General features: G+C 32.5%; 2 protein-coding genes across 2 annotated transcripts; one reads left to right on the forward strand and one right to left on the reverse strand.

Annotated features, from left to right (window-relative positions):
• Window positions 1–11,448: 11,448 nt before the first annotated feature.
• On the reverse strand, window positions 11,449–34,969 carry LOC127716620 (exosome complex component RRP43-like). The gene is made up of 11 exons (XM_052222869.1): window positions 34,940–34,969; window positions 29,860–29,896; window positions 26,452–26,515; window positions 25,849–25,922; window positions 25,181–25,226; window positions 23,913–24,018; window positions 22,964–23,009; window positions 20,161–20,257; window positions 18,639–18,759; window positions 18,327–18,430; window positions 11,449–11,582 (listed from the first exon to the last, which is right to left on the reverse strand). The coding sequence occupies exons 1-11, from the start codon at window positions 34,954–34,956 to the stop codon at window positions 11,470–11,472; spliced, it is 825 nt and encodes a 274-aa protein (XP_052078829.1). The 5' UTR covers window positions 34,957–34,969; the 3' UTR covers window positions 11,449–11,469.
• A 94-nt stretch (window positions 34,970–35,063) lies between these two features.
• On the forward strand, window positions 35,064–42,274 carry LOC127714810 (protein zwilch homolog). The gene is made up of 2 exons (XM_052220840.1): window positions 35,064–36,051; window positions 38,283–42,274. The coding sequence occupies exons 1-2, from the start codon at window positions 35,106–35,108 to the stop codon at window positions 39,254–39,256; spliced, it is 1,920 nt and encodes a 639-aa protein (XP_052076800.1). The 5' UTR covers window positions 35,064–35,105; the 3' UTR covers window positions 39,257–42,274.
• The last annotated feature ends 13,177 nt before the right edge of the window (window positions 42,275–55,451 follow it).

Raw genomic sequence — 55,451 nt, forward strand, 5'->3', positions numbered from 1 at the left:
TTCTATGCGGCTGTCATACAAGTGAGAGGTTTAGCTAGCAATAAAACCAGGTTTAATGCACCATTTTCTACATAAGGAAATGCCTGTACAAAGTCAGGAATATGACAGTTGTTTTCCATTCGTTTGATGTGTTTGAGCTTTTGATTTTTCCATTTTATAAGGGACTTTCCGTTTTGAATTTTCCTTGGAGTTCGGTATTTTTATTATTTTACTTTTTAATCTTAACTATAAATAACTATATTGTATGTCTGGTTCACAGGCACTTGTATCTGATTTTTTTCCCTATATACCTTAATATTACACAAGGTACTTAACTCGTATTTTTGAAAAAATGACAATCGGTCTCGAACTTTCGTTATATTTCGATTCCTCAGTTGTCTACCCCATTTAAACTTGTTATGCCGTAAAACTACATTGATTTATCTACACAATGGTGTATGACACGCCTACCTTTGTTGTCGGAATCATTCGTAGCAGGCCTTCCAAGTATGTCAACCGTAATTATTTCGTCTTCTCACAGCGCTTTGTAAATATAAGGTTCGCATTAAATGATAAATTATAATTGTCCCTTTGGTATCTTTCCCCTCTCTTATACATATATCGGTTTCCGATTGGTCAAATTTTATTGCTAAAAATATATGTTTTTCTGAGTTATCTCAATTCTATATGTAAAGCCCAGAGAGAGTCTGAATGAAATTGATGGAATGGGAAAATTTGAGTCTAAAAATAGAAACTCGTAACTCATTAGACATACCTCAAATAACACTTATTAGATTTTTTCACGGAGTCTTTTACAAATTTACTAACTGGATGATAACTTCTATTCAGAGAAAAACTAACAGGTTTTTGGGAAATACTTTTTATAAGAGAGAAGACAAAATAATTACGATTGGCATACTTTGAAGACCTATTGCGAATGATTCTGATAATAGAAATAGGCGTGTTATGCACCATCGTTGTAGATAATTGAATGTAGATTTACGGGATAACAAGTTTCAGTGGGATAGACAACGCAAAATCAAAATATGACGGAAGTTCGCGACCGGGTGACATTTCTCAAATATACGAGTTAGGTACCTTCTGTTATATTAAGGTATCACTACAAACCAGTAAAAGTCTGAAATGGCCTATATCTGTACTCGACTGTACTGATTTTTACTCGACCAGTCTGAATTGGTCTGAAATTTACTTGATAATACTCGACTGTAGTCTGAACCATACTTAACAGTCTGAACTTGTACTCCACCAGTACTTAACCATTTTATACACGTCTGAACCATGCTCGACCTAGTCTGAACCATGCTCGACCTAGTCTGAACCATACTCGACCTAGTCTGAATCATGCTCGACCTAGTCTGAACCATACTCGACCAAGTCTTAACCAACCTAGACCTATTTTGTGTATCTATCTATTGTATTTCGTCAATTTAGGAACTGTTTTTAACAACAGCTATTTCCCCTGGCTAGAAATTTGAACAACAATTTGAAATTAAAAATGTATTCAATACAGCATTGAAACCAAAATTTCACAATAAACATAATATAACTTCAACACCATATTCATCAACACTTATATACATACATATATATCACCTTTAAAATAAAAATAAAACAAGCTGATCAAATAATCTCAAAACTGAATTGTGACTAATATTTTCAATGTAATTCAAAATTTTTTGAATGTTTCAGATATATTTTATGGTTACTGGACAATTTTCACCACTAACTTAAGCCTAGTATAGATTTATGGTGTCAGTTGAGTTTAGTTAATAATGCAGTGAACATTTTTTTATTAAAATATATATAAAATAGCATATAAAGCAACTTGATAAATTTAAAAAATGACACCTTTGTTTTGTTAAACCAAGAATTTAATATAATCATGATAATAGAACTTCCATAGTAATCCTGTGATAAACTTTTAAAAAAGGAAATGTGTTCCAAAGTTACAGTAAAAATTTATTTCAATTTAATTTAAATAATTTTTGTCAAAATTAAAGACATGGCATACAAGAAGCACTTTAATAAGGTTTAATTACCTCAGTACATGTATGTTTTACAGGTAAAAAGAAAGCCCTATTTTTCTTAAACTCGTGTATTACTTATCTAGTGAATTCAAAAGGCCTTGTGATTTAAGTTTCACAGGATGTTGCGATTTTGAATGAATGTTATTTAGAATTTAATACTCTCTGACCAGGTGTGATCTTTTTCATGAGTTTGCCCCAAGCAGGGAAGTATGTCCAGTGCACGATGTTTTGTCGATATTGTCAACATCGCAATGTCAACTTTATCGTGTCATTATTGTGTTAGCAGGAGGTATTACTTTATACTTCACCACTAATCAGAAGAACAATTTTATTAATTTCTTTAGTTTTTATCCCTTTTTGATATATATTGTATATAATATATCCCAAATTATAATAATACTAAATAGATATATTTCTAAAATAAGGTAAAACAGTTTCAGTGATTTTGTAGCCTGTTGTTACCTCATTAAAAAGATAATTATATAACTATTGTACATTTTTTGTATGTAACCATGAAACCTTTGTGTTTTTATTTAGGAATTTAGGAAAATTAATTATTAAAAAAAAAAAACATGCCAAACAAGAAGCACCTTAATAAGGTTTAATTACCCTCAGTATAGGTGTGGTATTTAGGTAAAAGAAAATCTTTTTTAACAAAACTCTAAAACTTTAAAATTAATATAATTAAATTATTACATAAGATAATTTGATTTAACTATCTCTATTTGATAAATCTGGGAATCATGTAAGAATGTAAAAATCTGTTTTTATAATATATCTTTATTTTATTGTGGCTGTTGTCATGTCAGTTAAAAAGAAATTTATTTTAACAGTTAAAATTTAGAAAAAGTAGAGGTTATTTGGTCAAGAATGGTTAAGACTGGTCGAGTATTGTTCAGACCTTTGGTCGAGTATGGTTTAGACTGAAAAAAATAGGTCGAGTACAGGTCGAGAATGGGTTAAGACTGTTTCAGACTGGTCGAGTAATAGTTCAGACTATTTTCAATGGCAAAGATAAGGGTCAAGTACAAATCAGTACAGTCGAGTATGGTTAAGACTGGGGTCGAGTAATGTTGAGTAAAATTCAGACCAATTCAGACTGGTCGAGTAAAAATCAGTACAGTCGAGTACAGATATAGGCCATTTCAGACTTTTACTGGTTTGTAGTGTATATAGGGGGGATTCAGAGACAAGTGCCTGTGGTCTGGTTTCAGAACATTAAGGAAATATGTTTTGTCGAAAATTCGAAGGGAATCCTGAGGATTAAACCAGGTTCTACCTCATAAAACTCATATTTAGGACCGAGAAGTGACGATAACAACCATTTTTTATTTTGACCACATAAATGGCAAAATAGTTGAATTCTTCAGTCTTTTCAATATAATGTTCATTTTATTGTTAAAAGATAAGGCTGGTATATTCTGGACACTTTATTGCAAATATGTCAGTTACTATCAATATGACGTCACAAACCAGTTCTAGAAAAGAATTTTTGTCTTTGGATATTTGGACTGCCACTCAAATTTGTCTGTACAAAATTCATTTCCATCAGTCCAATCATAATTCTATTAAAAAAATCCTTTCCTTGTGTCAGACAATTTGGACTGACATTGTAACAACATATGTCAGACATTTCAAATTTTTATCAGTCCAATGATGTGGACTGAGATTGCCCCGGGTCGTACTGTATCGTGAGAGCCCAAAAGACACAGAAACTGATTATTGTAAGAGGGTATTTATTCAGGGACTGAGTTTAGACTCAATCCCTAAAGAGAATGGCAGGTTCCTTAGGATGGCTGAAATTCCGCTTCTATAAATAAAATACATATGCACTGAACTAGAAAATAGAAAAAAGTCCAGATTACAAGATTTTGAGGGCGTCAGTTTTCTCCTTGTGAACAGGATATAAAGGTATTACTTATAATGTACTTTTTCAAAATTGAATTTAGGTTTAACCCACCATTTTCTTAAGAAAATACCTGTAACAAGTCAGGAATAAGACAGTTGTTTATCACTCTTTCAGTTGGTTGATAATGTTTGGTTTTGTCAGTTTTTATTTTTATTTTTTAGCCATGGTGTTGTCAGTTTATTTTCGACTTATGAGTTTGAATGTCCCTTTGGTATCCTTCGCCTCTCTTCCCCTTTTTAAATTTACCTTGGATTTCGGCATTTTTGTTATACTTTTTAGTAATGTTTTCAATGAACGATTAAAGCAGCAAGAGCAGCCACCTGATTTACGTCTCAGTGTGGTCAGTCATTTTATCACCCTATTTTCTTATTTCTGCATAGCTTTGGTAAGCGTCTGCAAACTGGCTTCAAATGTATGATAATGATGGTCTACTTTTACATCGTTTGAACGGTCTATTTCAGCGGTAAATGTTTGACTTTTATAATAAGGATCGAGTAGTGGTCGGACCAAATTGCAGGGCCGTAACTAGCCTCTGTTAAAATTGAGGCTAAATTATTCGCCTCGCTCCGCTTGGCGAAAAAATTTCCGGCGAGGGGTCTGGGGGCCACTCAAGGCCCTCAGAAGCACTAAAAAATGACGCAAAATCGTACATTCTGAGCGTTTCCCGGACCCTTTCTTAATCTGAAACGCAAGTTTTGTTTTAATTATTTTTTTGACAATATTCTGGTCTCAAAGCAAAATATATAGATTCAGTGTAAGACTTTTAGTTTTTAGGGACATCATCAAAAGACCGATATGAAGGATAAAGCAAAAATCGTAATTCACATAGTTAAGTGTGTGGCTGCTGTTTTTTTTTTTTTTTTTTTTTTTTTTATTGAGTTTCTGCTTGTAGGAAAAACGTATTATGCCTGTCAATTATGTTCTTTTCAAATTAAGCTAAGAAGGGGCTGATTATCATTAATATAACTATGTGAATTCAGTTTTTATAACACATTTCAATTACAACTTAATGTAGTTCCTAACTGGGGTAGAAAGGGTACACTCAGGGTAGACTTAGGAAAACTGTTCTTAAAAGACCTCATTGCTACATTTTTGTGCTGTTTTAATATGTATATCGGGCGATTAATGTCGGATCTGCCTGTTCTGGTCTTGTATTGCGTTTAGACTTTGGTGTAATTTGTTTATGATTTTGTAATTTATTCACAGTTACTTTAAGTACCGCTTAATTCGACGCTAGTGGCCGTCTTGACATTGTTGTAAGGTATGAATGATTCGTTCATTGTTGAAGACCCTCCAGCGACTGTCAAGATGAAGAACAGGAATAAAAGCCCTGTTCATTGATAATTCGTATTTTTTCCATGCACATTTACTCCATATCCCTTTAATTTCTATTAAAGGACCTGAACACGGCTTAATGCAAGTTTACGCCCTTCAATGTAAAAGGTCATATGGCAATACATTATTTTTGTTTTTAAACGATTCCAGGAGATTGGTTGTCTCACTTTAATTTAACCCATGTCATCTTTTTAGTTTAATAGAAAAGAGAGCCAGTTTTGTATTCGTTAATATAAAGTATAATTTTCCATGAAAAAACGACCAATTTTTCTATGTCCGGTAGCTTCGTATCTTCTCAAAACATTTTCTCAAACAATATCTGGACATCGGTGGAGATCTAACATTGCCAAACCACACAACCGTTCACCCGTCATTACCGACCACTTCGACTATGCTATTTCGATATTTTTTATTTTTCATTATCAACTTTTCATAGACTAACCGATACATATATTTAAAATTTAAAGTAGTTTTTAAAATTAGAAGAAAGGTCCTTAAATATAATAAAACTCAAGTTTTTAAAACAAAATTACTAATTTACAAATGAAATTCAACGCTCAGACAATAGTCATGAAGAAGGGCAATCAATGAACAAAAGACAAACCCGTGAACAGATAAGACACATAACAACAAATTATAGACAATCAACACTGAAAACTAAAATAAATGAGAAACATGGATCCGAAAAAACAGGAACGACGTCAGAGGGTGAACAAAGCTTGCTTCTTGCAAGTCACTCGCCGTGAAAACAATTTAATATGAAGACAAGCTTTTTGTTTCAACTTATTGATTTTTTTTAAATTTCCAACATGAGGCATTTGCCTCATTTGCCTCAATGTAGTTACGGCCCTGAATTGTCACTGTACTTTAAAATTTAATCAACGCATGTGTTCTACAAAATCTGCTTTAAAAAACAGTCGTTTACAGTAAATACAAAATTTCGAATAACGTAAGATAAAAATCTTAGATGGAATATAAAAATTAACGCAAGTAAAAAGGGAAATATTAAAACATTGAGACGTGAGATTTAGAAAACTAACGTTAGTGGTTGTTTTTTAAGCCTAACTGTACATTTGTTTCTCTGTCTTTGTTTCATAAAATGATGCAGATACTATTTCACAAACTTGCAACGGATCATGTGTACAAATCGGTGTCGAGATGAGGCATGGAATTAATAAAGTTGTAAAGCACAGACAGGGGATACGGTAACACTCTTGGAAACGGTTCAATGATTTTAGAAACATCCAGCAGTATAGGATTACCGAAGACATAAAAGTCTTCTTCTCCCCAAAACAACAACATTAAAATATGTACCACACAAAAAGACAATATATCAGCTATTTATCATGCAAAAAGCGTTATCAATTTAAATCTAGCCTAACAGAACAATAACATGCGAGATCAACTTTAATATCGAAACCAATGTATATGTTCATCAGTATAAACGATTTTGGATGATGAAAATCCTTAAAAACAAATCCCATAAAAAGGAAGCCACTACATCCTCATGTTTATTTTTTTATAAAACAATCTGGTGCTAAGCAAACATCAATCAATCAATATTTTTATTCGGAACTAACGAAGCAATAAAGAAATAATTACCTTCAGTTCCCATTCACTCCAAGTCGATCAAAATGGTAAGAGATGTAGATTTAGGATGAAATATGATACCCTCCGACAGTTCCATAGGGACAAGTGAAGTATCATTACAACCGTGTAACCATTCAGTCATCTTGAAATCGTGAATCTCTGCATCGGGTTTTACTAATAAACATTTCCACTAGATTATGCCTTGTAGTTACAGAAATTAGAATTGAATATTTGGCTCTGGTGACCATGCATGTTTGTTGCACAACTTGAATGTAACCAGGAATTTTTAAAGACAATCTGATTAAAATTATAATCTATCTTTACTTGCTTACTCGTCAAAGCATAGCAAAATCACAGACATATGGCTTGTGTTATAAATACCTCACACATATTGTTTCTGTCACAGACATATGGCTATGTTTTATAAAAAAAACTCACACATATTGTTTCTGTCATGTTTGGTGAGTTTCACGTATAAGCTCGTTTGAGGTGAAATTCATGGAGTGAAATTTCCCTGTGTAGGTCTTTGTGCGTCTTCTACAATGGACACTCTCAAACATCGTAGACTAGAATGTAATTTCATGACTAAAATCACTTTTTCGTTGATCTTGTATTGCTGTTTTTTTTTCAGTTTCTCTCTATCTTCTGTATTGTTTGCCCAAAACACAAAAAAGGTAAAATTCGTCATTTAAGGACAATAACTCCTTTAAGGAGTCAATTTACGATGTTCGAAATATTAGACTTATTTGTAGCTCTGTCTTACTGTTTATATTTGTTTTTTAAAGTTTCCATCTATCTTATATAGTTTTTACGATAATAGGTACAAAAAAATGGTAAAAATCGTCATTAAAGGGCAATAACTTCAATAAGGAGTCAACTGACGATTTCCACCATGTTTGACTTATTTGTATATCTTGTTTTGCTTATCATTTTTGCTATATAACGTTTCTGTCCGTCTATTATAGTTTTCAAAATAAAAGGCAAAACTTGCATTTTACCACATTTTCTATTTTTAGCCATGTTGGCCGTGTAAGTTGGTAGGCGCCTAGGGGTCATCAAACAATTTTTTTAAATTGGATAGCTTAATGATAATTGTGGCTAAGTTTGATTAAATTTAGCCCAGTAGTTTCGGAGAAGATTTTTGTTTAAGTTAAGGGATGATGACGGACGCCAAGTAATGAGGATAGCTAACTTGGAGCTTTGGGGAAGGTGAGCTTTAAAGGAGGTCCATGCCCCAAGCACTTATGTCCTCAGACAGAGATGATCTTACATAAATTTATCTGTTCTGTTTTGGCTAACTTGGTTTTGACTGCTCAAAATGTTGTGGCTTCCAGAACTATTGGTCTAGATCATGCCCGATATGGCTTCCAGAAGTTTTGGTCTAGAGCATGCCTGATAAAGCTTCCAGAACTTTTGGTCTAGAGCATGCCTGATAAAGCTTCCAGAACTTTTGGTCTAGAGCATGCCTGATAAAGCTTCAAGAACTTTTAGTCTAGGTCATGCCTGATAAAGCTTCCAGAACATCTGGGCTAAAGCATGCCTGACAAAAGATTCCAGAACTTCTGGTCTAGAGCATGCCTGATAAAGCTTCCAGAACTTCTGGTCTAGAGCATGCCTGATAAAGCCTCCAGAACTTCTGGTCTAGAGCATGCCTGAAAAAAGCTTTTTCAGGAACATGTGTTATATCAGTATTATAAGTTTTTATTTTGCTATACACAGAAACATATTAATGGGAGTCCATCGCTACTGATAGGGTTGGCCAAACACTTATTTAACAATACAAACTGAAAAAGACATTTTATGTACTGCTCTTGTAGTGATGTTCGGCTTATCAATTATTATCGAAAACCGATCAATTGTTGAAAATTTTCGATTAATCTATTACTATTTTCAATAATTGATAATTAAAAAAATATCTTAATTTTTAACAAAAACATTTTGAAACCTCCCTGTAAATGAAAGAAATGCCTTAAAACACCTGTAATCTTTCCATTTGTACATATACACGGGTTTCTGGTGTAGAGTAATCCGTATTTATGAATCTGTATGTTTTGGTAATTAATTCTTCTTCAATACTATTATTTCATGTCCAAGTATAAAATGAGGAAAAGTGTGTTAATAAACTCTTACATTACTTACATACAAATTAAAAAAGAAAAAAAACGATTATTATCAAAAATTGAATAGAATACTATCCAAATACTTTGCTTAATCGATTATAATTTTCAAGTCCATTCCAAACACTATGATCTTGTTTTGTTCAAGACAGTTCTTTTAAAATGAATGGTCTGAACATATTGATCAGAATTCATAGAATGTATATCAAAAATAAAAGAACAGCGTTCCAATGTCCCCAGCGTTGCACATATTTTATCTATCCAGGGGCAATAACTAAAAAAAAACGCTTTTTTTTGTTGTTCTTTAAAACAATTTATAAATAAAAAGCGTGCGTGGGGGACAAAGAAGTTTTTTTTATTGTATACTAAATATTTCAAACAGACCTTCAAGGGCATTACTTATTATATTCTTTAAGTTTTATAAAAAATTGTACCTGTGAGAGCGCTAACGAGGCCATTTTCCATAAATTTAATATTTCCAAGGGTCATAACTCTTTTAAAAAAAGTTGAGTGTCCACCATTATAAAATTTGTCCAAGATATTGCTGATATTTACCTATAGTATAAGTTTTATAAAAATCTGGCAAGAATTGTACCCGTGAGAGCGCTAACGAGGCCATTTTCCATAAATTTAATATTTCCAAGGGGTATAACTCTTTTAAAAAAAGTCGATCGGCCACCATTATAGAACTTGTCCGAGATATTGCTGATATTAACCCATAGTATAAGTTTTATAAAAATCGGGCAAGAATTGTACCTGTGAGAGCGCTAACAAGACCGGACAGACAGGACGAGTGGACAAACGGAGGGACGCCCGGTATTTCCATGTCCCCCGCAAAGCGTTACGCGGGGGGTAAAAAAAGAAATCAATACTGATGCAAACAAAGCAATACATGTTCTTTAGTATTCCATGGTACAAACAAAACAGGAAATTTAATTACCAGTGAAACGCTAATTTTCTTTTGAATTATAATGTATGGTTATCAATTAAGAAATAATTCATGGGGGCTTGAATATATCGTGATTTTACCACGGGTTGGCCCTTTATAACAAATATTTTACCCTGAGCGATGGGTAAAATATTTGTCATAAAGGGCCAACCCGTGGTAAAATCACGATATATTCAAGCCCCCATGAATTATTTCGATTCTAATAGGACAAATACGGCAATTGTCTTGGATCGAAGCGCTCTAGATGAAGGCATTATTTGCTGTTCCCATAAATAAACGCACTATTAAATTGACGTTACAGACCGGAGCAAACTGAATAGATGACATGCTTTTAAACTATTTACAATAACATATTTAGATAGGTTTGGATGAATCTAAATGATAATTGTACTTATATGTCTTATATGTATACAAAAAATGGCTTATATAACACATTTAAGCATCGTTTGTTTACGTTTACTTGTTGTGATGATTTTCGGTTTCACAAGCATGTATTTTCCCGTAAAATGCTTATATTCTTACGTCATCGTTCTATGACGTCGGGTAGCTCATTCATAAAAAAGCATATGACGTGGGAGTACGATCGGAACAGCCCAAACAATATATTCATATTTTACCACGGGTGTGTACTCAAAGCGTTTGAAGAACGTCAAGTTAGAATCCTAAAATAATCAATTTTTTAACATGGAGGCCAAATTATTTTGAAAATGGGAGCAGACAAATTACACTTGACAACAGAAATCAATTCATTTTATCATAAACTACTAAGATATAAACTCTCAATCACATTTTTGCAGCAATTTTGAAAATGGCTACTGGTAAATAAATTTTGACACCAATTATTAATTTAGGATATTGTTCTCTAATTTTGTGTGCATTTATACCAATAAATTTTGATTAAATTTGTCTCATATGATTTCTCGCAATATCCTTTCAGAACATGGTCAGCATTTTCTATTGAATCATAAGAGAAACAGCTTCTGTCACTTAACCCTGTCAAGTACAATATTTATCCAGTCTCAATAGATTAATTTAAATACCTCTTGTTAAACCTTGCATTTCAAAGTTTGAAAATTTAACTATCTTCAGTGGATTAATATCATAATCATAGGGTTGTGTGGTAGAATCAATATATCTATGTGAACATCAAATTTGCACAACAAAATAACATACACATCAACATATCAAGAACAACATCTGTTCATAATTGCATTCCAGTCCTACTCATAATTTTAGAGATTTAGCATTCACACCATTTGAACTCAATGAGGGCAAGCTTTTAAAAACTACAAAGTAACTAAAATAATTAATTTGGATGAAAAAAAAAAACTATATATTATTGCAGTTCAAAAATGATATGCTTTTCTTTCTTCAATATTTTATACAAAGAAAAATGGATCATTGAGAACTCCATCATCCTGAATATGCATGAAATATTTGCCTTTGACATTTAACTTACAACAACAACAATCAATACATCCTCCAATGTAACATTTCCTGCAAAACATAATACAGTACATGTTGAAATGCAACTATTTTATTTCATCTATCAATACTGTGTATTGTTTCATCAATAAGTCTACTAATTTCTTTACTTCTGTCAAATGATCTGTCAAAACAGTTTGTTAGCTGTTCAGGACGTAATGGACTGCCACCTAGAAAGGAAAATAGTACTATTTAGAAACAGCTCACATTGTTAAAGATTGAAATATGTAAATAAAAGTAAAATATTATATAAACAAACAAGAGTGCACACGCTGAAATGTCTCGCCTTCTTTACTAATCATTGATATTATGTTGATAGTTCTAAATATAAAGCTCTACTACAACTATCACATAAACTTAACATGATCCAAGAAAATGAGGTCAAGGTCATATAAACCAAACAAGAAATACATGTACACCTTACAATCATTCAATACACTAAATATAGTTGACCTATTGCTTATAGTTTCTAAGATACAGAATTAACCAAGAAAACTAAACATTGACTAATGAACCATGAAAATGAGGTCAAGGTCAGATGAACCATGCCAGGCAGACATGTACAGCTTGCAATCCTTCCATACAACAAATATAGTTGACCTATTGCTTATAGTAATAGAAAAACAGACCAAAACACAAAAACTTAACACTGAGCTATTAACCGTGAAAATGAGGTCAAGGTCAAATAAAACCGGCCAGACTGACATGTACATCATAAAATATTTCCATACACCAAATATAGTTGACCTATTGCATATAGTATTAGAAAAAAAGACCAAAACTCAAAAATTTAACATTGACCACTGAACCATGAAAATGAGGTCAAGGTCAGAAGACACCTGCCAGCTAGACATGTACACCTTACAATCATTCCATACCAGGCATGGGGCGAATTACATTGCAATGTAATGCATTACATTCAGGCATGGGGCGAATTACATTGCAATGTAATGCATTACATTCAGGCATGGGGCGAATTACATTGCAATGTAATGCATTATATTACAATTACTGACCAAACCATGCATTATATTACAATTACAATTACATTCATTTATCAAAGTAATGCATTATATTACAATTACTTTTGCAAAGTAATGCCTTGAATTACACATTACATTTGAAAATTTTATTAAGTGACTAGAAAAATTAAACATTTTTAAAAACAACTAGAAGTCACAAAAGATTCTAGCATATGCAGTAACTGTTCCATGAATTGAATATAAGTATACATGTAAAAAGTCTATTTAATTCGACTTTTACAATTTTAATTATTTTAACTTAATGTTGACTTTACTTTTATAAATATACTTTTTGTTGTTTTTTTTCTAAATTTTAAACGAAATATTTAATTACTGTGAATTACTTCCATAATTATAAAATAAACATAGACAATTATTAATGAAAATTTTTCTAAATGGTGAAAATATTGATTGTAAAACTAATTAGTGTTTAATTATCTTTTATTTAAGCAAGACAAGATATTCTTTGATTTTATGACAACAATACAGTTATGCTTTTCAAATATCAATCTTTTTATGCAGGAAAATGTATGAAATAAGATGAAATAAAGAATATATTCTAATGATTAACATATTCTTAGTTAATCAAGAAATCTTAAATTTGGTTTAGTTAAAACTCCAACAATATGTTAAAGATGAAGTATGTGAAAAATGCAATGACATGTAATGCCATGTAATGCATGAAATTACACAACTTTTTGCTAAAGTAATGCATTATATTACAATTACATGTAATGCACAAATTGCTGCATTACACATTACATGCAATTACTTGGAAAAATTGAATGCATTACCATGCATTACAATTACAAATTTGCATTACCCCATGCCTGATTACATTACAATTACTTTGACAAAACCATGCATTAAATTACAATTACAATTACATGCATTTATCAAAGTAATGCATTAAATTATAATTAATTTTGCAAAGTAATGCATTGAATTACACATTACATTTGTAAATTTTATTATCAAGTGAAAAGAAAAATCAAGCATTTTGAAAAACAACATGAAATCACAAAAGATTCTAGCATATCCTTGGCTTTAGTATGAATAAGTTTAGACGAGAGATGTTTTCTGCTTGGAATGTTAAATTTTGGGTCAAGTTTTCAACAACGTTCTTGAAGTTTTTGCTATCAATTTTAGCAAACAGAAGTAAATCACGAGCAATATACTGAATTAATGCATCTGTAGCCTCCTTTTGCTTAGGATAATCCCAGTGATATTTCGGACTACCTGACTGTTTCACAAAACTTATCAAAGTTGGTTGCTCTTCTATCTTTGATTTTAAAGTTTCAATATATAATACATCTCTGTGTTTCTCTAAAAAGAAGTGACAGAGATGAAGTTTAATCTTCATTTTAACTTAATGTTAACTTTTCTTTTATAAATATACATTTGCTTTTTTTTTTTTTAAATTTCAATCAAAATATTTACTGAGAAATTCTTTCCTAATTATAAAATAAACACAGAACTTAATTTATGACCAAATGTTGTTGATTGTAAAACAAACTAATTAGTGTTTTATGACAATGTTCAATTATCTGTTATTTAATTATGACAAGGTACTCTCTGATCTTTTGACAACAATGGAACACTTTTACAGTAATGCTTTTCAAATATCAATATTTTTATGCAGGAAAATATATGAAATAAAATGAAATAAAGTAAGTAAGAGAATGATAATTCCATTCTTTAAGATTAAGTACAAGTGGGTAAAGTGTGAAAATTAAATAGAAAATCAATATTCAAATGATAATTTTTTAGTTAATCAAGAAATTTTATATTCTGCTTTTGTTAAATATCAAACAATCTGTTAAAAGATATATATATAGTGTCAGAAAAAAAGTAATGCCATGTAATGCAATGTAATGCATGAAATTACACAACTTTTTGCTAAAGTAATGCATTAAATCACAATTACATGTAATGCTAAAATTGCTGAATTACACATTACATGCAATTACTTGGAAAAATGTAATGCATTACCATAATTACAAATTTGCATTACCCCATGCCTGTTCCATACACCAAATATAGTAGACCTATTGCATACAGTATAAGAAAAACAGACCAAAACACAAAAACTTAACTATAACCACTGAACCATGAAAATGAGGTCAAGGTCAGATGACGCCTGCCAGTTGGACATGTACACCTTACAGTCCTTCCATACACCGAATATGGTAGACCTATTGCTTCTAGTATCTGATATATGGACTTGACCACCAAAACTTGACCTTGTTCACTGATCCATGAAATGAGGTCGAGGTCAAGTTAAAACTGTCTGACGGGCATGAGGACCTTGCAAGGTACGCACATACCAAATATAGTTATTCTTATTACTCATTATAAGAGAGAAATTAACATTACAAAAAATCTTAACTTTTTTTTCAAGTAGTCACTGAACCAAGAAAATGAGGTCATGGACAATGGACATGTGACAGTCGGAAACTTCATAACATAAGGCATCTATATACAAAGTATGAAGCATCCAGGTCTTCCACCTTCTAAAATACAAAGCTTTTAAGAAGTTAGCTAACGCCGCCGCCGCGGATCACTATCCCTATGTCGAGCTTTCTGCGACAAAAGTCACAGGCTCGACAAAAACCTTGCTGAATTGATGTAGATTTATAGTTACAAAAGTGCTTTGCTACCACATTTTATCTGCATACAGTCATACCAAGTTTGATTTTAATGCATACTTCTTTACTTGCAAAAACTCGTAAGATAAATTTTGTCAATTAGATGGCTTTGGCACATGTAGTAGCTATCACTATACTGTGCAAAATAATATCCTTTTGTATTAGTGTGAAATATTTTCATCCATCACTTATAGAGAAATTCAATTTGTTTTGGAGAAAAATTTTCAGTGGTATTCTTTAAAACAAAGCTGTACACATTTTGTCAATCTATTTTTAGAATTTTCAATTTTAGTTTTCAAAATTGAATTTTTTCACAAAAAAATAATTTAATAATTTTATTTCAACACCATTTTCCATCCCATATACCAGTACTAGAGAAAGAAACTAGACCTGTGTAGCTGATAATTTTTTCTGTTAACAGTTTCTCTATCTTCTATAGTTTTTGCCCAAAATGCAAAAATCCATAAACAATTGTCATTAAAGTGTAGTGGTTGACGTTTTAACAATTATATTGTACTTCCGGTCGGGACACTTTCTTTGGTCCTGAGCCCAGTCAGGTCTTTTAGTGGGTACACTAACAGCTGCGCGTAGTCCCGAGATAGCCCGGATTTAATACGTCATACTGACGGCTGCTAGAAAAACCTTGGGAAACAATAATATTTATGGTAAGAACGTTGACCACGGAATTGTATTTAAAGTGTATGGACAATATTGATGTAATCAATAGTTTAATAAACCATCAGAACTTCTAAAGAATTAATTATTATATGACTAATATCTCAGAACCAGGGAAAATAGGAAACAAGACGGGAAACGCTTGGAATTATATAGTTTTATATACGAACTAAACATCACAACTTTCACTCCCGATACAAAAGGGCAATAACCCCTAGAAGAAGTCAACTGACAATATCAGCTATGTTGACATATTTGTAGATCTTGTCCTGCTGATTTTTTTGGTTTTTTACATTTCCTTTCTATTATTATAGTTTTCAAGATAAAATGCTCCGTTGGGCGCAGCTTGATACGACCGCAGAGGTCGAACCCTGAACAGTTGGGGCAAGTATGGACACAACATTCAAGCTTGATACAGCACTGAATTTGGATTGTGATTAAATATTTGACATATCATAGGTTTCTGACACAGAATGAATGTGGTCCAAGTACTTAAAAAATTTTAATTTACCTATTCAAACCATATCATTATTATTTGTTTTTATGTATAAATCAGAAATAACCAATTTAAAATGAAAAATTTTAAAGAACCCCCCCCCCCCCCCTAATTTTTTGAACCCCCTTATTATTCATCACCTCCAAACTCAATCCCAGCCTTCCCTTTGTGGTATGGTACCTTGCAGTACAATTTCAGAGAAATCCATACACTTGAACACAAGTTATTGTCTGGAAACTAGAAAAATGCTTGTTTTTTGGCCCCTTTTTTGCCCCAAATTCCTAAACATTTAGGGTAATTACCCCCAAACTCAAACCCAGCTTTCCCTTTGTGATATGGAACCTTGTAGTACAATTTCATAAAGATCCATACACTTACACACAAGTTATTGTCCTAAAACTAGAAAAATGCTTGTTTTTTGCCCCTTTTTGGTCCCCAATTCCTAAGAGTTTGAGGCAATTACCCCCAAAATCAATTTCAGCCTTCCCTTTGTGGTATGGTACCTTGCAGTACAATTTCAGAGAGATCAATACACTTGAACACAAGTTATTGTCTGGAAACTAGAAAAATGCTTATTTTTGGCCATTTTTTGGTCCCTTATTCCTAAACGTTTTGGGCAATTACCCCCAAACTCAATTCCAGTTTTCCCTTTGTGATATGGAACCTTGTAGTACCATTTCAGAAAGATCCATAGACTTACACACAAGTTATTGTCATGAAACTAGAAAAATGCTTGTTTTTTGCCCCTTTTTTGGCCCCTAATTCCTAAAGTTTTTAGGCAATTACCCCAAAATCAATCCAAGCATTCCCTTTGTGATATGGAACCTTGCAGTACAATTTCAGAGAGATCAATACACTTGAACACAAGTTATTGTCTGGAAACTAGAAAAATGCTTATTTTGGCCCCTTTTTGGCCCCTTATTCCTAAACGTTTTGGGCAATTACCCCCAAACTCAATTCCAGCTTTCCCTTTGTGATATGGAACCTTGTAGTACCATTTCAGAAAGATCCATAGACTAACACACAATTTATTGTCATGAAACTAGAAAAATGCTTTTTTTTTCCCCTTTTTTGGCCCCTAATTCCTAAGTTTTTGAGGCAATTACCTCAAAATCAATCCAAGCATTCCTTTTGTGATATGTAACCTTGCAGTACAATTTCAGAGAGATCCATACACTTGAACACAAGTTATTGTCTGGAAACTAGAAAAATATTTATTTTTGGCCCCTTTTTGGACCCTTATTCCTAAACGTTTAGGGCAATTACCCCCAAACTCAATTCCAGCTTTCCCTTTGTGATATGGAACCTTGTAGTACAATTTCAGAAAGATCCATAGACTTACACACAAGTTATTGTCATGAAACTAGAAAAATGCTTGTTTTTTGCCCCTTTTTTGGCCCCTAATTCCTAAAATTTTGAGGCAATTTACCCCCAAAATCAATCCAAGCATTCCCTTTGTGATATGGAACCTTGTGGTACAATGTCAGAGAGATCCATACACTAACACACAAGTTATGTCTGGAAGTTACAAAAATGCTTATTTTTGTCCCCTTTTTGGCCCCTAATTCCTTAACTGTTGGTACCATAACCCCCAAAATCAATCCCAACCTTCCTTTTGTGGTATTGAACCTTATGGTAAAATTTTATAGAGATCCATTCACTTAAACTAAAGTTAGAGTGCGAAAACCAATGTGTCTTCGGACGACGACGACGTCATACCAATATACGACCGCAAAATTTTTTTGCGGTCGTATAATAATAGGCAAAAATGTAAGATATAGGGGAAACATTGTCATTTAAGGTAATAACTCCTATAAGGAGATGTTTGAAGATTTAGGTTATGTTGACTAAATAGTAGATTTTGTCTTGCTGATCATTTTTCCATTTTAGTTTCTCTTTTTTTTGCTCGTCAGATTTTCTCTTTTCTATAGAGATTTCAAGGTAATTGACAAAACTTGCATTTCAACCCCTATGTTCTATTTTGAGCCATGTCAGCCATGGTGGTTGGCAGGTGGGATCATTGGACACATTGGACAATTGATTGAAAGTTATTTGTAAATGTCGAATAATTACCAGGTTTGTGAACTAGACATAATTTGTCATCTGTTGTTACTATGGTTACAATACCAGTTGCCAAGTTCTCTTCCTCAGCTGTGGGATCAACAAACAGGATGTTACTGAAATTTATAAATCAATATAAAGTACTAACAATAGCAACCTTCAGAAATAGATATATACAGATTCTTTCTTAAAATTTGAAAAATCTAGCACATTCCTTAACCCTAACACAAGGTAAAGTTTTAAGAGAACAAACTAATGAAGAAAAAATCCAGTTATCTTCCAATTTATAACACAATTGAATATAATGAACATATTTCCACTTACTCATCAAATATAGCATATGTAGATGATACAGGCTGTGATGATATAGGTAATGGTATTCTCTTTGTTAGGTCTGTTTCAGGATTTTCTGTTTCTTCATTAATACTGATAGTTGGTAAACATACTAAATATAAATTGTAATGTCAAACAATGAATAGATAAAAAATTCCACACCATTTCTATCATTTGGTTTGTCTTGAGGTTAGTAACTTATCTTTGATGTCTTCCAAATGTTTTTTTTTCATGAGATGATAAAAATATGTTTTGTCACTACAATTAGAAATGTCAATAAATGAATTCTATATACACTTCTCCCACAAATTGATAACGAGATGTTTATTTGTTTTGTTTGTGTTGTTGAGTTTCTGTCTCATGAATAAATGACCATGCTTCCAATCATCACAAATGTACATATATGTGCAATACTCCATATATCCTAAATGAATAAGCTTCTTTTTGATCAGAGGGGCCTCGGTGGCCGAATGGTCTAAGTAGTTGAACTACTGCATCACTAGCCTGTCAACACTGTGGTTGTGAGTAAGAATCACACACGTACACGTGGGTCTGACTCCAATCTTGACTGCTACTCCCTCCACTAATAAAAACTGACTGCCTCGAAATAGCAAAATAGTGCTGAAAGTGGTGTTAAACACCAATCAATCAATCTTCTTAATCAGTCTTATGTAACCATTCTACATGATATGCTCTCTTAAGAGAAGAGATAAAGTCACAGAAAATGCGATGACCCATAAACTGGTATCTTGAATGTACAAAGTGGTAAAATATCAATGATCTACCTATAAGAATGTGGAATTAACTATAAAATGATAATCATAATAGACATGAATATACAAATTGACCCTAATCTAGAGTGGCATCCATACAAAAGTCTAGACTGTATACTGGTAAAATGTTGATACTTTTTAAAATTGTGTAAGTGCCTGCAATGCATTAGAGTATGCAAGTCAGGAGCCTTTATTTCAGTGGTTGTCGAACATATTTGTTTTCCATTTGTTGTTTTGTTCACGAATCAGGCTGTTAGTTTTCTCGTTTGAAGTGATTTACATTTGTCATTTCAGGGCCTTTTATCGCTTGCTATGCGGTATGGGTTTTTCTCATTATTGAAGGCCGTACAGTGACCTATAGTTGCTTACTTCTACATCATTTAATCAATGGTAAAGATTTGTCTCTTTGGCAATCATACCACATCTTCTTATTTCTATGTTGACTTGATTTTACTAAGTGATTTCTAATTGAGATGTGATTTAAATATTAATGAGACAACTAAACAACTTCAATTACCAAAAAAGATTGACTGATTGTTAATGCCTTACATCAAGTAAAATAAACATCTAGGGATCAGAATACTACCATGACAATGAACATGAGCCAAACACTTTATGAAAATCCCTAAACCTGCCAGTCTTGGCTGGTTGTATATGAATTGATCAAATATGACCATATACTTGTTTTTTTTTATTTATGAAAGAAATTATTCTGTAATGTTATACATTTGTATACTAACCATTTTTGAGTGCAGCTAACAATGCCAATACACAAGCATCAGTCACATTACCATCATAGTCCAGACATAACAAATCACAGTACAATACCCACACAAACTGTAAAATAGAATGCTGACATGTTGACAAGGGCCCAGCTTGCACATTTTTGTGTGAGACACAAAGACTGATGCATACAAAACAAGACATTTTCATGGGTTGTAAATTTTCCAAAACTTTGACCCCAGCAATTAATTCAGGATAGGTTCTCAATAAATATAAGTTTTGTTAAAATCCAAGCACTATGTCTTTTGGTGGGCATTTTTGTAATTGGTGGGCAACAAATAATTTTTTACACAAAGAATCATTTTGAAATAGCAAATTATACTTTATATCACACAATTTTAATTAAAATTTACATATGGATTTTCATTGAAATCCAAGTAAAAACAGATATTTCTCAAAGTTTATCATTTTTCAAAAAAAAAAACTATGTTTTAACTTTTAACTACAATTTTAACATTGAACAACAATTCTTAACAACATATTATATCTATCTATCAATTTTTGTTGAAATTCTAGCATAAAAAGATGTTTCTCAAAATTTGTGATTTCTTAACAAAAAGAAAGTTTATACCATTTTTAAAATTTGTTGGCACCTTCAATCCCTTTGAAATTTCATTACACAAAAATGTCTATTTTTTGGTAGAAATCCTAGCATAAAAAGTCAATTCTCAAAATTTTGTGATTTTTCAGTAAAATCTAGGATTTCCCCAACATCTATTCACATCTTATAATACATAAATCAATTTTGGACACCAGGAAACAATTTTGAAAAGCTTATAATACCTTTACATCAAATTTATGTACAACTATCCTAGCACAAATAGATTTTCTTCTTTCAATTTACAACTTTTACACCCAAATCATCACAAAAATCAATTTTTGTCATTGGGAATGAAATCATATTTCTTGTGTTATTTTTTTTTAGAAATTCTACCAATAAAAGATGTGATTTCTTAAAAGTTTTTTTCCCCAATTTTCATCAAAGTTACACAAAACAGAAAACGGACCTTCCTTTTAAAGGTATAAAAGCTGTGCATGAAATTTTGGAATTCAGTTAAGTGCTGATGGACAGATGGATGGATGAACAGACAGAGTGATAAATACTACTATTCATAGCCGAGTGTCAAATGACAAATAACAAACCAATATACAATACCCAAACTGAAATAACATATAAAAAATATATATATAAGTGTATCACAGCAAACTAACATACAATTCAGTATATGTTAAAACCAATTCAAGTGGTATATGTATAACTATATGTTTAATATTGATTCACTTATAGGGTCTTTGCATCGGAAATAAACACATTTATTCTAAAACCAGTTGTTGGCATGATACGGGTTATGTTCTTCTCATATATTTTATGATGGTATGATACTAAACCCCTAACGGGAGGGATTGTGCTTGATATTCATATGATGAAGACATAATCTTTCAATCAGTTTAATTGAGGTCTGGAGCTGGCATGTCAGTAACTGCTAGTAGTCCTTTGTTAATTTATGTATCATTGTCATTTTGTTTAGTTTCTTTTGTTACCTATTCTGACATCGAACTCGGACTTCTTTTATACTGAGTTTTACTGGGCAAACTGTTATGCGTTTGTTTTTTCTACATTGGCTAGAGGTATAGGGGAGGGTTGAGACCTCAAAAAACATGTTTAACCCCGCCGCATTTTTGCGCCTGTCCCAAGTCAGGAGCCTCTGGCCTTTGTTAGTCATGTATGATTTTTAATTTTAGTTTCTTTTATTCTTTTATATATTTCAGAGTTTAGTATGACGTCCATTATTACTGAACTGGTACATATTTTTGTTTAGGGGCCAGCTGAAGCACGCCTCCGGGTGCAGGATTTTCTCGCTGTATTGAAGACCCATTGGTGGCCTTCGGCTGTTTTCTGCTCTTTGGTCGGGTTGTTGTCTCTTCGACACATTCCCCATTTCTATTCTCAATTTTAGTTACCAAATCAACTCAACCTGTTGTTATGTAACTTTCATGATGATCATGTAACCCTAATAAGAACTTGTACCTATTTTTTTTTCTTTTTCCAGTTGATTGTATGGAGATGTTGAATTGATTACAAGCTATAACTGTATAATTTATTTTCACGGATTGAGGGAAAATTGTTCTTTTATAAATTGTACTTTTATCGTTGTAGGACCTTTATTTCATGGATTTAAGAAATTTTACAAACATTTGGCTTTATAGAAATTGTGGTTTGTCTGAATACTTAAACTCAGCATTCATATCCCAGTAAATTTGAACAGATCGACAACCTTTTTAAAATCAGAGTTTTAGTTTATATAACTCATTGTTTGAAGATGTTTTAATTGTATGGATCAATGATGGTTGTCATACAAGTAGAGGGTTTTAACAAGTGCCTTAGTCATAACTTTACATGAATTTCTAAATGTGTCAACCATTGCATGAAATAAAATTTTTCCCAAAAGCTGCAAGAATTTATCAAAATGTCTTTCAATTTATTAAGGTGTTGGGGTTGCTGTCTCATTGATATCCTTTCTTTCATTTGCTTTTGCTAGAGTGTAGTGATCCATATCCTGGATACTATTTCTTTATACACTGATTTAGTTATTGTTGTTTAATGTCCAGCAGATTAGGTAATATTCCAGCAATTTCCTGGATTGTGTTGATTTGGCAGCATTACCCTAATAACTTATCAATTGCAAAGATACTTATCAATTGCAAAGATACTTATCACTTGTAAAGATACTAATCACTTGTAAAGGTAAAGATACTAACCTTGCCTTGTGTTATACATAATGATTCCAAATCAACACATTTTGAGCTAAAAAATAAAAATACCTTTATTATTTTCAAAGCAATTTTTCAATTAAAATGATGACAAAACAAGAAGTTGAACATATTATCATGCTAATGATACACTTACTTCTAAGTCAATGTATTGGTAAACAGGAAGTAGTTGTCTGACAGATCTGAAAAGCTCTAACACATAACATCTCGCTGTCAAGATGCTGACCAAATATGAAGTCATTCTGTTATGTAAAACTGGAGAAATGTGTGATGAAAAAATTGATTTCAGCATACTGAAAAAATTCAAAGTATTGGCAAATAGGTAGTAAGTGTCTGACAGATCACAGTGGCCGACCAAGAAATTTTCATAAGGGGGGCCCACTGACTGCCTAAGAGGGGGCCTGCTCCAGTCATGCTTCAGTGATTCCCTATATAATCAACCAAATTTTTCCCACAAAAGGGGGGGGCCCGGCCCCCTGAAAAACCCTCTAAATCCGCCTCTGGATCACAATAGTGCTCATACCTTCCAACATTGTCAAGTATTGACCAAATATGAAGTCATTCTGTTCAGAAGTACCTAAGAAATATTTCTAGTTGAATAGACTTACGGACATTCATGGTGATTGCAATTTGGCCCCACTCCTAAAGTGGGAGTGCAATACAACCAAAATAAATGCTACTCTTAAATGGTACATTTGTTACTTATCTGTCTTCCTTGAGTGAAAGTTGTTTCTCTCATGCCCAAAGGACAAATGCAAACATTTTCATCCATTAGTATCAGTTATTTATTCATCAGGTCTTAGTTTGTTATTTGAAGTTAATAAAATGCTATATATTAATTTTGGTCCTCCATCACTAAAATGCAAAGGAGTTTTAGTTGAAAGTTAAAATTTGCCAACAATCATAATATATTTAAACATATAAAAAATGTACTCACTGATTAACAACTTCCAACATAAACTGACTCATCACTTGAGCTTGCTCTCCTGGAGGTCCAGAGCGAAAATATGGAGAACAAAGGGGAGATAATTCAACATTTGGTACTGAAAAATAAAAATTGATGTTTGTATAAAATATTAACATTCCTTGAAACTCAGTATGGACAATATAAAATATTTTACAGTTAAATCAACTAAGATAAACATAACAATTCCTTCTATTTACAAGAGGCAGCAGCAGAGGGAGGGAAAACCTAAAATGTATAAAATTGTATTACAATTTAATATGTTTTTGTTTAGCAACTCATCAGAGGAGCAAAGGCACCCTGCTTAATTACAGAAAAGACAATTTCCTTGCCACTTGTCAGTTAAAATAAAATTCTATAAAAAGCTTCCTGAAAATTTTTTAGAAGGTAAAATAATATTGATCGACAGATAAAACTGCTTTGTTCATTTGACTTTACCTTAGGGCTGTTCTCACTTTTAGAAATCTACTTAAAGCTGTTCCATAAATACCTACATGGCACCTAGGGAAGTCACATGAAAATATCAACTATTGGTTGGTGTCAAGTACAGTGAATATGCAAGTGAAATCTTTAATTTGCCTCTATAGGGGTTTACATCATTTTGAAAGTGTCTATCCTGGGTACCATGTACATTTACATGGAACAGTCCTTAACCTAGTAGACCAGTAGCTGCTTACCCTTCAAAAGCACCTGAGTTTACCCAAAGATTTTGTTTGTGATCATGTTGCTCAATACTTGGTTTTTTTTATCAATGTAGTGAATTATTGTCTGTTGTTTGTCTTATCCTCTTTGGTCTTGGTGTTATTTTTCTGTGACCTATGGTATTTGGTTGCTCCTTTACTACATGAATTTCCTTACCTTTTTTTTACAAGTATAACTAGTTATGTTATCTATTAGGAACTTATCATATCTATGATATACATGCAGACTTTGGTTGATTTCATGGTAAGAAACCTTAATTTATAGTAAGTGGTTGATCTAATGTACAAATTTTCAATTGATCCAACAGAAGTGGTTATCACAACTGTAAAATCCTGTATCCTTGAAACAGTGACAGTTTTCTCAAATAAAGATCTAGCAAAAGACAATTGTGACAGACAGGGAAACAAAAGAAAATGTTGGTACGACGTTAAAACAGAGGAATTTGACCAGCATTCATTATATTTTTTCTGTTGACATTTCAGACTGAAGCATTTTGTTTTTATACTGTCTTATACAACATTTTAAAATGCATAGGTTACCTATAAAACCACATTTAGGTGTTTCTGTTTTTGGCTTGCAAAGTTCCTGCAAAACAAATCAATCAGTCATATACAACATGAATTTGTCAATGGATACAAATTTGTGGTGCAAATAAAAATATTTCTTTCAGTATTCATTTTATTGCATTTCTATCTAAATAAAAAAATATCAAATATCAAAGAACTACAACATTTGTTAATGTTAGGTATTATATACAAAATAAAAATATTTCATTCTATTTGATGGATTTATCTATGAGAAGCTTGCTTATCAATGAATTAAAGAATGACCATCACTATGGACACATGTCTATTGGTTAAGATCATATATTGACCTGAAAATATCTTATTTTGAATGTGCAATTGGGTTGCTGTCTCATGAAATTTACCCTACATCATAATTGATTCATAAATACCAGTAAATTGAAATCACACTGGTTTAATATTCAATGTCACATATTCTGGCAATTATTTAATTAGAATAGAAAACTCTTCTGCCTTTTTTATATTCTCTCATCTTTGATTTCATTCCCAGTCATTACTTGTGCAAACAAAACAAAGCATATAGACTAACCATGAAAAAATGTTTTTTCCAACCTACCTATCTTGATGTAGAATTCTGATTAAATTCAGAACAAATAAATGTTTTTTTTTCATTCTGTACTTACAGCTTTTATACCACACATTACTGTAGTATTACCAAGCTTGACCAGTGCAGATCCATCGGCTGTTGTCACACATCCTAAAGTATCAAAATATCACAATACTAGAATCAGGATTAACTCTTTACTTTAGGTATAAATTTGAAACTGACAATAAAATAAAGTAAAAATTTGCATGGCCTTACACTATTTAAAAGATCTGCATATGCAGACCTTCCCAGCATATCTTTAACATTAAGATTACCAAATTCCTCGCTTTCCTTATAAATTAAACCTATTTTTCACTGAATGATTGCAACTAGTAAGCAAGTACATTTATACCAAAATATACTGAAGGCTATTCTAGAAAAAAAACCTGGTCCTTTGGACAGCACCGTACTGGTTTTAATAATTATGGATGATAAAGTTTCTAACAGTTTTCACAATACAAATAAACTTATTTGATTTTTTATAAACTGTCATGACTTCATGGGTCTTGAATAAAACATGCCTTCAACCCCCACCTCCATCCTCAAGTAATATTTTTCCTGCAATTAGCCCATCAGAAATTTCAAAGTAGATATATATACATGTTTAGCATTATTACAACAAATGATATCATTTACAAACCAATGTTGAGTACAGTTCTTCTAAATTCTCCAAGATCTCTTCCATCAGGTCTAACATCTTGTTCCTAATAAAAACAACCATACATCAAAGACATCACTTACAGATTTCTATATCACATGTATATAGGTTAAATTTGGCAGGTTATCACATGACCTATGAAAAGTTTGTTACCAATCAGGTAATACTGTAAATTCAGAAATTATTGCGAGATTTTTATTAATGCAAATAATGCGACTGGGTGACTATCGCAATAATAAGAACTCGCATATATGTTACATATATCTGTATGCAGATTTTCATGATATCACAGTACCGGGTAATTAATCTGGCATTTTTTTCCATTCTTGAATAAAATGCTCCGCAGGGCGCAGCTTGATACGACCGCAGAGGTCGAACCCTGAACAGTTGGGGCAAGTATGGACACAACATTCAAGCTTGATACAGCTCTGAATTTGGATTGTGATTAAATATTTGACACAGCATAGGTTTCTGACACAGAATGAATGTGGTCTAAGAACTTAAAAAATTTTAATTGGACATTCACCTATTATGGTCCAATATCCAAAATCTAAATACATGGTTAGATTCAGCATATCAAAGAACCCCAAGAATTCAATTTTTGATAAAATCAAACAAAGTTTAATTTTGGACCCTTTTGACCTCAATGTGGACAAAGTTGATAACGGGGCCCAAAAATCTAAATACATGGTTAGATTCAGCATATCAAAGAACCCCATATATTCAATTTTTGTTGAAATCAAACAAAGTTTAATTTTGGACCCCGATTTGGACCAACTTGAAAACTGGGCCCATAATCAAAAATCTAAATACATGTTTAGATTCAGCATATCAAAGAACACTAAAAATTCAATTTTTGTTAAAATCAAACTAAGTTTAATTTTGGACCCTTTGGACCTTAATGTAGACTAATTTGAAAACGGAACCAAAAATTAAGAATCTAAATACACGGTTAGATTCGGCATATCAAGGAACCCCAATAATTCAATTTTTGATGAAATCAAACAAAGTTAAATTTTGGACCCTTTGGACCTCAATGTGGACCAATTTAAAAACGGGGCCCAAAATCCAAAAACTTAATACACGGTTATATTCAGCATATTAAAGAACCCCAAGAATTCAAGAATAAAACCCCATTGAAATTGATCAAGAAATAAGCAATTTATAAGAAGTATCTTCTTTTGCACAATACTGTGCAATTGAATATTTCTTGCTATTGCGCAATACTGTACAATTGACAATTTCTTGCTATTGCGCAATATTGTGCTATTGGATATTTCTTGCTATTGCGCAATACTGTGCAATTGAAGATTTCTTGCTATTGCGCAATACTGTGCAATTGAAGATTTCTTGCTATTGTGCAATACTGTGCAATTGAAAATTTCTTGCTATTGCACAATACTTATTATATAAAAATTTACACATCCTTTTTGGTGTGTATCTCCTACCATATCATTATTATTTGCTTTTAAATATAAATCAGAAATAACCAACTTAAAATGGAAAATTTTAAAAGAAAAAAAAAAGGAAAAAAAGAAAGAAAAAAAAATCTCCCCCCCCAAATTTTTTGAACCCCCTTATGATTCATCACCCCCAAACTCAATCCCAGCCTTCCCTTTGTGGTATGGTACCTTGCAGTACAATTTCAGAGAGATCCATACACTTGAACACAAGTTATTGTCTTGAAACTAGAAAAATGCTTATTTTTGGCCCCTTTTTGGCCCCCAATTCCTAAATGTTTCAGGCAATTACCCCCGAACTCAATTCCAGCTTTCCCTTTGTGATATGAAACCTTGTAGTACAATTTCAGAAATATCCAAACACTTACACACAAGTTATTGTCATGAAACTAGAAAAATGCTTGTTTTTTGCCCCTTTTTTGGCCCCTAATTCCTAAAATTTTGAGGCAATTACATCCAAAATCAATTACAGCCTTCCCTTTGTGATATGGAACCTTGTGGTACAATGTCAGAGAGATCCATACACTTACACACAAGTTATTGTCTGAAAGTTAAAAATGCTTATTTTTGGCCCCTTTTTGGCCCCTAATTCCTTAACTGTTGGTACCATAACCCCCAAAATCAATCCCAACCTTCCTTTCGTGGTATTGAACCTTATGGTAAAATTTCATGGAGATCCATTCACTTAAACTAAAGTTAGAGTGCGAAAACCAATGTGTCTTCGGACGACGCCGGACGACGACGACGACGATGCCAACGTCATACCAATATACGACCAAAAATTTTTTAATTTTTGCGGTCGTATAAAAATCACAATAATAAATGCATGCAATAATTTCTGAATTGACAGTAAATCTTCACTTTACTATCGGTTACTGAAGTTTATCACCCTTTTTTTTAGCATATGATAATAAACACAAAGTCATAAGATCAGTGTGGACAGCATAATCTAGCAGGAATTTCACATCATATTAGTTATGTCAGTTAGCATATTAATTTTTTTTTAATTAATACTCAAGATAATTGAAATGTAGTCATGGTAGTAGACCATATAGTTCCAAATTATACCCCCATTCTAGGAGTTGGGGCTGTATTGCAATCCCCTTGTCCATCTGTCCATTTGTCTGTCCAACAAATATTTTCGTCTCACTTTTCTCAGAAACTACTAATCAGAATGACTTGATATTGATCAGCAGCTTAACAGTGATAAGCTATAAGTTTTGTGGGCTTTTCAGATCTGTCAGATACCTACTTCCTGTTTGCTGGTACTTCAAATTATTCAATATGTTGAATGAACTTAAATTTTTGTCATAAATTTCTGCCATTCTACTGAACAGAGTAATTTCATATTTGATGAGTTGTAAAGTGTGCTGGCTTTTGTTAGTCACCTACTTCCTGTTTTCTGATACTCTGAATTTCGAGTGTGGGTATGCTAAGGATAACAAAGTGTGCTTTCTTATCTAAAGATGAGAAATTCTCAATCACATACCATGCATACAGGCCTGAAAATTTTCACAAAAATAAATGTACTACTGAATGATCTTTTAAATGCGTTCATTCTTTGTGATGTCATCTGGCAAAATCAGTCTCAACGATTTAGTCACAGAAATTTAATATGATCAGTATTATCATGTTTAAATTTAAATCAATTAAGGCCCAGAACAAGGAAACCACACAGGACATAATCATGATAATGTTCATTAAAATAACGAATAGGAGAAAATAGTATGACCTTACAAATTTTTATGGTTATTTTATTCTAGCATGATAAACAAATAGAAATTTTATCATTTTTTATTTATAATCAGGATGAAAAAGTGTTAGTGTTGGACTGTTGAAAAAAAAAAACAGATTAAAAATCATGAGAATTTTTAAATCTTATTACCGATTTCTTGATATAAATATGTACAAAATAATATAATATACTTACTAAATATTTTCTGTAATATTCCACTGGTCTTGCCGTTCTGTAATTGAATATTGTCATTTTCATTAGCTGCATTTATTATAGGCAAAAAAATAGTTCCTTAAAAGTGAAAAGTACATCAACAAAGAAAGAGCATTAAAAAATTGACAAGTTTTCACCATGTTGAAATTCAGTTTAGAAAGCTTAAATTACTCAACAATATATACCAATTGCAAGATAGCTACTTTCAGATGAACTAAAGCCTAATAATCATATGGTCTTTTAACTTTAGATTGCTTAAACGTGAAAACTGGCCCAAATATATGAATTTGAAGAGTAAATTACATGTAATTGGTAATTCTATATGCATTTTTTTTTTATTCAAATGACTGTTCAAATTGTCATGTCATGCATGTGGTGTATACATTTTTTAAATTTCATATAGGTGAACAATATGGGTTGTTATTTTAAAATACAGATGTTGTGAAAAGTTGTAACTTTGTCCAAATAATAATTTGTAAAAGTCATACATGGATGTAGTTTGCAAACATCTTAACAACAGTGGATAAACCAAGCACCTTATCTTTGATTTAGCTTTCATCACTGTCATATTTGCATGTTACACTCACTGATACAAAATTTTTATAACAACATTTTAAGATATTTTGGGGACTTAAAATCTAGAATAGTAAGAGAATAAAAATTAATTGAATTTAAGATCTGTGTCCTCATTTGCAGAAGATGTTGTAAATGTCATGAAAAAATTATTCTCATTGTTTATCAGTCTAAAATGTGTATATCTAGAAATAATACTATGAAACTAAATTACGTTTCAACTTATTAACTCTGTGTAAAAAATATTATATTACCCATTTCTGGGTTATTGCCATCCCAGGAAAAACACTGGCCCATTATAAATACTTTGCCAACCCTGTTTTGCTGTGTATACTATCTCATTCTCATTCCATTATTATTTTTTAAAAATGCCAATATACATGATAAAGATTTGCTGTGATGATTTTTTTTTTATAGTTTTTAAATAATTGGTCACATTTGTCATTTAAGGGCAGAAACTCCTAAAAGGAGCCAATTGATGGTTTCACACCTACATGTAGGTATTTTTTTTAAATCTTATAATGCTGAACATTATTCCTGTTAGGAAATGCTATAAAAACCTAAATGTATAAATGTATGCCTGGAATTAAATGTATGTGATTTTTTTATAGAATGAAGATAATAACATCTGTCTGAACTTTTCAATGTTTCATTTTAATATATAAAAATGTTTTTCTGTTACAAATCATGATGTATTGTTTTATGTGTACATGTTATGTTGCCCGTCAAGGGCCCTTGATTGGAATAATAAATATTCTTATTCTTATAAGGAGTCAATTAAAAGGATGATTTCAGTCATATTGGCATATTTGTAGATATTGTAAATAGTTGCTGATCAAATATTTCATGTATTTCTGCTTTTTGGTTTCTGTTTATCTCATAATCTTTGATAATAAGCAAAAACACTAAAATTGCTCACAGTGGAGTGTACATAGATCTTGACATTTTGAGCAATTATGCCTCATCTGATGTTACAATTTTTGGTGCTCTTCGTTAACTTTGTTACAGTATAATTTAATGTTCTTTTAAATAACTTCAACTTGTGTTTTCAAGCCAAATACAATAACTTGCATTTTCCCTTAGTTTCTTATTTTCCCCATAGTAGCTATGTTGGTCGGTGGATTAAAATAAAGTTTACAAACTATAATCTAGGCAGTCTAAGGATGAATTGTGTCATGTTTAATTGATTCTGTGAATTTGGTTAAGAAAATCTTTGGAAAATGTTTTCAGACAATGGATGCAAAGTACAAAAAAGTAAGTCTTTGAATCAAGGTTAGTTGCCTTTACACATAATTTACAGCAATATAAACTTATGCTTTTGAAATTAGATTTTGTCATAGCATTATATAATGACATTTTAAAATTTGAATCTTGTTTTAATTTGTGTTGATGATGGAAGGCTGTTTAATGTCCAGAGGCATATAAAATGCATATTCTGGATGAGAACATGTTAATGTTATATGAATATTAACCCTTCTTTGTACTAGACCCACATGCTAGTTCACAAGGTAACAGATTGCAGGAAGACATGTCACCCTACCCTGACTCCAAACCAACCAGTCTTTGCTCTCCCTCCTTAATGCTGTGTGCTTAGCAGAGAAGCAGCAAATTGTACTTTTAAAGTCTTCGGATTTACCAGTATCAGGTCGTTCTGGCCCCAAACCAATCCGGCTCAAGTCAATCTGTCCCAAGTCGTTTCGTCCCATGTTGATCCGGCCCCATAATAAAATAATGAATAATGTATATTAACATCGGAGGATTTGGTGATGTATTTGATTCAGGGTAAATGGAATTTGCACAAAGTATCGAAGATTAATCAGAAATTTTCCATGATAACTGGGAATATCATGGGAAAAAATAGTTTTTTCTTAATTCACACATTGAAGAGATAAATAATTATTTACAATCCAAATTTGATTTTAATTCAAATATTTAATATTCAAGTAATATTATATTTCTATATGAAATCTTGATATAAATATTTGACATATTTAAAAAAAAAATTCAAATAAATGTCTCATCTTATGAAAATTAAAGATTTAAATATTCATCAAAGGCAAACTTTTTGTACTAGCCACCTTTCATAAAATTCATAAACATTTTATGTATTACAATTCATATATTTTTATCCCTTATAAATATTTTTTTAAATTGGGGCTGGATTGACTTGGGACGAAACGACTTGGGACGGATCGACTTGGGGCCACATTAACATGGAAGCGCTTTGACCAGACCCGATTCGAAACCACAACCTCCCACTCTCGATGTGAACATGCTACCCTTGTTCTTTTGACAATAATTGCTACTAGTTGGTTAAACACTGTGTTTCCTTCCAGAGTTCAACTCCCATCCTTTTTAAGGTTTTTTTGGGGGGGGGTAGTCTTGTTAGGGTACAAGTCAAATCGGCACCTGGTCAATTCGTCACCTATAGAAAAAGTCAAATCGGCACCTGGTCAAATCGGCATCTAGTCAAATCGGCACCTGTTTAAACATGTTAAAGTCATTTCGGCATTCGACAATTCAATTGGCACCTTATATTATTTTTAACATTTACTTTCCTTTTTATTTGAGAATAGTTTTTCTTTTTTTTTTTTATATATATTATTTTTGCAAAACTTACAATTTCATAGGTTCATTTCTTACATCGTTAAAAACTCAGCATATGTAATTAAGCAGTAAGAATACACAACAAACAATAATCAGTTGGCTTTCTGTTTAAAGTTTTCTCAATACTCTATTAATATTGTTTTGATTGGTTATCACTTTAAAAACTTATGAACTTTTATCAATTACAAACAATAACCTGTTTGTTGTTTTAACAATTTTTAGGTAGTTTTTATACGACCGCAAAAAATTTAGCGGGACCTCGTATATTGGTATCACGTCGTCTGCGTTGTCCGCAGACATTTGGTTTCCGGACAATAACTTTAGTATTAGTAAATACAAATCTATGAAATTTAAACACAAGGTTTATAACCACAAAAGGAAGGTTGGGATTGATTTTGGGGGTTATGGTACCAACAGTTTAGGAATTAGGGGCCAAAATAAGCATTTTTCTAGTTTCATGACAATAACTTGTGAAACGGTGTATGGATCTCTCTGAAATTATATCACAAGTTTCCATACCACAAAGGGATGGTTAAGATTGGCTTTGGGGGGTTATGGCTCAAACCGTTTAGGAATTAGGGGCAAAAAAGTGAGAAAAAACAAGGGTGTCCTGGTTAATATACAATTACTTAAGTACAATGTTGTGTTTGAATTACCTCCCTTACACTGCTTTTAAATTATGTATAAAGAAATGTTGTATTGTCTTGAGGTGATTAGCTGTCAATTTATTTTTAGAAGTTACTATTTTAATAATTTTAAAAATGCTGATTAAGGCATATTAATTTTAGTCATGATTATGTAATTTTTTTGAAAAAGAAGGGGGGTAAAAAAAAATTTTGGGAGGGGGAGGTCAATTCGCAACAGCATAGTGTATTGCACAAAAGCAAAAAATTTAATATAAATTCAAATCATATACATGATATAACCAATTCTAAGTTCTTTGACTACAGTTATTCTGTGTCAGAAACCTATTATGAATTACAATCCAAATTCAGTCCTGTATCAAGCGTGAATATTGTGTCCATTTTTGCCCCAACTGTTCAGGGTTGGACCTCTGCTGTCGTATCCAGCTGCGCTCGGTGAAGCAATTTATTTATCTTTTATAATTGAAAAAAAAAACATGAAGAAGCCATTAGGCAAGCTGATGTTTAATCCACGGATGAGAATAAAATCTAATTTAATCCGATTGTAATTTAAATTGTTTTTTTTCCTGCATCTCCTGTCTACTTGTATAAATGAATAACGTTGGCACCAATCTTGTAGCCTATGTTTATTAGTAATGTGCAGAACTGCAAAGTTTTCAAGAAGCAAATGCGTGAGATTTGGCCAAAATTGTAAAGATCAAAGAGAAAAAACAATAGATCAAAGGAAAATGCCACCAAATATGCATGAAAATGCGTGAGACTTGGCAGCCCTGAATGTGCAGTTGTCATGAAATAGAGGTTCTGCTATCAGATATTATGGCCCCATTGTTTATAACAAAGTTTCCATTGGAACTTCTGTTACATGCATCACCTTTACAGCCTCTAGTCAAAATGTTCAAAATAATTATAAAAAAGCAGTCTTCAATAGTTTACTTGCAAACATAATATTAATTTTGGGTGCCGAAATAACTACCTCGGATGCCAAATTAACCACGTCCCGAATTGACTATAACGGGTGCCGATTTGACCAGGTGCCGAAGTGACTAGAATTAGTTCGTCTTGTTGTTCTGTTTTACGTTTTGTGTGTAATGTTGACATTTTCTATTGCCAATAGTAATGTCTGTCCTCTGACAAACAGGCTGTTTAAAAGTCATTGTTGGGGGTTCTTTCTTATTTGTATTTTTTTGGTTTGTTATTATTAGCAGACAAGAGTATTTGTTTCATCTGCATGTGCTCACTTGAAGTCTGTCGCCATATTGTCAACTTTGCCAAATCGATTTTGAAAGACCAATTTTCATTGGTCCATATTTTACTTTTAACTAATCAAAATACTTTTAACTTTTGTGTTATAAGAATTGAAAAGCGGGAATTTTGTAAACAAAAAAATAATAAATAACAGCTGACATGGATTCATTTGAAATAGATGTTTTCAAGAAAAGTATTGAGACTGTAATTACGTCTGAAAATGGAGAGTGTGTTGTCCAAGATGTCATGCTAACTTACATAAAAAATAATTCATCAGATTTCCCAAATCTCAGAATTTTGAAAGATTTGCTTCCAATTCATTTTCCCGTCATTGTTGCGCACAAGCCTTTCAATAAAAATCCTGTCAAACCAGAACAGAGTACTTTCTTTGAAGACACTATCTACAAAGAGAAACCTACGAAAAAGCCATCTTATGGTGATGTAGAAGGGTCACCTCTTAAACTCCAAACATATGCAGATTTTTCAGCCTTTGATGTCAGTTCTTTTGACTGTACCACACCGAAGTCTGATGTCACCATAGACCCTGAAGACTTGAAGTTTGGAATTCCCTTAAAAGTAGCTAGGAAGTTGACGAATATTTTTAATAGGGTAGTAAGTTCTTCAATCCAGAATGTACCGTCATCAAATTGCAGCCTATATCATGCTTTTCTTTGTTTTTGTGACGGCAGTGACAGAAAGAGAACTGGATGTGTATACACTCAAAAATTGTATTCTGAAAACAAGGAATATATTGGACTAAAATCATCCATTATCAAGATAGTTGATCCAGTTCAGAATAATGCACACCTGCCAAGTTTGAAGAAAGATGATTTTTCCAGATGTCAAGTTACATGCAAAGCTACATATGACATTTTAAATGATACAAGAGAGGAAAATCAGCTTGATATTAAAGACAATTACAGATACAGAGGATCATTGATGTTGGATGTATCCTGGTCAAGATTAGTCCCCAATCTTGATTTGTTGCAACCACCACCACCAGAGGCCACAACCACAATTAAAGCCAATGTAATACCTGGAAGTATGAAAAGTGCAGCTCATTCACTTTACCAAGAATTGTCTGTGTTAAGAAATCTTATAGAAGGTACATGTATAAATCTGGAGAAACCCTGTATATATTCAAATCAATTTGATATATTTGATTGATAATCCATTAATTACATGAACTTAGTTTAGGTACTGTATGTAACAAGAAATCTAAAATATATCTACATTGTATCTATACAGTTAAAATGCAGGTACAGTGGAATCCTTTATGTCCGTGCAGATGGTGATATCATGCATTACCTGATTTCGTCATATCCGCAGTGTAACATAAATAGAATCGCTCTTGTAATTGTTTTAGTCTCCCGAAGGGACTGAAAAGATTAAAATTAATAAGTTCAAGCATAAATTTATAATTTCAAACCCATAATTAACAATATTTAATCATTTTCCACAAAACTATGACCTCATGAGTCAACAAATAAAATTTGGTTTCATTTTAAGGATAATTTTTTTTAAATGAAATGATTTTTGCTCCATATCCTTGGCCGTCTGTTTGGTTCAAACTGAACAGTATTTCAAAGCATAAAATCTCCTTTATTCAAAATTAACTATTTTAGATTGCATGCACGAAATCACTGGACAATTGAAGAACTGTCAAAACAGGGGTTTCCCTAATTTTGGACACATATAACACAAAATCTTAAGGTTGAAATCATACATTAAGAAGATTTCATGACATTAAAGTACATTTTGTATGTCATGAATTTATTCTCACAATTATTGGTTTTATAAATTTTACCAAAGTGAAGCTTCATGACATGGTAAAATGGCAAAATTGAAGTAAAAAAACAGGGATTGAAATACAATGCTGGCCAAGCAGTCAAGCTCAGGCTTTCAGAAATGTTTAATTACTATTACAACAGCTCACACATAAATGTTTACATAACCATGATAACATGAAAAAAAAAAAAAAATCTTAAAACAATAATTATTTCTTTACTTTTCAACAGCATGATAATCTTGTCCTTACACCAGTGTTATAATTATTTTTTGTAGTCGCTCTGGCTTCTTGGTACATTTACCAAGAAATATATCCTTTGTATGATTAATATTTGATAAATCTTCAATTGACTATGATAGAATAAACAATTTCATAAACTGTATGATTTTATCATACAGTGTATAATAAAGCATTATTTATAGGATTTTCCATTATATTTTGCGTGAATACATTATATCATCAAACACTTGTTTAACTTATAAATTGTGACTTTTCAATGGCCCAAGCAATTTAGTGACTATCTGTCCATTTACCCACTAATTTACCAGGTTAGGATTGGTTGTTGCAGTACTTTCAATTGACCAGTATTTACCATGTTTACCGTCGACCTGGTCAATACTACATGTAGCATTGACAGGTTTTATGCCAACCTTGTAATTTAAAACATTATTAATTTACGAAGTATTATCGGCACCAAATTTTTCTTGTTATTCAAACATGGCAGTGACCCAGTTAACGGAAGTCGTACACAATTGACCACTAATAAAACACGTGAGGTCAACTCCGATTTATAAGTGTGAATAGTTCCTACTCTGCTAGACATGCTAGAGCCATTCATCAAATTGCTGATGATTTACAAGTTAAAATCTTTAGTTAAGTCATACATGTATTCAGTGTCATAAATGAGGAATGAAGGCTAGCTATATATCGTATAATTGTGATAACGAGTACAACATGAATATTCTACATGTTTTGTAACAGTCAACCAAATCATGGTTGTATCATTTAAACTTTCAAAGAGATGACTTCTGCATTAGAATCAGCTTGTTTAGAAGAATAAAAATTTATTTAGGGAAAATTGTTTTTGTTTAACTTTCGGGGTTCTGTTTCACACTGCATTTAATATCCTCTTGAAGCTCTTCTATAATGTTTTCCTTGTAATAAAAGGTTGATCAATATACACTTTTGTAAAATAAGGAGATGTGGTATGATTGCTAATTTAACAACTATCTACACTGATATACATTTTAAACGAGTCTAATTGAGGATAAAGTGAACTTTAATTCAAACTCTTATATTAGTATTTACATATTATTGCTTATACTATGTTTACAGTTGGCCCCTTAGAGATTGCTGAAAAGGGCCTGTAAATCCATTATTTAATATGTGCACTTTAGATGATACATTTTTTCTAACCCTGCTAATATAATTAACATTTATAAATGTAGGACAACATTATTTTACCGGTAACATCTTTTATTTAGTTAACAGTATTTCATATAAAAATTTTATTTTTGTGGCTAAATCTTATCAAAATTGAATTGCAGGTTTACAGTCCTCACAGATCACCTGGATTCCAGAGGAAGAGAGAAAGGTTCATATAATGAAATCTATTAAGGAGTTATTTGATAAATTGAAACAAGGAGATGCTTATTCGAAAGAATCAGACAAACAGTCTACCAACACTGACAGTGATCTAACTGAAGTTACCAGTAAGTTTGTACTGAATGAAAGAGATAATTTTGACTTTACAGATTACCTATGGAAGATACTCTCCAACTGCACATCATATCAAGAGCTCATTGATCCCTTTAGGTATATATTTACAGCATTAAGTAACGGAGAATTACAACCCATGGTACATAGAGGTAACAACACTATGGTAGCTCAACTGGTGCGTGATTCATTCTCAGGAAAGTTACGTATCCCAAACCTGGCTGGGCTATATCCTGTAGAGCTTCTTGTAGAAATAGGAATTGAAAAGTTACGACAGGATTACACTTATGCGTTCTTGTCCAAGGATCTGGCTACCCGTGAAAATCTAGAGCCATTTTTAAAATCGGACAGTGATTTCAGTACACAGCTTGTCCAGCTTGAGAAGATGCACTCTGTCATTGAAATGATTGCAATGTTTCAGTTCTTTTTACAGATCCCTCTTTCAAGTCTCAGTGCCATAGCAAGAGAAATGATTCACTATTATGAAAGGAATCAAATTTCGAATCAACATATTTTCAAATTCATTGTTCCTACAATTTCTGTTATCAAAGATCTTGAAGGTTGCCCACCGTCAACCTGGCAGCTTGCATCAACGAAGCTAGTAGAAAACATGAAAGAAACAATGACCTATTTACTGACCTCAGACCCACCTTTCAAACATTTACCTGTAAATGACACAAATATGAATATGAAAGAAGATGTGAATGAAAATGACACAAAAATTGATGATACAGTTTGTGCTGAGAAAATGAAAAGACCTTACTTCCTGGTGAACAAATTAGAATGTGTCAGTGTGTTGATTTAACTTTACAATACATAATATTTTTATAATTAGACTATTTTTATTCTGGGATGTATATTACTATGTATATTTATTTATTATAGCTACATTTCATTGTAGTTGTATTTAAGGCAAACAGGGGTCATATTTATAGAAGTATAAAAAAAGATAACTTCTTAAACTAAACATAATTAAACAGGACATACACTGAATGTAAGCATGCACCTCTCATTTTAACTTTTTTCATAAAATTTACTCCAACAAGTGAAAAAACATAAAAGCCTAGAACTTAACCTTCTGCTGTTTTAATCTAAAATCAAAGTTCAATCTGTTGGGTTTATACAACACGCATAATAATGATATGAGCAAGTAGATGTTGTGCAGGTACATAACATCATCGAACATTAATTAGGGAAAGGCACATAATACTTTTCAGAGATCACTCCCTTGGTAAGAATAGCATCAAGTTCATTTGTATCCAAAAAATAATTGGAATATAGAATATTTCTTTGAAATTAAATGATTTTAATTAGCCTGACAAAGTAGAAATTGTTAAGATAAATTGTAAGAAAACATTCAGTGAAAATTAAGATATTGGCTTCTTTCTTCTACAGTCAACTGATAGTACAATGTATAAAGTTTACAATCCAAATGGGAAACAAGTAATGATGATATGATCAATGGAGTATGTACATGTATGTAATGTACACTTGATTTTTTTATTCCCTCGTCGTAGGCAACGGGGGCATTAAGTATTACTCTTGACCTTCCGTTGGTCCCATTATGTTTCCGCACTCTAACTTAACATTTCCTCATCCAAATTTTATGAAACTCATACACAATGCTAAGAACCAAAAACTCGCAGACAGAGTGTAAATTTGGGCAGTGAGTCACTTACCGTTCTACAGTTATGGCCCTTTATAACTTAGAAAATTGCAATTTTTTCGTTTCCGCACTCTTACTTCTGTTTTCCTCATCCAAATTTTATGAAACTCATACACATTGCTAAGAACCACAACCCACAGACAGAGTTTAGATTTTACAGTATGTCATTTACCGTTCTAGAGTTATGCCCCTTTATAACTTAGAAGTTTGTCTCATCCAAATTTTATGAATCTCATACACAATGCTAAGAACCACAGCACGTAGACAGAGTTCAAATTTGGGCAGTGGGTCGTTTAACGTTCTAGATTTAAGCCCATAATCATGTCCGACACATTCTTCTTTTTTTTTCCATTTAAATTAGCAGCTTGTAATCACTACATTTTTGAGGTGGTAAAAGATATTCACTTCAAAAGAAAAATCGTCACATTTTCATTATTGTTCAGAGTTTTCAGCCTTCATTTGAAGAGTCTATTTTTGTCCATTCTTCAAAAATCGCAATAATAAATGCACACACTATATATATTATTATTTGATCAAAACATGTTCACGAGACTGCCTATTGGACTGACAGACTAGAATACAGTATGCCTCCTATTATCCTATGCAGATGGTAAATATATTCAATCAGCTGATTAAAAGAAATAAAAGAGATAAATTTAACTAAGAATTTTTCATCTGTTTGTATAAGATATTTATTTCAACTTGTTATTCTAAACTGAAATGCTATCTATATATAAGGGTCTGGATGGGGGGTCCTTCAATTCTTTTTTCTTTAATCTTTTAGACCATTTTTCTCTATTCTTTATATCTCAGCACCCCATTATTTTCTATTCTTTATTTATTTGGCATATTTTTCTCTATTTTTTAAATTTGTTGCCCTTTATTCTGTACTTTTTACCCATTATTCTCTATTATTTAAACCCCACCCTGACCCTCATATATGGTGTAATCCTGCTACTTAACATAACATGATATCCTGCCACATTGTTCTTTTACATAAGATCCTTTTTATTAGCTCACCTGTCCCAAAGGGCCAAGTGAGCTTTTCTCATCACTTGGCGTCCCTCGTTGTTGTCGTCCGTCGTCGTTAACTTTTACAAAAATCTTCTACTCTTAAACTACTTGGCCACAATCATCATTGGGGTATCTAGTTTAAAAAATGTGTCCGGTGACCCGGCCAACCAACCAAGATGGCCACTATGGTTAAAAATAGAACATACATTGTAGGGGTAAAATGTAGATTTTGGCTTATATCTCTGAAACCAAAGCATTTAGAGCAAATCTGACATGGTAAAATTGTTTATCAGGTCAAGATCTATCTGCCCTGAAATTTTCAGATGAATCTGACAACCTGTTGTTGGGTTGCTGCCCCTGAATTGGTAATTTTAAGGAAATTTTGCCGTTTTTGGTTATTATCTTGAAGATTATTATAGATAGAGATAAACTGTAAACAGCAATAATGTTCAGCAAAGTAAGATCTACAAATGAGTCAACATGACCAAAATGGTCAGTTGACCCCTTAAGGAGTTATTGCCCTTTATAGTCAATTTTTAACCATTTTTCATAAATTTTTGTGGTCTTTTACAAAAATCTTCTCCTCTGAAACTACTAAGACAAATTTAACCAAACTTGTCCACAATCATCATTGGGGTATCTAGTTTAATAAATGTGTTCGATGACCCCGCCCGCGAACCAAGATGGCGGACATGGCTAAAAAATAATACATAGGGTAAAATGTTTTTGGCTCATATCTCTGAAACCAAAGCATTTAGAGCAAATCTGACAAGGACAAAATTGTTCATTAGGTCAAGATCTATCTGCCCTGAAATTTTCAGACCAATCAGGCAACACGTTGGGTTGCTGCCCCTGAATTGGTAATTTTAAGAAAATTTTGCAGCTTTTGGTTATTATCTTGAATATTATTATAGATAGAGATAAACTGTAAACAGCAATAATATACAGCAAAGTAAGATTTACAAATAAGTCAACATGACCAAAATTGTCAATTGACCCCTTAAGGAGTTATTGCCCTTTATAGTCAATTTTTTACAATTTTCATAAATGTTGTAAATTTTTGTAAATTTTTACAAAATATTTTCCACTGTAACTACTGGGCCAAGTTCATTATAGATAGAGATAATTGTAAGCAGCAAGAATGTTCAGTAATAAAAGTAAGATCTACAAACATATCACCATCACCAAAACACAATTTTGTAATGAATCCATCTGTGTCCTTTGTTTGGCCACAATCATCATGATCATCATTGGGGTATCTAGTTTAAAAAATGTGTCTGATGATCATGACCCCGCCTGCCAACCAAGATGGCCAAAATAGAACATAGGGGTGAAATGCAAGTTTTGTCTTTTATTTTGAAAACCATTATAAAGAGAGAAAATCTGACCAGAACAAAAATGTTCAGAATGTTGAGCTCTACCAATTGTCCATACATGTCAAAACTGTCAGATGACTTCTTATAGGAGTTATTGCCCTTAAATAACAAATTTTACCAATTATTTTTTCATTTTTGCCTACAAAATTGAAAACTATAATAGATACAGAGAAACCTTAAAATGATCAGCAAGACAAGTTCTACAAATAGGTCAACATGGTTGACATTGTCAATCAACTCCTTAGAGTTATTGTCCTTTGATGATAATTTTTGTCGAGCCTTCGACTATTGTCGAAAAAGCGAGACATAGCGATCCTACATTCCGTAAATTTCTGTTGTCACTCTGTGGTTCAAGTTTTTGAAATTTTAAATAACTTTCTTTAACTATCCTGGATTTCTACCAAACTTGGACAGAAGCTTGTTTATGATCATAAGATAGTATCCAGAAGTAAATTCCTGTTTTTCCGTATTTTACTTATAAATGGACTTGGTTTTTCTGCCAGGAAACATTACCTTCACTCTGTGGTTAAATTTTTTAAAATTTTAATAAATTACTTAAACTATCCTGGATTTGTACCAAACATAGACAGAAGCTTGTTTATGATCTGATCATCAAAAGCTAGTATCCAGAAGGAAATTTTTATTAAAATTTTGTTCTTGTTTATCCATATTTTACTTATAGATGGACTTAATTTTTCTTCCAGTTAACATTACATACAGTCTGCAGTTAAATTTTTTTAAACATTTATTAGATTCATAAACTATCCTGGATTTTTAACAAACTTGGACAGAAGTTTCTTACAATAAACAAATTGTATCAAGAGGAATATTTTTATTAAATTTTGACATCTCATTTTTGTTGAGCCTGCCATTAACAACAAAAGTAGGCGAGACCGCAGAACCCTTACGAATTTTTACCTATTTTTTTGTGTTTTTGTCTTAAAATTATACTAGACAGATAGAAACTTAGCTAGGCAAAAATGATCAAAAAAAAAAATCTACAATGAAGACAATATGGAGGAAATGGTCAGACGACTCCTTATTGGAGTTATTGCCCTTTAAAGACAATGATCAGGATGTCAAGATCTACTAACAAGTCAAATTTTGCCGATATAGTTTAGTAGACTGTCACTCTTTATATGAGTGATTGCCCTTAAATGAGGATTTTATTTATCCACTTGTGTTTTGAGCAAAAACTTGAGAAAATAGAGATAAACTTAACAGGCTAAATGATCAGCAATACAAGATCAACAAAACAGATTTTTGCCATGAATTCTATTCTTGTCTACAATGTTGGAGAGTGTCCTTTGTTGAATATGCACATAGACCAAGGTGAGCGACACAGGCTCTTTAGAGCCTCTAGTTTTTCCCCAACCTGTCAATGACCTCATTTTCCTATTCTAATTGTCAAGTTAGACATGTCCTTCGGTAAATACGTATACTATGTCAACACTATTTATTGTTAAGAATATATGTCTGTCTGATACGTAGATCTAGGGATCGGGTAGTTCAACAGGATTCATTTTGCCCTCTTTTTACACGACAGTCACAGTACTTTTAAGAAATAGTATGTCCATTTCAGAGGTATAGGACCTTCTATTCTTTCATCAAAGTTCGTATTTCCTGAACTAAAACATGCTCCAAAACGTACATGTTGGATCATTTAAATTGCACACATGTGTAACTTGGCGAGTTGCTCGTCTCAGATGGTTAATAAAAGGACGTTTTGTTTTCGCAAGCGATACAGAAACCTATAAACATAAATAAATAAAAAGTGTGACTTTTTGTTGGACCGTGACGAACGGACGGACAAGGTGAGTACACTATACCTCACTCGAGAGTTCAAATGAAGTGGATACAAGCAATCATGACATCGTGAGGCCTTCATCATCGAGAAAAACTCATACAGCATAGTCGGCTATAAAAGTAACCGACAATAAAAATGTGAAACAATTCAAACGAGAAAACTAACGACCCAATTTAAAACAAAAAAACAAATATGACACACGAACAAAAGACAACCACTGAACTAATGCTCCTGACTTGGGACAGGCACATAAAGAATGTGGTGGGGTTAAACATGTTTGTGAGCGCTCAACTATCACCCTTACCTGGGGCGGTGTTACATCACAAAATAAGAATAAACTATTATCAAGGTACTGACGTGATGTTTACTCGGAGGAGCCCAAGATCTGATGGCTGGCGAATAAATAAAAACATGTTCTATCTACATGTAGACTACTAGCAGTTGCCTTTTCAAGTCAAATTGGTGACCCGATTATTATCTTACATCATTAAAACGGAAAAATTTGAACCAACAACCTGAGACTACTACTCAGCAACAACATATAGTTTTTTTTTAAGAAAAATCTTTATATTAAAAATTGGAAATTTTAAGACAAATTTAAGAACGTTTTTCGTCGATTTTACGTGCTTTCTTTACAAAAGTTCACCTATTTTGAATGTATTCAATCAGTAATTTCAGAAAATAAGAGATAAAAGACATTATTTTTTCGATTTTCAGTTAAACCAGCCAAATGTGTATGCACAATTTTAAGAAAATCTGTGACATAGCCCATTTACTGTAATTTGACCTTAAGTAGATTTTTTGCAAATTTGATTTGAAGTTACACTGATTCCATTGATAAATATTGAGATTCAAGAGTTTTGTTATTCCTCACAATATTTTTTGTCAAAATTGACGGTCAAGTTCCATTTCTCACAGTAAGTGTTTAACTTGTTAAGACAAATTTGTAATCCATCTGAAGATTCTGATATTAATACTAAGTCATCAGCATATAAAAGACTAGAACATTATATATCATGTAATGTTACAGTATCACATGAGTTATCAAAAATGGAGGTTAAGTCATTTATATAAAAAGAAAATAAGGTAGGGATTAAAATACAGCCTAATTTTACTCCAACTGTGGAAGGGACCATCTCAGTAATGCCGTTTAAGACGTTAACAAACTAGTATTTAACATGTAATCAATTGTCAAGGTTCTGTGGGTATAGAGGGTCGAAAGGATAACAAAAAGAGTTAAATGTATTTTAAACTGTCTGAAGACCGGATAATACATTTAATAAAATTGAGAATGGAAAAAGGGAATATGTCAAAGAGACAACAACCCGACCAAAGAGCAGACAACAGCCGAAGGCCACCAATGGGTCTTCAACGCAGCGAGAAAATCCCGCACCCGGCGGTGGTCCTCAGCTGGCCCCTAAATAAAATGTGTACTAGTTCAGTAAAAATGGACGTCACACTAAACTCCAAAACTTATAAATGAACTAAAATTAAAAAAACATACAAGACTAACAAAGGCCAGAGGCTCCTGACTTCGGACAGGCGCAAAAAATGCGGCGGGATTAAACATGTTTTGTGAGATCTCAACCCTCCCCCTATACCTCTAGCAAATGTACAATAAAGAAACACACAGAAATACCCACAGTAAAACTAAGTTTAAAAGAAGTTCGAGTCCGATGTCAGAATAGGTAACAAAAGAAACTAAGCAAAATGACAATGATACATAAATTAACAAAGGACTACTAGCAGTTACTGACATGCCAGCTCCAGACCTCAATTAAACTGATTGAAAGATTATGTCTTCATCATATAAAAATATGACTGCATTTCGAACAGACGTGATTGTGTTAAAAACAAGACTGAAGAAGTTTAAGTGACTATAATTATATACTCATGTGACTCTTGCTCTTGCTTGTGTAAACAGTATCCGGTGGTTGCCTTTTTCCTTAAAACGTCACAGCGTAGATCTTTTTTGTTCTTTGATAAGTTTTAAATATTTCTAATTTACTAACTTTTTCTTAATCATGCCAAGACCCCACCAATGCACAACATATTAAATTCATGTAATTTCTACCATGTTTATAGTAGCAATTGTTTTATTTGTCTTGATGAATTGTTCAAACGGAAGAGATTAATCATAGAAGCATATTTTGGTTCGTGTAGTTTTAATCGGTGGTGGATAAAGGAACTATTAAAAAGGGGGAGTGGTTATATCTTAATTAGGGGAGCAGGATGGAGCCAAACATTCTATTATACTAAATTTAACATATGAACAAGGAGATAATTAGTTTAAAGTAAACGGGTCAGCAACCTAACATAAAAGATTAACATGCATAGACATCTATGGACTATTTGCGATATTGAAAATTCAGTCTTTCAGAAATATTGTATGTGTCATGAAAGTTGTACACTTGGATTACGCAATGCCATATTTATCATATGTGCTTTATCCAATAAAATATTTGAATTTGAATTTGAAATATCGTTTGGTTTGCTTGAATTCAGAAATTGGAATTTAGTGCCTGCTCGACCCCAAGAGCGTTGTAGCAAGGGACAAAACTGACTTACTTCTAGACTATTTGACTATAGAAACATTTAGTATCAACCCCCCCCCCCCCCATATAATGAAGCAGAAAACAGTTACCTATTACAGCGATCCCTACCACATATTATATATAAAATGCCCCCTTCCCAGAGTATAGACCTAGCATGTCGTGGCTCGAAAACCTAAAACTGTTTTTGGTGTTTAGAAAAGTGGGCTTTCTTTCTGGCAAAATACACACAAAAAATACAAGGTAAGCAGCTAAAGCATTAGGAAATGTATCTAGTTTGACCATCCAAATGCATCGTTGCCATTCTTAAATTGTCTACATGATAGTAATCATTTCCGAATGTGGAGCGTTTAACTAGTGAGATCATGTTCCTGAAAATGTTTTTACGTGCAACAACAGGTGAGAATTGACTTAATGGATATTATCACTGATGCACTTGTATTATATATTTGCACTGATACCTTGATATGATAGTTTACACTTTTCGGGCATTATAATAATGTGATATGATCAGAATATAAACCCTGCTTTGTACTGAACCAACACACTAAACATGGTTCTTAACGTGCCTTTTAAAAGTCCAAGGGTATAGACGTGTCAGCCTACGCGGACACATTATTCATGTTATTCTGAATCCTAGTCGACCAGTCTATGCTTTTACTCCTAAATGCCGCGTGCCTAGCGGAGAAGCAGTTAAGACGTATTTCCAAGTCTTTTGGTTTGACCCGGTCGGATTTCGAACCCTTAACTTCTTTTTGATCTTGTTAGGTATATATACTGTGAAACATCCAAGGACATTACTACACCGCGCGTGCGTCAAGTAATTTACTTAAGTGGGACCCCTTACAATATCACTGTAAGTTTTAGCTGGTTCTTCTGCTGTTTGAATCTTGGTGAAAATATCCGGTGGTAGTAGGTTCCAATTTTTTAATTGTGTTTGGTATGAAGATGAATTTTAATGTGTCTGATTTTGTCTGAAGTCTCAGGAAATGTTGGCTTTGCATGTTCTTAGTTGTTCTAGATGTTTTTTTTTCAGTTGATCAGATGGTAAGTTGGCTTGACCGTGTATACCTTTGCAGAAGAGGATAAGTCTGTTTTGGGTTCGACGATCTTTTAGGGATGGTAGTTGCAGCTGGTCTAAAATTGCTAAAACTGCTAAAACTTCCCGGACTCGAGGGGAGCACGCTACAGAAAGACCACGAGGCGTGGAAAAAGATGGAATCAATTTTGTAAACCATGTGTCACCATTTGTTTTGTTACTACCTATAATGACCTTAATATCAACTTAAAAAAATGGAAATATTTTGAAAGTTCATTTTGGTGACACCCCCTGAAAATTTTCTGGATCCGCCCCTGTTGATCCTTACACGTATTTGACAAAAAAACAAAATAAGGAAAGGGTTACTTGATCGAATTATTCTATTTATGTTACCAAAAATTCTTTCTATAAAATGATATAATAAGTAAGTTGTATATATTGGACTCTCAGGCTGTGTATTATGTATATCATCCGCTAATAAATAGATATTAGTTATGTACAATCATGAGATGAGAGTATATAATTTGTCTCCCTAGTGTTATGTTGATAAACTAAGAGTAATCTCAGTGAAAATAAATATCATTAAAACCAGTCGTGATATACTACACGATCGATCGATGATGTAACAAAACTAGTGATATTATTTAAAAGGTAGATAACTGTATAATTACGTCCGTCATATTGTTATACAAGGAACATGCATACAATGCTTAAAATTCATCCGGCGGCGCGTGCATTATGGGTACTAAGATGACCCATGTTATCTATATACGTGTTCGTTATCATGAAATTCATTATTTTTTACTGATATATATTTCTCAAGACAAAACATGTTGATTACAAATAAATGTTCCTAAAAAAATATTTTCATGACATTTCATTGATAGTATTGATATATATGAAGCGATAAATAATTCCATTTTGAACTCGCTACGTCAGTGTATTTATACGCAGTAAAGTGTGTTTAGAAGCAAACTCAGAAACTGCCATAATATAACTTCGGATTCCCTCAAGGTCATCCGAGTAAAAATCAGTTGCAATTGGCTGAACTCAAACGATCGATACGAGACACACTAACAACTAACATAAAAACAATAGATACAAAATAGCGATATAATAGTACTCGCAGTTACTGAAAGCTAGTTCAAAGCCAATAACAATTAAGTAAGGCATGTTCTCCCAGACTAAAGTATCAATCAGTACACACCCAACGGATTTAGTGTAAAGTAGTCATAAACAAATTAACTGTCTGAGAGGAGAAGCGCTTGACATTGTGCAATGCCAAAATGTAAGTAAGCAGAATCGACCTGATGCAGGATTACGAGTTCTCATAACTGTACATATAAAGCAATATATATTTAGTTATTTTTTTAATTAAGAAAGTGAGGAAGGCATTTCACAGAAACTGCACTTTTTTGTTGACTTTGAAGAATTACTAGTAATAGCTAGTTGTTCTGGGAGTATTATCACGAGACTTTGACTACACATACTGGGAGAGTTTATAGCTTCTGGTTCTGATGCATACTTTTCGTTCGATTGTCTTCTCCAAATATAAGGTTAATATTTTGACACGTTGACATTTTCTAATTGACAGTAAAATAATATCTCTCAATATTACCAGTTTAATTCTAAATTTGCCAAGTAGAATAAGACGCAGTTCATGGTGCAGTTTATGTGCTACTAGACATGTTGCCCGTTTCTATTGGAGCTTTAAAGGCACGGATTTTGGTTCCATTTCGTGAATGCATGCCGAAAAAATAATGTATATGATGCATATAAATGTAGTTGAACTTTATACAGAGTAATTTTGATGCAAAAGTGAAAAGTTTATTTTAGAAATTGAATCATACATGGGACTCGTAATAAGTTAGAGCATACCAGTGAAAATGGAAAAAGAATTTCGATAAGATTTTTTCTTTATAGTTAGATGTAGACCAATACACGATGCGTGATTAAAATACGATTATATGCAACAGAAATTAATATATAACAAGGGAGACACTGTAAAATAGCCCTAGAAAAAAGAGCATGGACCTTTTTAATAGAGTGAAAGACGAAATTTTATTTTTGCAACATTTTTTTTAAATTTTGGAAAAACATAGAGAACAACTCTTTAATGAAGGAGAGAGTATAGTCCCATCTTTCAAAAGTTTTTCAGACCAAGACCTGTTTATCTTCATATATATAACCGGTATCATGTACTGTGTTACAACCCTAGATAACGCCGACGAGGAAAGACATTACTTGACCAGCGAAAGCTATATTTTCTAATATAACATATGTAGTCGAGTGGTCTAGGGCGCTGGTCACGGTGCAGGCGGTGTTGCCACGATGCCACAGAAGCAAGGGTTCGAATCCCGCTGAGGGATGAACAGTAATTTGCTAACGCAAATTTGAAGATCTAACATTGTTGGGCTAAATTTGAGACGAATTATATATACATTATGGTGTTAGCCCTGTATAACCACGTTATATCCGATGGAGAATGTCTGTTTGTCACATGTTTATATAAATTATATTTACGCCTGAAAAAGTGTACAAAACAACACGAATATTAAAAAAAGGAAACAATAAATGTAAGTATCTATAAATATTTCGGATAACAGATATCCTTCATCAGTATGATTATGATGATGTAAAATGAATCATACCAATTTATTCTGATTTAACATGTTTGACTAAACCGAACAACGCTTTTACAATTCTAAAATTTCAAAAATGACGTAGATTGAGTATTAAAAACAGAGACTGCATATCTATAAAAAGAAAAGTAATGTGCGATATACTTTTAACGAGTATCATATTAATAAAATATTGTTTGAATGAGTCAATGACCTAAATACACTCACAGGCGCTTGGGTACAACATACGGATGTCATTGTATTTGTCATTTTTTTTCGTGGCACCGTTAACATATATTCAATTTTCTATGTTTACTCCACATATCTATATCACTACTGCGCATGTCTCACCTAGTTTCGAGTGAATTTACCAACTCTGATACCACCCCTTAATTTAAAACACTAAAACATCGTTGTTTTAGAAAGTTTAGAATAAGGAATACTCAATAGTAGTTTTCACTCCAGAAATAAGGAAATGTGGTATGATTGGCAATGAGTCATCTATCCACAAAAGTCCAAATGACGTGGATGTAAGCAACTTTCATGTCACCTTACGATCTTCAACAATGAGCAAAATCTACATTGTATATAGTTAGTTTTATGTTTGCCTTATTTAGTCTATATAATTATATATTCTTTCAGGAACTCTGACCTATATTTCAGGTTTACTAACTTATATTGAGTTTTACGTTTGAGATAAGATCTCGGATGCTTCGCCTCACCCGATATGAATTTTATTGACCCGATAAATTCCCGTATTAGGACAATTGCACACTGTGTAACTGTGTAACTAATAGACGAGTGACATTAACCATAAAATAATATTTTTAATGCACCCACCTAACATACGGCTAAATGATATACTATTCGAAAGCATATCATCTGACCTATCTTTTTTGCCCGGTCGTCATAAATTCGTACGGTGCAATTTCCGTGAAATCACGATGAAAGGTCAAGGTCGCATATATACTTTCTAATTTTACAAGATGTCAGCATTTTTGCATACTCTGTCTTCTGAACAATAATATTTTGTATGGAAATACGAAAATCTGTTAGAACAGATGTTAACAGTCACTTATCAAACGCACTTTAAAATATTAGTGACGGATTTTTAATAAATAGCGCCGTTTTCCAGAAATTCTAGTAAAAATGATAAAATTGCGTTGAAACCAAAATTTTTCTCTGTTATTCATTTGTAATTCAACATAGAACCAAATAACATATTCTATTTAGTGTTTAGAAGTTTTTGACATCATCAAATTACTACAATTACCTTTCATGATAATTAAACAGCCAAATATAACAACTCGTGCGGTTGCCCAAAATCCACCATCTGCAAAAAGATAGCTTTTTTGCTGTTCTATGTTAACAAAATTTGTATGTACCAATCTTTTAAAGCTAATTAATTTCTTGAAATACATGTTAATTGACACATACTACAAATCTATTTTATCATTTGAAAATTCCAGCAGTTCGCCATAAGTACACTTTCACTTCCTGCATGAGTACAAGTAGTTAAAATATTACACTGCAGTGTAAAGATGAATGATTGATTGTTTAACTCCACTTTCAGCACTACTGGCTACTAAATCAAATTGAGAATGGAAATGGGGAATGTGTCAACGAGACAGCAACCCGACAAAAAAGCAGAAAACAGACCAAGGCCACCAATGGGTCTTCAACACAGCGAAAAAAAATCTTGCACCCGGAATCAGGCTTAAGCTGGCCCCTGAACAAAAATGTGTACTAGTTTAATGAAAACGGACGCCACCCTAAACTCCGAAACATATAAATGAAATAAAATTAAATATTAAGATTAACAAAGGCCAGAGGCTCCTGACTTAGGACAGGCGCAAAAATGCGGAGGGGTTAAACATGTTTTGTGAGATCTCAACCATCCTCTTTACCTCTAGCAAATGAAGAAAAAATAAACACACAGCAATACGCACAGTAAAACTCAGTTAAAAAGAAGTCGGAGTCCGATGTCAGAATAGGTAACTGATGAAATTAGCAAAATGACGGTGATACATAAATTAACAAAGGACTACAGCAGTATTACTGACATGCCAGCTCCAGACCTCATATATCTTCATCATAATTACACAGTATTTTGTGGCGATCTGTTTTTATTGGAGGCGGAAGCCGGAGTGTTCAGATCAACCGACCTTCAGCAGAAAGCTGACAATCCCCGTCAATTATACTTTAATTATATTTATTAGTATGAATGACGAAATTACTGTGTAACTGTCATACAAAAATTCAACCAATCATCATCAATGGCCTTTTGTTAAAGTAGGCAACCTCTAATCAAACAAAGCAGTTTTGCAAGTTAATTTTCTTAATAAAAACTGATTATATAAATATGCATTTAAACCAATTTTATTCTAAATTCAATTGCCTATGGTTTTGCATTTAAATCTAATTGTAACTGTACCACAGACTATTCTCATTTAAGACATCAGAAAACAAGAGCGCCGTTTCATACAAGTGATAGGTTTTTCTTGTTATAAGGCCAGGTTTAATGCACCATTTTATACGCAAGAAAATGTAGTATCAAGTCAGGAATATGGCAGTTGCTTTCCATTTCCGTTATATGTGTTTGAGCTTTTTAATTTTGCCATTTTATAAAGGACTTTCAGTTTTGAATTTCCCTTGAAGTACGATATTTTTGTCATTTTACTTTTTAGTAGATCATCTGTCATGCATTGCTTATACATTGGCATATATAAGAATGAGGCTGTCTAAAACTATAGTCTTAATTTTTCGTGCATAGGTTTCATATCAATAATAAGTGATATTAGTTGACGTGAAAAAAAAATAAACCAAGTGGTATGCATAAGTGTAAATAACATGGGTTAAAACAATCTGTTTAAAATTCAGATCTGTTGCAACTCGCATGTTATCAAATGAGGATAACGAAATCAGAGATCTATATAATAATTAGATTGTGTTAAGGTAATATTATGAGATGTAATGGTACATTTGATTTGCTTACTATTTAAATATTTTTTTATCATGAAAAAAATCCCTTCATGTACAATCTCCATATGTGCACTTTAAAGACAAACCGATGGAGGGACGCAAGGTTTATATCTTACATCGATATCTGATCTAGCTGGTTTTCAATTTCAAAAACAGATAACACCATGACCAAGCAAAACAGTCGGACAAACAAACTACACTCTTTAAAACACTACACCGAAATGTGCGAACACTACCTAACACCTGTGGTAAATGTATTTGCTCAGTAAGAATGTATTCAATCTTCCACAATATTAATTTTCTGTCATATTTAGTAAAACAACTAATAACAGATGTAATAATGAGCTAACATTTAAAATAATCAACCGGATTTGTGATTGAAAAGGCGCATTGTGCGAACAGTATTCATTTGAATATTGATTGAGAATAAACTTGGTCTTTCGACATCGGAAACACATTTTTACTATATATACCTTGTTTATTCATTAAAGCACTTTCATTACCCCCATTCAAATATCATGGTTAATCATTTTCTTCCGATATTTACTATATTATCTAGCCAAAGAAAAGCCAAATGATCCATATTTGTAGATGGTGTTTTTATAGGGCAACTTCAAAAGTTTCATTAGAAGGCTGCATCTAGACCTATATCATATTAATTAAAGTTTACAATGAATCTGATGCAAAAATTCTCTCGGCCTATAAACGATAAATTAGTTATATTTTTGACATAAAGATATTGATACCTGAAGAATTATTTAGCTTTTAGTGCAATTTTATCATTTTTGGAAGTTTTTGTAAGAAATGCAATTTTATGTAAATATTGCGCAATTAACATTTTAGTTTGCATTTGATTTGGAATTATGGTATTTTGTTTTATAAGATTCAGACAATGTTTAGATGAAAAATATCATACAGGTACCAGAAAAGGGCATTTTGTTTAATTCTAGCAAAATTTTGGAATATTCATATTTGACCTTTAACCTTGATTTAACGAAAATTGCACCGTACGAATTATTGACGACCGGGCAAAATAGAAAGTACAGGTAATAAGCTTTCGAATGATATACAATATAGCCGTATGTTAGGTTGGTGCATTAAAGTCGTTAACGAAGCGTCTTTTTGAAAAATGTCACTCGCCTATAATACTATTATCATAAGATTGTATGGATAAGAACAAGGACACATCTTAAAAGGGAAAACTTCTAGCAATTGAAATATTAAATAAAAGTTACTGAATACAGTTTATTAACAAACAAAAAAGGGGGGGGAATGCCTAAAGCATTTGTTCCCGTCTGTTATAAATGTCCATTGTCCTTGACCTAATTTTCATGGTTCAACGATTGCTTAAAAATCTGTTTAATTCTTTGTCATTTCAATTTCTCACTTATACTTATGAATAATATGATATCTATATTTGGTATATGGGATCCTTGTAAAGTCTATACATGCATGTCTGTCAGACATCATGATTCACCTGACCTCAACCTCATTTCATGTAACAGTACGTCTCTCAGATAATATGAGCAATGTCTGTCTGGCATGTATGACCTAACCTTGACCTCATTTTCATGGTTCGTTGGTCAGTGTAATAGTTTGATCCATTTCTCATATACTATAAGCAATTGGGTAACTATATATGTTTGGTGAATAAAATGATGCTGTATAAATGTTTGTATGGCAGGATTCATATGACCTTTACCTCATATCGTGGTGCATTGGACAAAGTTTTCATGGTTATATCCGTTTCTCATGTATTATATGCAATATGTTAACTATGGTTGGTGTATGGAATGATTGTATAAGGTGTACATGTCTGTCTAGCATGATTCATCTGACCCTGACCTGATTTACATGGATCGATCATCGACTAAGTTGATGTGATACTTGTAGTAAAACCTGTATCTTAAAGACTTTCAACATTAATCCAATCATGATTAGAT

Source organism: Mytilus californianus, unplaced genomic scaffold, assembly GCF_021869535.1.
Source record: "Mytilus californianus isolate M0D057914Y unplaced genomic scaffold, xbMytCali1.0.p SCAF_9, whole genome shotgun sequence".
NCBI classification, from domain to species: Eukaryota; Metazoa; Mollusca; class Bivalvia; order Mytilida; family Mytilidae; genus Mytilus; species Mytilus californianus.

Coding starts and splice junctions, on each gene's coding strand:
- LOC127716620 (XM_052222869.1), bottom strand. Junction 25,923..26,451: donor AAGAACTGTACTCAACATTG/GTTTGTAAATGA, acceptor TTGATACTTTAG/GATGTGTGACAACAGCCGAT. Junction 11,583..18,326: donor ATGTCTAGTTCACAAACCTG/GTAATTATTCGA, acceptor TTTCCTTTCTAG/GTGGCAGTCCATTACGTCCT.
- LOC127714810 (XM_052220840.1), top strand. CDS start 35,106: ATGGATTCATTTGAAATAGATGTTTTCAAGAAAAGTATTGAGACTGTA. Junction 36,052..38,282: donor GTTAAGAAATCTTATAGAAG/GTACATGTATAA, acceptor ATTGAATTGCAG/GTTTACAGTCCTCACAGATC.